Below are 72,089 nucleotides of genomic sequence, written 5' to 3'. Positions count from 1 at the left end.
TTTTGGGATGTCTCTGACTAGAGATTTTATCTCTAGGATGTCTTTGACTAGAAAGGAAAGGATGGGGTATCGTCACTTATTTTCTTTGCTATTTGCGGATTGTCTCTTAGTAAGGCTATGACTTGTCCAAGGATATGAGGACACTGTGAGTCTAGTGTGAACTGGGGCATTCCTTGTTTGTGATTGTCTTATCTCCATGCAAATAGGTACAATGACTTTCTAGGTCGAACATATGCCTCGATTGTCATAACCTACTTGCCATAATAAAGCTCAATGATGATAACACACAAGAATCTCTTTCACTTTCATATCTTCTATCTTCCATCCCCCTTTCTTGATTGACTTCCATCGTCCTTCTTGAGTTCGTGTAGCCTGCTATCACATGACTGAGTATAATGACACGCCAAAAAAAAATTGCATTTCATGTAGTTGCACCTGCATTACCACATATTAAGTATTTCATACATACATATAGATATCACAATTGCATCACATCCTGAACACAACACATGTTAGAAATCTTACATTCTCATCATGTAAATAATCATTTGCATTATCATATTCATTAGCATTTCATACATTCACATTTGCATTGGCATAACATATAAAAACATAAAAGAACAAAAAAAATATTGCATTTCATCATGTACATATTTGCATCCATATCATAACCATCACATAGAAACATACATCATGAAACATCTCATCACATAGGTACACATGCATATAGCTACCACAAAGATGAATCATCTCATATATATATATATATATAAAGTGTCATGATACAATGATGTCAAAATACATATGGCTACACAACCACCCCTTGTGTCGCCCTGTCTGGACATAGGAACCCACTGATCACTCCTCCTAGCATTGTTGGTAGTGCCAGTCATGTCATTGTCATGGTATCCCATGCCACATGTCCAGCCCTCATCTCCAGTCCTGGATCCTCAAACACTCATCTCAGTGCATCCCTGTCTCCCTCTCGATCATAAGGAACTAACTCCCCATCAATTGGTATCTGCGGTATCCTGTATATATCCTCTAAGGTGACTGTCATCTCACCCATCAGCAAATGGAATGTGCATATCTCAGTGTTCCATCTCTCAGCCTGCTTAGTCAGCAAACCCATGTTTTCCCAAAACTCAGGCACATACATAATATATCTTAGTCCCATAAACTCAATGGCAGCCCTATCCTCAAATGTCAGCTCTGGTTGTAACCTCTAAGTCAATGGGAATCTCTCCCATGACTCTAGCATAGGCAAATAATCCTGCAGTCAAGCAAATCAATCATGTCAGTCAAAGTGACACTCACTGTTCATCACAAAGTGTTGCTATCTATCCTAGTGACACTCACTGTTCATCAAAAAGTGTTGCTATCTATCCTAGTGACACTCACTATCCATCACAAAGTGTTTCTATCTATCCCAGCGACACTCACTGTTTATCACAAAGTGTTGCTATCTATCCTAGTGACACTCACTGTTCATCACAAAGTGTTGCTTTTGCTCCTAGTGCTACTCCTCGTTCATCACAAAGTACTACGTGTCTTGCACTCCCTATTTATCACAAAGTGTTGCTCATATTTGCACTCCCTGTTCATCACAAAGTGCTTCTCCTATTGGTACTCCTTGTTCATCACAAAGTAATATGTCTTGGTACTCCTTGTTCATCACAAAGTGCCTCGATCTATCCTATCTTAGGGTCTCTTCTTGAGTGTATCCTCTTGAGTAGTTTCCTAATTGGCAACGTATGTTCTATCATAGAATTGTCAATCCTAGCCCTATCTGCTATCCTAGTCTTCCCTAGAGGACCTGCTTGAGTGTATCCTCTCAGCAGCTTATCCAATCGACAACGTATGTTCATCACAGAACTGTTGATTTGACCTTGAAGACATAAACGCGCTTACAGACTGCACAAACATGTCTGCTCTGCACAGACGTGCCTGAAATACACGAATGTGTCTTTGTTCTACATAGACATGCCCACATTTCACAAATGTGCCTGAACAATGTAGACGCCCTCGCATTTGACACAAACACTTTTCCCAGCATAGACGCACCTGGCACAAACATAGACATGCCTAGCCAACATAGACGTGCCTACACGTTTTTGACATTTTTGACATTATCCTAAAAGTGCATTTATTGCACTACCTAACATGCATTTATGAGAACAATTATTGCAACAAAGTACAAGGAGGTTTTATGATACTTATCGGCTCTCCTACGTCAGCTGGCCTCTGAAATAGGCGAACGCGATCGAATCTGTGAACCAATACCATCGTTGCTAACTGCTACTGCTCTATTCTCTCTTTGCACTCTGATCTCTTAGATGTGTGGATGACAATGAGGATGTTTTTCCCCTCGTGGTCTATCTTATAGACTACCCTAGCCCTAGCCCTAGCCCTCGTTTCCCGAGTCAGTCTTCTTTATCCCGTGACTCTGTCACTCTATTCTATTCGGTTAGTCCATTCTAGCCTTTCTTTCTTATCAAGAGATTGTTTGCGACCTTTCCAGACATTTTCATCCAATCTCTCGAGGGGGCATATCATTCCCATCTTGGGGCAACTTTGTATCAATTCATATTATCTTCTTTGAAACAACGCGACAAGCTACATTGTCTCAAAGAGGGGCAAAATGTAGACACCTAAAATTGTCCAGTCTAATTAAATAAATATTTTATTTATTTAATTATCTAAGCCTAATTCTTCTATTAATTAAATAAATCTTTATTTATTTAATTAATTCATTTATCCTCCTCTAGCCTTATTTCTTATTTAAATAAATACCTTTATTTATTTAAATTATCCTTTTCTTAAATTAAATAAATATCTTATTTATTTAATTGATCCCACTTCTATTAATTAAATAAATCTTTATTTATTTAATTAATTCATTAGCCTTTTCTACCTATGACACATGTCATTCATCTCTTAATTCCTGCACTACCTACCCTCTTATTATTTTCTTATTTTCTTTACCTACCCTCTAATCATAGCCGACCTCTTTTACACCTCTCAATCTTATCCCTCCATTTCTTATAGTGTCTTCTATATAAGGAGATGCTTCCTTCATTATCAAACCCTCACTATGCATTCAGCCCCGATGATTACTCAACTACACTATGCTTTTGAACTTTCATATGCGATCCTACTTGCAACCACATTTCCGTTCTTTGTTGAGCTCTTGTGCACACATAAAATCTGAGAGCAAATATATCAAGCAAGATCAATGAAGATAGGAAGAATGGAGATCCAAACCCTATTGGACATGTGATGGTATAATCTTTGTGATTTCATTTGATTTGTATTGTCTTAGGTAATCTTCATATGTTATGGTGGATCTTTGTTGTTGTTAGGCTAGGGTTTTGTGGTTGAATTCATTTAGTCTTTCAATATTGTTAATCCATTTTCACCATATACAGGTTGCAATTATGATATGTGTCTGTATTGTATTAAAATAGTGATTGTTCTTAAGAGGTCTTGTAGTATCGAGAAGATTACCTATTTTGATCTTTGTTGTTTGGAAAACTAGAACATTCTGTTGCAACCATAATAATTGGGAATGTCATATTAGACTGTTTAGCATTCTTCTTAAACGGTAGCGAAATGAAAACCATGCATTTGAAATGATAGGCTTATTTGAGAAATTTTATATTGTAGTGTGATCTGGTTGATCTTGTGTCCTTGTAGGAAACAGATTGATTATCAAACTCTCTTTCCCTTCTCGTTGCCTAGATTATAAGATTTTTAGAAATGATATTAAAGGATGCATTAATTTAATTAGAAGGTTTATAAAACATGTGAATTGTATGTTGCTTTTGGACTTCTTATGGAAAGATGAAAGTCTTAAGCTACAGAAAGAAATTTGCATAGTTAGTAATGTGGTTACAAATGCTTAATAGAATTTGAGAAAGATATAGGAATGATGTTAGTTCCTTAAGTAATTATGAATTGTTGATAATTTCAGTACTTGTATCTAGAGTAAACTTGATTCAGTTATTCATGTGGGAAGCATAATTAAACCTTCCTTGAGTAGATGATAGCGTACTGAAAAATACTCCCCATAAATGTGACTAAACTAGTACTAGTGTATTCGTGTGTATTGTAAGAAACCAATACTTATTATATGTGCCCATGGATTGGTGAAGTAATTAACCATGGAGGATATGTTGCTTATGAGTATGGGAAACCATACTGTTCTGTGATGTTGCTTATTTGTGTCCCTATTGAATACCAAACCTTGGGTTGTGGGTAATTCAATATGTTAAGGGGTAGTATTCGAAGTCACCATTCCTTGAATAGTATGGATCAGCATATGAGTAATGTCGGCGCGAAGCGACTTTAGCTTCTCTATTTCGAGGAATGATATAGTTATACTATAAAACTGTATCAAAGGTGTACTCAATACTTTCCCTTTTGATGAATCTATTTATAGGTTCATGTGTGACAGCCTATTCCTCTCCTTTATTTGAGCATATTGATGGTGATTCTTGTGTATAGTGATGGTGTAATTTGGAGGATCCTTTGCCTTGTCTTCATGAAGGGTAGGTTTATCCACATGAGCTACCAGTTAGTACGTGTTGGTGGGCATGTGGGTGGACCCTATTCATGTATACCTCTTGCTAGGACGAGTATCCTTCTAGATACATCGCTATGTGGGACGTGACCTGCACGTGCTTGTTTCCACGAGGTACACTACCATGCGGGATACAGCCATTGCTTGTCTTCTCCGCTTGGGGTATTGCCATGCCATGTGACGACGTGATGCAGGGTGATGTCGAGGTGCACATTGCCATGCCATGTGGGTAGTGTGACTATGTCACACCACATGATGAGCTACTGCAATAGCTAGTCAGTTGTTCCTTCCTTCCTCGTTGGTGGCTAGATGCTAGTCACATAGTGATGTTATGTGCAGTTGTGATATTCTTTATATTTCTTTGGGGATCAACAATTTATTTTACTCTGACTTTGAAGGTTTAGCCATGATCTTGTGATCTTTTGCATTCTTGGTTTGGTGTTGCAAATTCTGGATTATTTTCTTGCCTTACTATTGAAATTCATGATTTATTACCTTTATTCATTTGAACTTTGGTGGCTAAACTGGTTTATCCTTATTATTTTTGGATGCTGGTCTTGTGTTGAAATGTGAAATTCCTCTCCAAGGATGTATGATACAGTCTTGGAAGAGTGTGTATGAGGAAGTAGACGTAGGGAACCTTGAGGATGGGGGTATGTGAGGCTGTGATGCAGCTAGGATCCACTACCTACCTATGTGTGGTGACTATCTCTTGGAGGCTAACCACCTTACTCAACAAGGGATGTTCACGAAGGTCTTGTATGGAAGGTAGCAGCACTATGGTGTGCCCTAGCACCATCAAGCCTTTGAGTGAGATATTGGATATTTATGATCATATTGTTGTTCTGAGATCAGGCATAGAGATGCTGATCGTGCATGTTATCTTTGACCGAGCATTGGACATGCTCACATGTGGCCTTTTGAGTTATGCATTCCGGTTGTGTGGATTGTTATTATGTGTATCATGGAGTAAATTGTGTTAACTTGTCACTATGCTATGGGACATAGTCATTGGAAAGGTTTTTATATTCCTGGCAAGTGTAAACAATTGAGTTATTTTCATTGCTCTTATTTATTGAAAGTTAACTTGGTGGTAGAAATTGAATTTTGAATCTAGTTCTATGCGATAACAGTTTTATGAAAAAGATGTATTGGTCAAGGAAATTGATCATGATGGCATGTTTTCTTGTCATGTTTGATAGATGAGTATGGTAATTGTTGTTTACCTCTTTGTAATGCATTAACTTGGTGTAATGAAAGGAAGAAAATTCTTGTTTCTTGCTATGATTGTAGATAATTCCTAGAATTTTATAAGGAATGTATGGATATAGATGTATCTTGCCAATGGGTAATGGCATTTGTAAAGGATTTTGCAATAATGTTTCATTAATTTATGGAAAGATTCCTATGTGCAATTTAATATTTGTTGGATGAGTTTTAGGGCTAATGCGTGCGACATGTTCTCCATCTAGCCTTACGACTTCCAAGAGTAAGTCAGAACCTAGGGGGGGAGAATGTAGTACCCCTGCCCTAATCAATTTCTAATCTTGGTTTCACCTTGGTTAGTTTATCATAATATAATGATTATAGTCAGATGTGTTGATTTAGTGCATACGTGTTAATGTGGGCTTTGCGCCATTTCGTATGCAAGATTGATTAATTCTCCTATTTCATGTTGTTATCTCTGGCTAACGGTTTCATTAAGTTTATATATGTATGCATGTATGACTCTTGGATGCAAGAGATTTCAGGTATAGTGTCGCATGGGTGCGAGGTTTGTCTCTGCCTGAAATTAGAGGTTTGAGTGTACCTCTTTAATCCTTAGAGTTGGATTAGGTGGTCTGGAGTTTCTCGCTTGACCATAGTCATGCTCAAGTGAGCATCGTCAGTCATCGTCGGTATTCTATTTGGTTGGGTTTGCAGGTCGTCTGTCCGATTGACCTTCTTGGTTTGCATGTTTGGTTAAATTGAGTAATTGATCCTTAATATTTAATTTGATTAAATATGTGTTTGTGCATTAAAGATTAATGGATTAAATTGAATAAAGTTCCTTTATGCGATTATCATTATTTGAATTGCTTGATTTAAATTAGGAGCAAGTTCAATTAAATAGTAAATTTTAATGATTAAATTTGTTGTGTTTATGCTTATGAAAAGAAAGATTTAAATTTAAATTGAAATAGAATTAATTTTATCTTCTTGGCATTTTGGAAATAGAAAGGTTAAATTCAGTTATTTGGAAAAATCAATTTTGAATTGAAAAACAATTTAATTAATTGATATAGTTGGAAAAGAATTATTTTAAATAAAAAATTTTATTCCAAAAATGAAATTTTTTGGTCAACCTTTCCCATTTAACCTAGGCTTTTGGAAAAATATGGGGAGATTGAATTTTTTGGAAAATATTTTGGATGAAAATTTGGGGGATTTGGATGGAGGAAGATTTCTTGAGCTGCAGGTTGGGGCTCTCCATCCGATCCCTTCCAGGAATGCTTATTGAGGTAGGATTTGTTTATCAATTTAGTTATTGTTTAAAATATAAAAAAAATAAAAATGGATTTGAATGTTCTTGAAATTTTGGTTTCAGATTCTCCATTTATTACTTAAGATTAAGGATTGTAGAGAAAATTAGTCAAGTTTGACTGATTGCTTGTAATTTTGTATGAAAATGAGCTTCCTTATGCCCAAAAATTTGCTTAATTGGTTGGTTATTCAACAATTTCCTCTATTTTGGGAAACCTTTAATATTCTAGAAATTTGATTTTATTTAAGTCTCATTATGAGACTATTAAAAAAAATGACATGGGGTTTGTCTTTGTGAAAAGAAAAATTTATTTAAATCGAATTTATTTATAATAAATCGATTTGTTTTATGGTAAATCAAATCTTTTTAATGTTAAAAAAAATTAATTTGAAATCAAAATTTATTTGGGGGTTTGGAGGGCGGGGAGTGGAGTTCTACCCGTCTCCTCCCCCCCATCGTAGGGCACAGCTCGCTGCGACACCCGCAGCGGCCGCAGTCACCTTGACCCACAGCGGTGGCCGCAGGGAGCGGCGACCCTCACCGTGGCCGCAGGGCGCTGCGTCCCCTGCAAGGGAGCCGTAGGTCTTGCGCCCACCATGGCGGCTAGGGCACGACCGATCCTAACCCCCATGAAAGGGGGGGTGGGCCCGGCTCCTTTTCGCCCCTTATTTTATTGTAAGTTTTTTTAAAAAAAGTTTTTTTAAAATATTTTTTTTATTATTTAAAAAAAAATATATAATAACATTTTAATATTATTAAACGTAATTTTAAATTAAGTTTTTAATTATGTTTAATGTTTTAATTAATTTTTTAATTATAAATAAATATTGGCATTAATTAATAATTGAAGTATAATTTGTTATTAATTAATTGTATAATGTTAAATATACAATAATTAATATTCAAATCTTATCTTATTATTAATGCATATTTTGGTAATTAAATACTTAATTTGTTAGTTTCGTATTAATTATTAATTTGTTATATTTAATTAATCATGGATTAATAAATATATACATTTATTAATAGTTAATTTTGGTATTTTTCTTTATATGCACCAGGAAATAATCTATTAATTTGGGAATGGATTATCTTTATTTGTTTCTTTAAATATATATTCCCTTGATTTGTATAGTGTATCTCAGCTCTGGAAAGATGAATTTGGAGGAATTAATTTTGAACCAGTATGACATTGATGTTTTAATTGAAGGTTAAATATCATATTTAGTTGGTTAAATGGTTGTTTAATTATATTCCTGTGAAATTGGTTAAAGAACTCATAATGGCGTATTTATGTATGTTCGATGCAAATGAACATCAATGAGTTAGAAAACCAAGAATCAAATTGTACCTAACCTAGATAACTGCAATCTGACCTAGATCTTTTAGAAAACTTGATCAACATTTAAAGTTTAAATCAATTTCGTAAAAGATTGTATCTACAGATTATTACTTATTCAAGTTTAATTTCTGTATTCACTTTTTCTTATGTAATGGCAAGCTTTGACTTGTTTGATTGGACCCTATCCTATGGTTGATTTGGGTACTTGTTCCAGTCCTCGGTCTCGAGTATGACTGTTGTTTTGTAGGTGTGTCGTAATTGGTCATACCCTTTATGCAGGTGTCGAATGATGATTTGTGGTTAACCATAGTTGGTCAGGTCTCTAGTTAGAGTACCGTCATTAAGTTTACCTCTTTTGAGTCGTGTTTGACCAAATGGTTGTTCCCTCCATTTTGAACTCCATTCATCTAACCATGTGTATGTCTTGGTTTTGAGTTCGTCTGAGTATGGTCTAGTGTCGTATGGGAAAGTGGCTTTCGATTGGGGGCCATGCCCAAAGTGGCTATTGGGTAACCCATCGAAAGTGAGTCTAATAAGTGATAACCTAACAGTAGATTAGAATGTTAATCTCTACGTAAGATAATTGTGCCTCACACATGGGACGAGTGCTAACATAAACTCGACATGTTGTGAGAAGGCCTGAAATGGCAAACCATCATTCTTGTCTTCACGAAAGGATGTGTGGTTCCACCTACTAGGGTAGCCATACTAGGTTGTGTAATGACACTTGTCCCTACATTCGCTAGTGTGTTGTTGTATTGTCTTGGTAGGAGCACTTTTGTGGAGTTGTCCTGTTGCTTATTCCCTTGTGAGTATCTAGTTTCTTGTTATACCTTGGGTTGCGATGAATTAGTTTGCAATGCTCCAGTGGGCCTAAGTATCTAATTCGATTATGTTCAGCTGGATCCTTTTCTTTAAGGGATCATTTATGTATTTATTAACTGATGCGGACGCTTGTATATTGTTTATGTTTTGCCTTGATGGTAGGATTGTAAATGGTGTAACCTCATGTATTCTTAACTTTATTATTTACCAGAGGGGTCTTGCAGTTGAGCAGACCCAGAGATGTAGCCCTTTAGGGGTGAACTCCAAGATCATCTTGGTGATATGTGATTCTTATTCTCTTATGTTTCATGTTTAGTGTTAGCATGTATGAATGGAATTTTGATAGCATGTATGAGTGGATAAGATGGGATTAAATTTAAATGCATGTTTGCAGTCCTCTCTTGAATGTAGTCAATTGGAACATGAAAGAATGTAGCTTAGGATATTGGATTATATTCAGTTATTGTTAAGGAAATTAAGTGTGTATGGAAATATCTCATATGTTTATGATTAAATTCTAGTGTGTTAGAATATTAGATGCATGGCTTATATTTTAATGAAAAGCTTGAATGTAGGATATGAATAAATATTAATGGATGAACCTTATCTTGTGAATTATATTTCCATCTTTTGAAAGAATAATTCTTGTTTTAGAATTATCTCATTGCAAGATGATCAACTTATTGGATTTACTAGTGTGAGTTAAGTGATTTGTGAAATTTAAGTAATCACGTTGGGAAACTTCTTAGGTGTTAGTTGATGTCTTCCACTGTGTAATCTAAGCTTTGATATCTCATTATATCTTAATGTTGTGTTTACCTTTTAAAAAAAATAAAAATTATTGCACTCCATTTGTGTGTTTTAGCTCTATCCCTTCGGGGTTTCTTGGCGAGGCATTACACGCAACATGCTACATCACTAAAAATACCGCATAACATGAAAATCAATACTGGTTGATGAAAATCACCAAAAACTCACACAATGATCAATACGGATCACTAAAGAAAATAGGAAATGACTAGGAAATAGAAACATGCACATTAGAATCATCAGGGACAACTGCACCAACACCACTTATCAAATCTCCATCGATCAACATCTGAAAGCTCAAAAAAATAACTAATCAACAATTGTCACGAAGAAGGATAACTGGCAGAGAACCAAATCATGAACCATTTGAAATTAAGATACACAAGACCATCCCAAAAAAAATCCCAAAAGATCAGCACTAGATCTTATCACACTAGAATATACAGGAGGATATATCGAACTATGCAAAATAGTGATTAGGAAACCAACACGACAAACCAGATCATAAGATCCTCCCAATAAGCTATCACCAGAACAATACACAAGAATATATTGATATCAACAACAACAACATATCCTAGCAGCAATAATACATGACAATATCGAACAATCTGCCCCTTTGGCATTGATGACAACATATGGATGTGAAAAATAGTCAATGCAAAAGAAAGAAGATATCACCAGGAAGCTCCAACAAACTCCCCCTAAGATCAGGACTTAGAAAGAAGTTTTTCACATGATCTCTCTCCCCCTTTGATAGCAGTGCTAAAGCTTTAAAAATAGAAAACCAAAAAAAAACATGAATCTCTCTCCCCAAAACATAGACTATTCTAGGTGAGGAGCAGCACCAACACACCAATCCGGATAAAAAGATAAAGCTCTAAAATCCACTGCATTGATGCAACTCCATGCATCTAGTTCTCATCAAGAGGGGTGGATACCCCTAAATTGTCTCTCAAATAAACAAATGTATCTACAGGCAAAGGTTTATTGAAAATATCAGCAATTTGTTCCTTTGTAGATACATACTCCAGCTTCACCTTCTCTTCACTGACTTGCTCTCTCAAGTAATTATATTTGATTGATAGATGTTTAGTCTTTGAATGTTGCACGAAATTATTTGACATGTTAATAGCACCAAAATTATCATAGTAAATAGCAATAGGCTCATCATAAATAACTTTGATATCTTTCAACATTTGTTTCATCCAAACTACTTTAGTGCAATTACTAATAACAACAATGTACTCAACTTCAGCAATAAATAAGGATACTAAATCTTGTTTCTCGCTAGCCCATGAAACCAACATCTTACCTAAAAATAATGCTCCACCGATAGTGCTCTTTTGATCATTAACATTACTAGCCCAATCACCATTAGTGTAAGCACATATCAAGAAATCATCATTCCTAGGATACCATAAACCATACTCCACACTTCCCTTCAAGTATCTAAATATCCTCTTAATAGTAGTGACATGGCTCTCTTTCGAATCATCTTGATATCTAGGAGCCATGCCCATATCATGCATAATTTCCGATCTAGTCTATGTAAGATATAGTTGTCCACCAACCATAGATCTATATAAACTCTGCCAAGAGTTCATATAGATCTAAGGTTATTTGTCTGGGAATATGTAAGGTTAACTGTCCACCAAGAGTTCATGATTGATGATAATTTCATTGACACAAGGGAGTTCAAGCATTTTGTTATTACAAGTTTGACAGACCATAGAAAGAACTAGAGGCATCAATTTTGATGAATTAAGGTATGAAGAAAGGACAAAATCGAAAGATGAGGTCCCGAAGGCTACAAATCAATAATTTGCTACTATGACTCCAGAGATAGGAAGGGAGATTGTAAAGAAAGGTGAAATACTCCTTTTGGAGGGATGGGACATCACCTCTACCATTTTTTTTGATGAATTAAGAAGGAGACATAATATAGATTTGGATACAATGGATCCAACACAAAGGGATAAGGTACTATCAAGGTCTTTATTTGATGATCATCTTGATCAACTTGTTATTTGGTGTCATCACAGGGTCACAAAGAGGCCTAGCATGAACCATGAGACTGACCAATTGTTTGGAGGTCTGTTAGTCAAGAGAGCGGTTGACACTTCCATCATAGAGGCAACAAACCTCAATTTGAATGTGGAGAAGTTTTCTCATAAGGTTTCTTTGAAGACATAAGAGGAAATCATAATCTTTAGAGAAAAGGTGATTACTCTGGAAGAAAAATCAAGGATGGTACCTACATACACACTCCCAGGAATAATTGAGCATGTATCTGATGAAAGAGTTGGGTTAAGTGATTGTTTTGGTTCAAGTTATATTAGAAATTGTTTATCTCATAAATGAAAGGGATATACTAAAGGTGGATGCCTTACAGATACAAAGGAAAGTGAAGGTAAATATGGCAGGATCATTACTGCAATAAAAAATCAATGAAATCTTGGAGCATCCAGATGCAACATGGGATGAGCATAGAGAGTTGTTAAGTTTTTCTCATGAGCATTAAAATTGGCAACACATTGTAGCTTGCTCATTATCACATATGAGAAAAGTGATTACAATATTGGAAATTTCATTGGCTAGACCTCTCCCAAGTTATCTACATACTGTAGCGGAAAGTTTTAAGGCCAAGTTTGAAGTGACAAAACAACTCTTTACTATTCATAGGATATACACACATAAAATCAGTAGTGAACTTAGAGGCTTCCATTTCCTTGTCACTAGCCATATGCCCACCTCGTTTGATAGGGAAAGGAGAAGGACAGAGGGAAGGAGGATCTTAAGGTAAAAAATAGAATGGATAGTTGACGTCACAAAACTCTAGAATAAATTTTTTCTGGGCATTACTTTAGATGATGCATTGTTTGACAAGAAGCTAGGGTCATACCTAGATGACCTCTCAAGGCTTGACAGTGGTTTGACCAGATGGAGATTGCTAGATCAGAGGTTGTGGAAAAACAATATCAGTAGAACCTCAAGGCTCTTTAGGACCTTAAGAAGCATGAATTTAGAGAATTCTAATCCCTTCTTACTCTTATTTCTATATTTTTTTTAATTTGAAATTTTGAATTTATGAATTCATAGTTTCTCGCCCTTTTTTCTAATCTCAATTTCTTCTTTCTTTTTCTCAATGGAAAAATATCTAATGATATATTTCTTGATCTAATATCTAGTATTTTTCTTATCTCAAAGAATTCTAACATGTCCTTTATATTTATTGCATATCTTTGGGAAAAGGCTCGCAAGCTGCTGTATCACTTGGTATTAAATAAGTCTATAGGAGTATCATATCTTCCAACATGATAAGGGAAACTATACATGAAGAAGACAAAATCTAGATCATATCCAACACCTACTACCTGTAGGAGAAGATAAAGGAATGTATGATGGTATGATGAAAGAATAAGTATCCGGTAGATTACTGAGAGGGGGGGGTGAGTCACTAAATAGAAAAACTGATACAAACTTTCCCAAACTCAATATCAATCACACAAAGTAAACTTTTCAATGAAATACCACTGTCAAGATAAAAGCTCATAAGAAAACTGGTTGACTGTTACAACAACTTAACAGTAAACAACATTAACCTTATTAACATCCAAATGCTTTATCATATAGCAACATAATTCATTTCTCAATGCTTCTGGTTATCATGCCTTATCAGAATAGTTAAGTAGTTAATCAAATCAATCATAAGATCATAACCATAAAAAAATTAACCACATGACACAAGTATTTTGCATGGAAACCCAAATGGGAAAAACTGTGGTGAGATGAGACTCACAAGATAACTATTTGAACTCTTTTGAAGTTTGCCCTATTAGGAGCCAAGTCTGTTAAAGCTTTACAAAAGTCCTATTAAGAACTGATCCTGTTAGGAATCACCCAGTTAAGGGATTGACTACAAATGCCTTGTTAGAATCAAGTACCCTATTAGGAGTAACCTCGATAGAGGATTTGAAAACCCAAGCTAATGGATCACCTTGTTAGAGGATTTGATAAGTAACCATTACCCGGTTACGGGATTTCAGTTCTACTATAATTGTTAGAAAACAACAGGGTTTTTCTTAATCTGTCTGAATAGCACTACACTTGCTTGATTAGATCCTTTTTAAGCTTCCATCTACCTTTACTCAAACTGCAGACTCATCAGCCTGGTTCGGCAACCACACACTCAACTGATTTCTACCAACACCTTTTATACAATAGCTTCATCGACCCTATATGAAATTCAATTAGGTTAGTTACATAACAAAAACCTAATTCTCTCATAGAGATTACAAATAGATTCGGTTCAAGTATGACTGTTGGATTGCATAGCAATCTCATCACATAAATCAAGGAAACCTCAACCGCTCCTTGATCACCAATTCATCAGACTCAGTAACTCATCACAAGCATTGCATTCGATGCAATACACTTTTCTCATTCTCTAGATAAAAAAATGTGCCAAAACATTTTGAACTTTTCTTCATACAATGACCATATGTGTCACCATCATTACCGCTCATCTTTAGATCATAAACCAACATAACCAATTCAACAACCTTAATCGGTTAGGGTTCTAACAAAAACAACTCGTAGGGTTTACCAGTTACATTATATAGATAGGTTTTAACCTTTATACCGGTTATTGATTCAACTCACAAACTTACATATGGGTTACAAGACAATATCAACAATAACAACAATATCAGTGATATCATTTCCGGTTAATTGACATCAATGACAACATAACATATCATTAATTCAATCTTCATGCAAATGCCAACAATGTATGTTGCTGTCAGCGGGCCAATATTTTTGTCTTTATCTTCTCAGTCGGTTGCCTATATTTTGAAGTTGTAAAAGGTCTAAAGCTTGTTGCATCCTTATTCTATAAAAGGACACTAAAGGCATTGTTTTTTTATTCTTCTTCGAAATGTGAAAATATAGAACACTAATACTGTGAGAAGCTTGTATACTTATTTTTGGCAAGGGTGAATAGTATGCAATAGGTTTTAAGAATATTTTGTAGTACAGTACTCTGACCATATGTTTCCTAATTGGAGTAAATTTTGCAAAGAATCATATGTATAATCTCTACATATAGAGAAAACCTTGAAAATTGAATTTAATGATTTCAAAGTTGTTTCTCTTGACTTGTGATCCAAAATCTTGTATGAATTAATAGAATCAAGGATTTTAAGTTCACATCTCTTCACTGTGTTGAATGAGTTTTGAATTGATATTGGCTTCTTCTAGAGGAGATTAAAATTTGCTAACTTTTGTTCAAAAGAATTCTATGTAGAGACTAAGTGTTGAGTCACAATTGAGAGAACTTTCTATGTTGTGATTAATACTAGGTATTAACCACACTAGACCCAAGACACTGCAGGTAATATATATTTTTCTTATTGTAATAATGGTTCATCTAGTGCAAAGCCCAATGGATAAGGCACTATTCATAATATTGTATTTCTAACTAGGACAGTGAGAAAGTTTTATTAAACATTACACTAGTCACTTTATTTTATTCATTTTTTCCTTTCAAGTACATAGGAAAATTAGTTCTCATTGTGATGAAAGCTACACAAGGATGAAGGCCACATCCTTTAGAGTCAAAGGATCATTGATTCACGTAGTAGTCTAAGAACTCATTAGTTGTAGCATCATATCTATCGGAAGAGACTAAAATGCTATCATAAGGGAGACCCACCTTGGTCCTATAGAGCCTATAGTGTAGAGAGTGTGACTAGTTCCTTATCCCTAATCCACACTTTGTCAAATGGTCTACTGATTCAGGGTATTGAAGATTGGGATTTGCCTCTCATAGAGATTTCTTGGAGCAATCAGTGTGGAACACCAACACAACTAGTATCTTAGAAACTACATGCAGTTTGATACAGATTTTGTTCTTACATATTTTTAAAATAATATTCATAACTTATTCAATTTTTTACATCAATTTGCCTAACTCTATTTTTCTGAAATTTTATTGCCACTTAAGGGCCTATTTTGGCCCACCATGATCATGCACATACCCAAATATAAATAGTTATCCATGGCTAGTCAAAAGTATTATAAGACATAATAGTAGTAATAATTGATAGTATACTAGAACAATCAAAGTTGTGTTTAAATTATAAAAAGCATCATTCCTATGTCATTTGATCATATAGATTACAATAATCATCCATTAGTTATTTCTAAATATTTCTTTCTACTAGCATAATTGTCCCTCATCAAAATAACTATTTCTTTTGTTGTAACATTACTTTATATTAGGTTATATAACTACATTAACTTTTGTATCTTTGTTCCATGTTCAAAGTTGCAAATGCATTTCATCAACACTATTGATTCATTGTATGGTGTCTTCTTCACTTTCATTAAGAACTATTGTGTTAGATTTAAGTATTTGTCATAATCAGAATATATTCACTTGCCAATCTCTCAAATGTATTTTGAACACCTTCAATCTTTTATTTTAAGTTCCAATATCAAGGTAAATCTCTCTTTTTAAGTATAGTAGGCTTGTATGTCTAAAGTTCATTTATGCATACTAGGTTGAAATTCACAGGTGCAAAGATCATATATGTAGGCATGGAATTGATCCACGTGTTCATATGCTTTTAATACTTCCAAATCTTACTTGTCTCAATCAATTTGTCTTGTATCTAGTTCTATATATTAGTCACTTATTACAACATTGATCATCTTCAACTCTAAGATATGCCTTATTTATTATTTATTTCCAATTTTGGATACACCTAAGTAGTGCCATAGAAATAATCATTTTACTTTAATGTACTAAGTATGTGACACCAGAATTACGTTAGTTTTGTAAGAATATTATATAACTTCTATTTGTCTTTGAAATTATTTCTATATATCATTAAATCAATGATAATGTTTTGATAAAAGAGAACACTCCTATCTTATTAAGCTATTAAGTAGCTTGTATTGACATTTATTATTTTTTAAATTCATGTTGCAAGAATCAAGACAGATTGTTGATATCATAAATAGCAAATTTTAGATCTACACATAAGCATAAAATTTGTAATTCTGAATTCTAACTCTAAATTTATAAAAAATAATCAAATAAGAATAAAATAAATTTCTTATTCTCATGGTCTTTATCTAATAGACCCAAAATTCCTAACAATTGACAAATCTCTTCACTACATATGTCACATTCAAATCAACATCAAACTAAAAGTTAAATATCATTATTGGATTTATTCAAATTTAATATATTTATTTTGCTTTTATTATCAATTCTAACTTTTTTTTAACTTAACTCTGAATTGTTTATTATAATAATTTAAAAAAATTACTTAGAATATATACCTAATATCATTTTTTTTACTCATTTTGTTAAGAAGTTGTTGGGGAATGATGCCCTTGAAATTGTTGTTGGCTATATGTTGTTGGGGAATGATGCCCTTGAAATTGTTGTTGGCTATATTTCTGCCACAAACCAAAAGCAATATACCACTTTAATAGTTAAAACAAGATTTTCTAGTGAGACTCATGTGTAATAATGGATTGGACAGACTTACAATTCTTTCAAGCGAGGGAGTTTACAGAGTTTACATAGCCAGTCTGGAAATTTATCAGATAAATTGTTATTTTGAAGAGACCTGTATATTCATCAAATTTAGTCAATATAGATTTTTTTCAAATTCTAAATGTTTGATATTGTCTAAAATATATATTGATAATAAATTATATACGAAATTTTTTTAATGATAAAATTATGTTACTCATATTCATAAGTTTTATTCACTTCCAAATATTAGAGTATATTAGAGTACATTGTAGGGGCCTTAATAATATATATTTTCATATACAAAGTGGGTGAGTCTTTAATACACATGATAATGATCATATGGATTGCAATGCATATCTTATAAATCTCATAGATGGAATATTTTATAGAGATGAAAATAACATATTTGAAAGACTTATTAATTGAAGTTTTTATGTTATCAGAGTGTTTCTAACTTGGAGAGATTGGTCAAATTGGGCAATGTTCCATCCAAATAGTTGTTGTTTAGAGATCTAGCAAGAATGCATATACAAATATCAATATATTAACACCACACAAGAGTAAAATTTTAAGAAGCATATGTTAAACATATTCATAAAGATAATATCATGGGTGACCTCACAATTACAAGTGGATATTTGGAATAAATAGAATAGTAGAAAGAAATCAATAGAAAATTTTCAATAAGTTCAATTTTATTTGATCTGTATCAATCCATGTATCTTAAACCAAGTATTTTTTGTGTGTTACATAATTATAATTATTTTAATCTATTAGAACATTTAACAAAAAACTAAATCAACATTTTATTTTGTCGAATTTGAAAACGAGAAGATAAAAATTCGAATCTATTTTAATTAGAATTTCACATAAACAGATTAAAAAAAATTTGAATTTTTTAATCTATAAATAAGAAAATCTATTTGGGTCCACTACCATATCCAATAAAACTACAATAAATTTAGTGTAGAAGCAAAAAAAAATCAACTTCGTTGAAAATCACAACAATGTAATCATTTTAAGAATTTACAACAAAGAAATCTCATAACAGATTTGCAAATACCTTACAAATCACTTTAATATTCTGACACAAAACTAAGGCACACTGGCCTAGGATAAGATAAAATGGGATTATAAACTAAAGATCACTTCTCAAGGGAAAGATACAATGATATTACAATGAAAAATATAATGTCTTGTAGAAAGAGCATCTAACAAATGTTGATAGTGTAGTCCTCTTTGTAGCCCAAATATTTTGCCATACATTTTTTGTACACTTAATAATCATATGATAAATCACTAGCTGATTTTGCACATTATAATACTTCACCTCAAATATCTCTCCTCAAAAATGAATTATCCTTGTATATATATCCTCTCCAATACCCCAAAAATTCAATTAGGTCTATAAAATAAAATGTGTGACATAACATAGGTTGGCCTCAACTGCATTAATCATTTTAAAAAATAGGTTGCAGATCAAGTAAGATTTAATTTGTAATTTAAATATGTCATACCACATCCTTCAAAGAAAATAAAATAGGTCAATATCAATTGCAATTGAAGGAACATACCTAGTTAGCAAAGATATCAACACCATAGTCAAAATTGTTAACTGGTTGTCTTCTTATCATTGGAGAGAGACACAAAACATTGTATGAACCAAGTTGAAGGCATTGAAGACCATCTGCAACCTTTATAAAAACTTCTCCCAAAGTAATTAATCATCAAATGCTAGTGCAAAGAAAGTAATTCATTGAATTGGCAATTATAGTGTAGACCAGATAGATTGTGTGTCAACATCATGATGAATATCCCACACCAAAGTACCAATACACTTGAAACTAATGTCATTGGTCCAATAAATTATCCTCAATATCATCAAAAATGGAATAGCCATACTAATCATCATGATAGAATGCAAAGAATTCTATTGAGCCAACACTAAGTTGACAAAGCTTAGGTGGTTGAGCCTACAACCTCCATTTAAATAGTATGTTTCTTATTCTCTTTTATATTCATGTTCTTATTAACTATGTAGAACAACTTTATTTGTCATTTTGGTTAATCCCCTTGTCATCCAATGTCTATGTTATGCACAGAAGAGCAAGTACCTATTTTAGTGAGATTGGAGCATGGGGAAAATCCAATGTAAATATATGCTTTCGACAACATGAACATATTATTTATTAAATATAAGTTTGAACTAGGAAAAATATGAAGGAACATTAAAAAAATGTTAAAATGAGGTGTGCTAATGATTTTAAAAAAAAAATATGCTCTATAATTATTTCTAATGAAAAGTTGTTTTATTTAAGTAGAAAAGATTTTTTTTAAATAGAAGATGTTTTGTTTATTTAAAAAAAAAATTATTATAACAGTTATTTTATGTTATTTACATTATTTTTTATTAAGGTTCAAAAAGGTTTTGAGGGGACCTAAAACCCCTTACAATAGGTTTTGAAGGGACTTGAAATCCTCGGATTTTGGACAGATCCAGAATCCACAAAAAGAAAGATGCAACAAGATATTACAACCACAACCAATAGTCCAACAATAGCCTAACATCAAAAATTAAACATTGAGGAACCAACCATAAAAGAATAATGCCGAAGCCAATATTACAAACAACTCAAACAAACATGAGTGTAGGGTTTCTCGATCCTTCCTTAACCTTACCAATGGGTTTTGACATTTCTCACATAACCTTAGTCTGAAGAAAGTCCAGCAAGGAGCTCTCCTTTTCATTCCAAATATCCACCTCTGAAGGATACAATAGAGAAAGGGAAGAGAAAATGACAACAACTTCCCCATATCCAAAACATAGGGCACAAACAACCCCCATGTAGCACCACACAACTTCACCAAAATAATCCATCTTCACCTCAATAGAAAATGGTACCACCTCTATAAGAAGATCTGAAGAAAATTTGTGATGCAAAAACTTAATCACCAAGTCACTTAACTAGACCCTCTCCACCTTAATAGGAGATACTAGGGCACAAAGGGAAGAAAAGGCAAAGAAAGCCCTGTTAAAATAATACCACTACACATAAGAAACCATAAAAACTTGGGGTGCATCAAAGACCTTACCAACAAGGCACTCAAGACCAAAAGGAAACCCAATGCAAGCTTCCAAAGAAATGGCCAAGTAGACCTCCAAGTCTTGACCAAAAAAATAATAGAGCTCACTTGAATCAACAAAAAGAAGGGCAACAAGACCCTCAACCATGAAAAATCCTGCACTCATAAGCAACAGAGCCACCTCTATAGGCCCAAAAGGAGCCAGGAGATAGGCCATGTCCACTATAGAGGGGTCACTAGAGATTAAATAAGTGCCCAAACTAAAACCCCACACCTCAATAGGGAAAGTAACAAGAAATAAATTAGGATTTAAACCTCTAATAAGTCATGCCTAGGCTCCAAAAATAGAAACTCCAGCCACACAACTTACCCAGACATAGATCTCAGAACAAACAACAACATACTAGAAAGTTGGTCACGGTTGACACAATAGAGGGCCGCCCAACAAAGGAGACACTAGAGACAAGGGAAGAGAAAAATAACCTCCACACAAGCAACCCAAGAGTTGCACAAGAAGGGTCCAAAATAGGAAAACCTAGAATATTATGCATAAGCTACATCAAGAAATGACCAAATCCCAAAGGAGGGAAACCTGATCTCCATCTAGAAGTCCATCGACTCCACATTGGATGCTAGCAGAGACCACCAACATACCCAAAAAAGCCTGAGAAACAAGGAGAAAATCATCACTGTCTGTATCATCATTGGATTCAATATCCCCATCTCTAATTGAAACCCTAGAGTCCCCACTCTCTCCTCGTCGCTCCATTCCAATGACACTTATAATTGAATGTTGTTTCTTTGTATGTTATTTGAAATGTTAATTAAATTATATTTATTTAATATATTAATAATTAATTTTAAATTATAGATTTTTTTAAGTAAAATTTCATGTTTTGATGATATAGTTTTTAATATATACAATTCTAAATAAAGTTTGAGTTAAATTCTTATATAATTTGTAAGGCTGATGATTTAGATGAAAGATATATGTTAGATTTATTGTCATTTGAAAATTTTATATTTATCTTTAATTATTTCAATAGTTTTATTTTTCTATATAAATGTAAGGATGAAAAAATATCATTTTTTCCATATAATTTTGTGCTCATCTTTGGACAATGTCCTAATACATGTGTATGATGACAAATGTCAACACTGTAATGTAGATTCAAACATATTTACATAGATTTTACCTCATTTTTATTTATATAAACTTGGAAAAGTCAAACAGAAACGCAATTAATTAATATATATTTGAGAGAAGTTTCAGACAATAATAAACAAACAAGAAGCAATAAAAAACATGTTGTTGTTGGCAATTGACACTCATCCAGCCAGTGCTCATGGCATTATGGGTTGTCATCGATGGAACTCATTATCTCAGGGTAAATGGTTTCATTGATTGGTTAACCTGCACACTTTTCACTAACTGGTATTGGTATTCACATTGCTTCACACCAGCATCAGCATTCGCTTCATCCTGACTAAGTCTTCATCCTAGTAACTTGTCCTGATCCCAGTAATGTGTATATAGACCCCGATAATGGATAGGACCCGACTAAGGAAATATTTTGGTTTTGATTATGTCTTCATGGATTTTTGTGGTAATGTGTGGTGTCTGACCTGGTCATTTGATTTATGTTTGATTTTCACTATACAACACAGCACTTTAAATTTAACCCATCATTTCTTTTTCAAAATGAAGAAATGGATTTGCATCCATGAAACAAAGGATTCATTGCAAAATTAATTGTTCAATTCATTTCCAAAATGAATGGGTTTTCTTAAAGAAAGAAGGGCAGCTACACACATAGGAAGCTCCTTTAAATTCAAGCAAATTCAACAAAAAAGAACAAAGGATTAACCAAAATACCAACCTTGAATGCTATCCTGGAGGTGTTGAAGATGAGTTCCACCTGCAAAAATACCCAAAATCCTTCCACCAGAAATTCCCCAAATTCTTCCCCAAAATCATTAAAATATTTTTCCAAAAAAATTCAATCCCCAATATTTTCCAAAAGTCTAGGTTATATGGAAAAGTTTGACCAAAAATCTCATTTTTGGATTTAAAATTTTTATTTAAAATAAATCACAAAAATCTTTATTTTCCAACTATATCAGTATATTTACTTGTTTTTCAATCTAAAATTGATTTTTTTCCAAATAACTGAATTTAACCTTTCTATTTTAAAAAGCCAACATAATACAATTAATTCTATTGCAATTAAATTCAAAACTTTCCTTTTCTAACAACATAAGCATATCAAATTTAACATTACAATTAACTATTTAATTGAACTTGCTCCCAATTTAAATCGAGCAATTCAAATAATGATTAATCACATAAAAAGGGAGACTATTTAATTTAGTCCCTGAATATACTAATGTGTAAACACACATTAAATCAATTTAAATACTTAGGCTAATAATTCAATTTAACCACACACACCAAACATGCAAACCAAGAAAGTCAATCGGACAGACGACTCGCAAACCCAAACAAAAGGGAATACCGACAATGACCAACGATGCTCACTTGAGCATGACTATGGTCAACTAGGGTCTTACGACCACCTAATCCAACTCTAAGGATTAAAGAAGTACACTCAAACCTGCAAATTCAGGTGGAGACGAACCTCGCACCCATGCGGCACTGTACCTGAAATCTCCTGCATCCAAGAGTCATACAAGAATACATATATAAAAACTTAATGAAAACATTAGCCCGAGATAATAACATGAAAATAGGAGAATTAATCAATCTTGCATACAACGGGTGTGAAAACCACATTAACAGATGTGCACTAAATCAACACATCTGACTATAATCATTATATTATGATAAACTAACCAAGATTAAACCAAGATTAAAATTGATTAGGGCAGGGGTACTAAAGATACAAAGTTCCCCACAAGGATTTTTCATGGGGAGTGATGCTTGGCTACTCCAGAGAAGTGAGTGTCGAGGGTGGAGCCATTGAGGTCAAGCATCTAAGTATCCACTCTGAATTGCGTAGGTCGGGGTAACCCCCCAAGTGAGATTTAACAACTATTGTCCTGGACATCCTTAGGATTGTGCTTGAATGTGTTTTCATTGCAAAATCAAACAAACATTTTGTCTTCCATATTTTCTGAGTGTGTTCACAAACAAATAAGAACATTTCACAATCAACACCACACTTGAACTGAAACCTTGCAAAACAACTTTGTCCTTGAAATGTTGAACTTGTGTTCTCAAAACAATCATTCCAAATCTCTTGGGACATCACTTTTGAAGTTCTGATCTTTTAGGTCCTCACATTGTCACATCATTCTACTTTCCCATCCCCTTTTAGATCCTTGCATAGTCTTCACCTGGTTGCACCTTTCATCCTTGCATATCTTATTTAATCATACCTAGTCTTTGCATATCCCCCTAGATCAAACCCATGTATAATCCCCTTAGATCATACCCCTAATCTTTGCATGGTCTTCCATCATTCCTTTAGGAAATAACCTTAAACTTTGCACAAGTTCCTTAGTTCATTTCATCTTTGGTCCTAGCATTTTATTATTATTTGCATACCAAAATCCAAAAAAAAAAAAAACCAAAAAACATTGCTTGCACTTAGGATTTCTTGTCTTAGGTCTGACATCAACTTTTGATCATCAATTCCCCTTATCACTTGAGGTTCATCTTCCTTGAGTTAGGGAATCTATCAATGTCTTTGAGTTAGCATTTCGCTTGGAGTTCATCATATCCTATCATAGCATGCCCTCTCTTTGATAACTTATCCTTGTGTCTATCCATCATAGCACAAGTCAAACCCCACATTGGAAATATTTTCAGACCTAGTGTATCCTTAATCCTTGCATCAAACATCATTCATTCTCATATCCCATTTAGGGTTTAGCTGCACATCACTTTCCTATCACATAGATTGCATTCTACATTGATCCTTAGTTGCATCCCAATTCCACTCATATCATATAGTTCCCCCTTTTGCATTTTAGGGTTTTCATTCCATCTATAGTCTCATACATTTTCCTAGGTCCAAGATTAGAACAATCGCTTATGTCTCCTAACTTGAGAATCAAAATGTTTCAAAATCATCTATTTCAAGATGGAGATGACCTTATTAATTTCGATGAAGAAGAACACATTAGCGTTGCGACCAGTGAAACCAGTGAAACAAGCAATGAAGATATAACTGAATCCACTATTGATGAAGCATTTCACGACCATAGATTTACTAAATTCCTTAAAGAGGTGGTTAAACGTGATCCACAAGAATACTTCAAAGCCCTTGCTGACGAGGGAATTAAATTGCCACCTGATTTTGACGTATCATTTCTCACAATTAAGGATAAACCAAGAGTTAGTGAGTCTAGACTTGCAAGGACAAACAATGAGGAGAGCATAAAATATCATAGACCTTTCTACTTGCAACCAGGATATAAGAGATCTAGGAAAACATTAAGACCTATGCCTACCAATGATCCCATTTTGAGTGAATTGAGAGCATTGAGACAAGAAATAAACACTCTCAAGAATAAGAAGGCATCCTCACACAATTTTTCTATTCAGAACATATGTCCCTATCCTTTTGATTCGAGTATTCTGATGCCACCTTTTCCTAGTCATTGGGAAATACCAAAATTGGATAAGTATAGAGGAAATGGAGACCCTAGAGATCACTTGAGAGAATTTTGTGCCACTACCTTACAATTTGCAGTAGATGAAACATACCTCATGAGACTCTTTTCTCACAGTCTTTGAGGAAGTGCCATGGAATGGTTCTCCCGATTACCTCCGACTATCAAATCTTTTCAAGAATTGGCTGATAAGTTTGTCTCACACTATGCTTACAACTGCGAACATGAGGTGACCATGATAGACCTCTTCAATACAAAACAAAGACAAGGAGAATCCTTCATATTATTTTTATAAAGATGGAGACATTTGACCAAAAGAACACCTTATGACATTCCCGATAAGCAACTCGTTGACCTCTTTTGTCGCAATTTAAACAAGGAAATTGGAAGACAACTTCACCTCGAGTGTTTGGACACCTTTGATGAGGTCATAGACATGGGATTCCGCATCAAGCACACACTTATTAACGATGGTACTATAAAGATAAACGATGATAAATATTACAAAGGATAAAGTTCAAATCATAAAACACCATTTTGGGCCAAGAACAAGAATGTGGTTAATGACAAAGTTGTTGATGCGAAGAATACTAAAACATCGTCACATGTTTACGACCTTAAGGGTTCATCCTCAGACAAAGGAAAAGGAAAAAAAAGAAGCTTCCCTAAACAAAATTTTACACCATTGGGACAACCGCTTGAATCAGCATTGAAAGAACTCCTTGAAAATAATCTTATAACATTGCCTGAGATACAGGAATACAATCCTCAAGTTAAACCCCCATGGTGGAATGATGATCACTTTTGCAACTAACATAGACATAAGGGTCATAAGACTAACAGTTGTAACAAACTCTGACATGTCATACAAGACCTTCTTGATGTGAGAAAAATTTCAGTTGATGGACATATTCCTTCCAGTAACTCCAATCGTGAGATATTCAAAACTCCTTTCCCTAAGTATGACCAAGATAAAGGGAAGGCCCCAAAATCTGGTGACGGTGTGAATTATACCAATGCTAAATATGACTATACCATAAACAACATCGGCGAGGTTGATAATCATGTGAACACTTTTATCATAAAGGAGAAAGAAACTGATTGCAATGTTACCACCCGCAAAGGCACATTTATTCTTAAAGGATCTAATTCTAAACTTGCTACACCATCTTCACAATACAACCTTATAGAGCATTTAGGGAAGACGCCTACACAGATATCTATACTTGAGTTTCTATGCTTATCCCCTGAGCATAAATCCATCCTTGATAAAAGCACTCGCTACCACTATTGTGCCTATAGACCTACATGTAGATCAATTTCAAGCTATGGTGGGACATATTGCCTCTCCTCATACCCTCACTTTTACTGAGAATGATGACTTGTCCATGCAACAACCCCATAATGCACCTTTACATATTGAAGTCCTTGTCCAGAAGATTAAGATCAAGCAAGTTCTGATAGGCGGAGGAGTAGGTCTAAATATTTGTACTCTGAAATTGATTAGAGAGCTTGGATCTGATGAAAATGCAGTCGATCGAAAGGAAAAGATTACAATAAAGGCATATGATGAAGAGGAACGCTCATCTAAGGGAACAGTTACATTGCCTATCAAAGTGGGACCAGTGGTGAATGATGTGGTTTTTCAAGTCCTTGATCTCCCATTGACCTATAACATTCTCCTTGGAAGGCCTTGGATCCATGCAATGCAAGTTGTACCTTCTACCTACCATCAATGTATTAAATTTTCATCCAATGGTGTTGAAGTAACTATACCAGGAGATCCAAACCCTTTTATGTATTGCAACAATTTGAGTTCTAAGACTGAATCCATCATTCTAGGTAACCATGAAGCACATCCTTCCCAAGCATACATTGATCCTGAATCCTTAAAAGCATCAACTTCCAAATCCAACGAAGATGAGATTAGAATAAAAGTAAAAGACCATGAAATAGGGGAGTATTCTATGAGTCATGCTCTCTATATTAGAAAGCTACCTTTGTCCCCTCACACTTACGGAAAACAAAAAATGACTGAGACCACATCAGACACCACTACTATAGTTTGTAAACCTAGTGTTTTTAGAAAATGGGGAGCTTTGTATGACGAAATGGAAGAAGAGGACCTCTTGAGATGGTTATACAAAGATGAAGATATAGAGAAAGCACAAATTGCAAAACCTAAAGTCAAAATACCAGCTAAGCAATATGGAAAGGGATTGAAAATACTGAAAAGATATGGCTATGATGGTCACAGTCCTCTTGGTTTACACAAACAAGGTATACTTGAACTAATCAAACCTGATGGTGGACGTAAGGTTCCTGGTCTAGGGTATGATACACAGAACGATAAGACCTTGAGTACTAAGGGTAACTTGAGTGAGGTAGGGGAGTCTTCTAATGCAACACAGACTGATGAGGAAAGTACCATCGATGACTCTAACGATTTCATTGATATATATGAATATGATTCTATTTGTACCCTTCACCCTATTCATAACCTTGAACCTAATGATGATCCTTTACCTCTTGTTCACTCACAACTTATTGATTGGGACCACAAGGGAGACCCCTAGTTAGATGTTTTTTAAAATGATGAGGCAATCATAAACTTTCTTGGAGCACGAAGTGATTTACCCCTTGGAGATCATAGGGTTGGATTCACCATAGAGCTCAACAGTGCGACTTACTTTGGAGAAAGTGCCAAGCCTTTCAGTTGCAAAATTATGGAAAATATCATTAGGTCTTCTAGTGAAAACCTCTTTGCGGCACTATTAGACCCCAAAAAAGTAAAAATAAAAGACATATCCAAAGGTGAAAACCTCTCTGAGGCACCTGAGGATGGAAGTCTTAACACACTTCCCCTAGAATTATACCATAAAAAGTCATCTATGTTAGTGGAGAAGACAGTACCGGCAAACTTGGGCACAAAAGAGCAACCAAAGATTATACATCTAGTAGAATCATTGACCCCTGAAGAGAGAGTAGATAATATCTAGTTTTACAAGTAAATACAGGTTAATTTTGCATGGTCCTATGCAGATATGCTCGGACTTGACCCTGATTTACTTATGCATCACTTGTCTTTATCATAGGGGCCAAAACCTATCAAACAAAAATTAAGAAAAATGCATCCTCGTGTGGCACTATTGGTAAAGGAATAATTCCAAAAGTTGCTAGATGTTGGATTTATAAGACCTGTTGACTATGCTGAATGGATTTCAAACTTGGTACCAGTTTCAAAACCTGATGGGAGTGTTCGTGTTTGCACAGATTTCAGGGATTTAAATAAAGCTTGTCCTAAAGATGACTTCCCACTTCCAAATATTGACATGATAGTGGATTCCACAATAGGACATGAGATTTTATCCCTCATGGATGGGTTCTCGGGCTATAATTAGATCAAAATTGCTCTTGAAGACCATATCAAAACAACATTCACTTGTCCTTGGGGAACTTTTTGTTGGAATGTCATGCCCTTCGGATTGAAGAATGTCGGAGTTACTTATTAAGGTGCAATGACCACTATCTTTCATGACATGATGCATATATATTTGGAAGATTATGTAGATGACTTGCTTGGAAAATCTTACACCAGAGATGGAAATTTAGAAATCATGCATAAAATCTTTACAAGGTTGGAAAAATATAAAGTCTGATTGAATCCAAAGAAATATGTCTTTGGGGTAACCTCTGGGAAACTCCTTGGATACATTGTATCATCTAAGGGAATTGAAGCTGATCCTAAAAAAGTAAAAGCCATACTTGAGATGCCACCATCGAGGAATATCCATCAATTGAGATCTTTACAAGGGAAACTCCAATCTATCGGTCACTTTATAGAACAACTGGTAGATAAGTGTCAACCATTTCAGCACCTGCTACATAAAAATGTTTCATTCAACTAGGATGACAAATCGGAACAATCTTTTCAAAAGATCAAAGAATACCTAATGTCACCACCAATGTTAGTACCTCCTATAGATGACAAGCCTCTACTATTGTATATATCTACAACTGCTACAACACTAGGAGCACTTTTGGCTCAACATGACTCTGAAGGAAAAGAACATGCAATATATTACATCAATTGTACCATAGTGGGATACAAGCTTACATATAGTACTATTGAGAGAGAATGTCTTGATGTAGTTTTTGCCTCACAGAAATTGTGACATTACATGCTTACACACCAAACAAAGCTCATTGCAAAAATTGATCCACTTAAATATCTTCTGAGTAAACTGGCTCTTATAGGATGACTGGCTAAATGGGTCATGATTCTTAGCGAGTTTGACATTGAGTATGTAGAAAGAAAATCAATCAAAGGACAAGCTATAGCTGATCAACTTGTTGATGCTCTTGTCACCGATGATCACCCACTTGTTACATAGCTACCTAATGAGTCAATCTTTAACATGAAATCTTCAAACCTTTGGACTTTATATTTTGATGGTTTCTTCACACATGGTGGCTCTAGCGCTGGAATTATCTTCATCACACCGCAAGGGTATTGCATACCAAAGGCTTATAAAATAAAATTTCCTTGTACCAACAATATTGCAGAATATGAAGCATTACTTTCTGGGCTCCATATGGTTGTACAATGGAAAATCTTAGATTTGCGTGTTCGGTGATTCTGAGTTAGTGATCAGATAGGTTAATGATGATTATAAGACAAAGGATGAATAGATTATGCCATACAAGAGAATGGTGGATGATTTCAAGGCTTACTTTACCACAATCATATTTGAGAAAATTCCTCAAGACAACAATAGAGCAGCTAATGTAATGGCTACAATCGCATCCCTTGTAATAATACCAAGTAATACCAAATACTATGAGTTCTTGGTTGAACCGCTCTTGGAGCCTGCCTACAATGTACCACAATCTGAAATGATATGTGTCATCGTTGGTCCTAATTCCCTATGGTATGGAGACGTTTATGCCTACTTACATGATAATACCTTACCTCCTGATTTATCCAACAAAGCCTGAAAAACTTTTATTCGTCGAGCCACCCGCTATGCCATTTTAGCTGACACCCTATATCATCGGGGTCTTGATGATACTGTACTTAGATGTCTTGAGCATGACAAAGCCAACACTGCCTTGTGAAAGGTGCACGAAGGTATATGTGAGGCGCATTCGAGTGGTCCTACCTTGGCTAAGAAACTCTTGCGTACTGGTTATTACTGGCCTACTATGGAGAAGGATGCTTATCAATTTGTTAATAAATGCAAGAAATGCCAAATACATGGAGACTTGATACATGCACCAGCACGGGAATTACAACCACTTACTACATCTTGGCCTTCTTGTTAGTGGGGACTCAACCTCGTGGGCAAAATCCATCCACCCTCATCCAATGGGCACAAATTCATCATCATTGCTATTGAATATTTCACAAAATGGATTGAAGTTGTTCCTCTTACCCATATCATTGGAAAACAAATTGCCACATTTATTTTGAATTACATCATATGTCGGTATGGTGTCCCCCTTTCCATCATTGCTTATAATAGTTGTCCCTTCAAGAACCAAGATGTTCTATGAGCTTTGTGAGAAAGTTCATATCCAGCACCATTTCTCCACACCGTACTATCCTCAAGGTAATGGCTAGGTTGAGGCCTCTAGCAAAAACATCCTTAGAATCCTCAAAAATATGATCAATGAAGCTGGTCATGATTGGCATATCCAATTGAACCCTGCCTTGTGGGCTTATTGCACAAGTGTCTGCACTCCCATAGGTGCCACTCCATACTCCCTTGTTTATGGTTTTGAAGCTATATTGCCCATTGAGTTCAAGATACCTTCCCTACAGGTCTCTTTGCATAACTTGATCAATGATGAAGACTACAGAGTCTCCCACTTGCATGCCTTAGAATTGTTGGATGAAAGAAGACAAACTGCTTTTGATCACCTCAAAGCATATCAACAATGCATGTGTAGAAGTTACAACCATAGAGTCAGATCCTACACATTTGAAGTTGGTGATTTTGTCCTTAAAGAAAATCCTAAGAACCAACAAGACAGAGAGAAAAGGGGCATGTTTGAACCTAATTGGCTTGGTCCATATATTATCACTGTTGTGTATGGATCAGAAGCATATCAACTAGCAACTCCCGAGGGTGAAACACTTAAAGATCCAATCAATAGAATTCACCTTCATAGATTCTATGCTTGAGTATTTCAAATAATTTTCTTTAAAAGATCCTGAAAAAATTCAAAAATGAGAAAAAGATGCTGAAAAAATACAAAAAAAAAAAGAGTAAAGAAAAATAAGTTCATACATTGGTGAAAACTTGGAAAACAAGCGCCTTGGACAAGTACCATGGTGAAAATTGGACAACCGACGCCATGTGTAAATATTTGGCTCCTCTTTCCTTCAGTACTCTACTTGATCATGTCTTATCCATATCTGCTCTCCCATTCCATGATAGCCTCCCCCCCCCAACTATAGCTTGTGGATTGTTTGCAAACCCCGCGCAATGCTTTTCGCACATACTACACTATTCCTATCCCTCATTGGGGCATCTTCTTAACCTTAGGAATGGGTTAGGATAGTAGGTGTCTCACGATCGGAGGAACTATGTTCTAAAATATCCTAAAAAAATCTTAAAAATCATAAAATGTCCTGAAAAAAAAATTTAAAATCATAAAATGTACTGAAAAAATCTTTAAAATCATAAAATATCCTGAAAAAATCTTAAAAATCATAAAATGTCCTGAAAAAAATCTTAAAAATCATAAAATCTCCTAAAAAAACCCTAAAAATCATAAAAAATTAAAAACATGTAATAAACATTGCGAAGACACAAACACTTAAGACAAGCATGCAACCTTGCACTTCAACGAATTCATGACAGGATGAGACTTAAATTGAGAAAACATAAAAACATCTGATCGACTTATTAAAACCAAACACATTAACTATGAACAAAAAAATCATTCGACATGAAACATATTGTTTGCTTACTTTCTCTTGATTGTTTTTGATTTTCTTTTTTGGTGGCATGTCTTTTAGCTTTTCTAGGATGTCTCTGACTAGAGATTTAATCTTCAGGATGTCATTGACTAGAAAGGCGAGGATGGGGCATGTTCACTTGTTTGTTGCTTGCAGGTTGTTCCTTAGGAATATGATGACACGTCCTAGGACATGATCGCTTAAGCTCATCGAGGACATATTGATCTGATACACACTGAAGCATTTCCTTTACTGTCTGATATATTTTATTTCTCACAATTGGTGTGATTGATTCATTTGGATCTAATTCATATCCAAATGATTTTTCACCTTTTTGCTATAATAAGCTCGATGATGATACAAGCACTTAAAAAGAACAAGAATTATCATCACTTTCATATCCTCTTTCTCATCATTCTTCATAATCATCACTTTTCTCTTCTCATCCTCCTTTTCATCTATCTTTTTCATCATTTCTTTCATCTTCTTCTTTATTCTTCTTACTGCAATGAGATCGATCAAACAATTTATCCAACAGATGCATGTCTTTGAATCTTTAATCTCTTTTTCAACCAACTTGCTTCATGCAATCTCAATGCCCCCTGCGTCAATCAATCAATCAATCATTGGATCACCTTATCTTGCGCTAGCATCAATCCCTATAAGCTTAATCAGCTCAATCAGCTTAATCAGCATATCAATTCAGCTATACTGTTCATTTCCATCAATTGTTTAGTTACGCCTCATCAACTGTGCATTTCTATCAAATGTACATCTCTAATCACTTGCACGATATCAATCATCGAATCTTCTCTCTCAGGATCTATCAAGAGATCAATCTCCATCATTATGTTCGATCATTCTCTCGTGGGGGCATAACCAATCAATCATCATCCTTACCAGGACACCTCTGGGGCATATATCAGTTGACCATTTTCTTTGAAACAATGCAACACACTGAATTGTCTCAAAGATGGGCACAATGTAGACACATAAAAATTTCCATTCATTTGTCTGCATTTAATTTCAAATTTCTTTGAACATCGGGTGAGTCACTATTACATTATTATTTCTCAATAATTCATTATTCATAATTCCCATCTTTTATTATATTATTATTAATATCTTACCATTTATCCATTAAATTTATTAGATAAAATGTTTATCATATTCACTTATACACCTTCATGCATTCACCTTATATACGTTTCTCTATTTATTTAATAAAACCCTTAAATGTCCCCTCCTACCACTTACAATTTCCCACTTACCATTTCCCATTTACCACTCATCTTGTATTATCCCATATTCATCCCACAACATGAACTCACCCAGAGAAAATCTATTTAAACAAGCCCTCCTCTCTTATTTGAAAATCTCATCTTTATGCGTCAAACTTATGTCAGTTTACATTCCTCATCATCTTTGCATTTTGTTTTATTTAGCTTCCTTTGCATTAATCATCTTGAATCTCCAAAAAACCATAGCTTCTTGTGTGTGCTTCTGAGAGCAATATTATCTACATAAGATCTTGGTTTAAGGAGTGCAATGGAGTAGAATTTGATAACATGCATGTGTGTTTCTAGTTTAGATTTCAATTTGCACGTGTGTGATTTGTAGGAAAAACTTCATTGTTGGATGTTGGAAGATTGAATCCCGTGTTCAATCTATTTCCTCCATCTACATGTTCCATCAAGCCTAGGGATATCCCTCTGAAAGATAGCTCCAGAAAAACTGGATGAACTTAAACTATTAGTTTCCATAGGATCTTCCTCAAGTGGTTAAAATTTCTGTAGACAAGACCAAAGCTCTGATACCAATTTTTAGACAGTTCAAATATTTGGAAGACAACTGAGAGGGCAGCTGAATCAGTTGTCATAGATTACCAGAACATTTAGCAATTAAAAATTTAATACTGGAATGCTTAAACCAAATACCAAAATAGCAGTTAAACTAATTAATCATAAAAAATAATCACAGAATAAATACCATCCACATGACACCAAGATTTATACGTGGAAAAACTGGTAAAGGGAAAAACCATGGTGGGAAGCCTACTTATAGTCAGATAATACTTTTGTAGTAAGTATGTGAATTACAATTGAGGGGCCTACACTTGCAGGAAGGCCAACAGCCTAGAGCGCACTGCTCATCACAAAAGGAGTCTCACTAAATACATAGAAATCCAGACTACAATCCAAAAGAAGTGTTTGAACTGCAAAGATAGCATCTCCTATGCCTGGGTGCAGTTCCAATTATGCTCAATACCAAAGGACTAAATCCTCTTACATAAACCCAATTTGATTTCCAATGATCAACCAAATCCTCTGCCTGAATGATATTACATTATTCGCACATTAAATATTCTCACACATGATCAACAATGAGATCTTACATCATATATATACAAACCCTCGCCCATAACAATCAGGTCAGCCACCAGAAAATAAACCAAATACATAATTACAAAATATGTTAGCCTTAGACCAAACAAATAATATCCATCACATAAGACATCCAAAAAACACATCAAGAGTTCCAATCCACATGTTATATTAAGTCAGTCCATAACCTAGATCAATTGGGACCCAATATAGGTCCACACGCTAAAGAAATGATCTCCATCTACCAAGTCTCAAACATGATCACCAACAACATCTTGAATCTCTACCAGAAGATGCACCAACACCACTTATGCATATCATCAAAGGTCTTCATCAAAAGCTCAATTGGTGAAACCCTAGCCGAAACCATAAGCCAAGCTTCCAAGAAAACAAGATAGCATCTGATCACCAAACCAAAAGCAACTGACTGAATATGAACATGAGTATCATAAATAAGCCAATTCCATAACCAAACCATACTGGAGCATACTAGATCATGCCGAATCCAAACCAACCAGAAACTACTCAACCTATCGGGACTAGAAGGGTGCTGATAAAGCATCCAAACAGCTAGTGTTGATATCAATGACAAAACATCAATGCAACACATAATCAATTCATCCAAAAGGCCAACACAACTCACCCCGTAATGATGAACCATGCTTTCCTTGTGATGACTCCTTTCCTCTACAACAATCTTCTCGGTGTCTGCCTCCAATGTGGTTCTCCCAATCATTCTAGATAACTTTTGGATCTATCTTCCCTCCCATTTATATCCCATCTCCTTTTGGATTCTTCCATGGATAGCATTGGGAAAGGAAAAAGTACTCTAAACCTTTATTCTAGACCCAGGAGACATCCCTTCTAAATTGCCCATAATCAACTTCATGATATAAGTGTCAAAACCAGCAAAGGCCATAGTGGTACTAATATTCCTTATCTAACTAAATCCCCTATCCAACTCCTACGCATGCTCGATCATCTCTGCCTGACTTCCACAAATCCTATTCTTCGGACGATCCTTCCATTTCCACATGATATCACAAGTTTGAACCAGAGCATATCCTTAGGGTAAAATAACTATGGATTATTGATGCTAACCAATCCCCTACCTTAGAAGCAGAGATGAATCTCCACCCTCCATGACATCTATCCCCCTTAATTTCAATAGCTTCCTCAAAGGGCAAAACCGTGGTTAAAACTCATTTCTTGTTCTTTCTTTTTTTTATTAAAAACATTCATTTATTAGAACCTTTCATTCCTAATAGTTCTCACACGTGTCTCTAACTCTATTCTGAGGACTTTTTGCTGAAACTTGTGTCCTTCACAACTTCGGTATGGAATACAGCTTATGTCGTCGATTAAAATTAATTAAGTATAGATGTAGAGTTAATTAAGTATTCAATTTATAATAGTTAATTAATTATTAGACAATTATCTGACCTTCCTCTATTCCAATGAATTTTTGAAGAAATCTTTGTCCTTCAGAACTTTGGGTTGAGATAGAGCTTATGTCGTTGATCTACGATCATCCAATGATCATTAAATTGATTTATTAATTTAATTTTTAAATCTAAGTAATATATTAATTTATACTTTGTTTATTTCATTTTATTTGCATGTATTTTTAGTTCTATATTGGTTAATTGTTGAATTAGTTTGTATATCTAGGGTTAGTGGTTGGAACTTTAGGGTTTAGAAATAGGTCAATATTTAGCATACATAGATGTATGTACCTATTATGTGATAGGTACATGTATACATATATACATTTTTATACTATGATGTTATAGATGATTATGGATGTATTTACGATGCCTATATGTAATAGTCTTAATTCATATGCTTGTGAATATGATGTTATGGATTATGACCTAACCTTTATGTTGAAAACACCACAATATTGAGAGGGGGTTGAATTAGTCTAAACCAAATCCTAAACTTCTTTAATCAAAATACTTATCAATTATCATTAACAAATTAAAAAACAATGCAATATGAAAGAAAAAACACCAAACACATGAAAACCATAATTTCTACCTAGAAAACCCAGTGTGGGAAAAACCATGGTGAGAATCACACTCACAATATAAATATAATAAAAATTAAAATTAATGACTTTCATATTTTACCCCATCGTGCACTTCCTTTGATACCAACGATCCAGATCTTCGTGCGGCTGCACATTTAGATCAAGATGCTCTTTCACCTTAACTCTGCACCCTCGACACACACATGGTGCATGGGCCCTACTGACATTAGGCTCTTCTTACGTGGACCAATAAGATTATGCATGTTGGAGGTCAAAGGACACATCGAAAAGGGTTGGCCCAATCTATCCTCCTTGTTAACTAAGTATTAAATTTATAATAGTTAATTAGACAATGCTCGGACCTATCTCTATTCCGACAAATTTTTGAAGAAACCTTTGTCCTTCAGAACTTTGGGCTGAAATAGAGCTTATGTTGTTGATCTGCAATCATCCAATGATCGTTAGGTTGATTGATTAATTAATTATAGACTTATAGTTAACTAGCACTTGCAGCTCATTATATAGATAGCTAAAAGAAAATTAAAGATAAAATTTAATGTAGTTTAATATTACAAGAGAATCAATTAATCTAGTATTTAAATCCAAGTAATGAATACATTTAGAATAAAAAAGTGTCTCATTCACACTTATAGAGGAGGAATTAATGGTGAATTGTGTGGATTGATTGTAGAACAAAGCTCAGACAACACATTGATAGAAGAGCATTCATGAGCTTGGCTCTCGACAATGAAGTAAGACATGAGGAGTATCGATTATTTATTCATTTTTGGTGGCCATTTCTATTAAACATGTTTAATAGTTCTTTGAAAGAGTGTGTTGCAAAGAGTAGAGGCTAATATTGAAATAAAGGGGTGTCGCCATTATTGCAAAGGGAACATTTAAGCTAGTTTCACATTAAAAATGTAGAAGAAATTGGTGCCCTCCATGGGCAAAGAGTCAGATAAGAGATTGAAGGACCTATTCCTATTCAAGGATGAAGGGCTTGTGGATGCAGTTCATCTCTCACTGGGAGAGGAGATTGTCCATATTAGTCATAGATACATGACTAATATGGAAATCTATTCCCTTATTGCTGCATGGGGATTAGAATTTGAAGAAGATGTGGACAAGGTGAAGAGGGCCTTGTAAAATTTAATTGCGGCAGAATACCTAGGAGTGATGGATTCAATTTCGGAGTGGGTTGTTTCGGGAGTGAAGGGTCGGTGGAGCTTGCAAACCCACTACTCTTTGTTCATTGGAAAGAGGATGAGCTAAAGGAGAGACGCAAAGAGATTGCAAGAAGAGGATGGAAGGCGGGTATTAGGATTTTTTTTAGAGTTGGCTTCAGTGGTGGTAGGTATAGATAAATGGATTGGATGGAGGTTATTTGATGACTCCAATCTTTTTGTAATTTTTTATTTAAGCTTTAAAACAATAAAATATCTTATTACCTATTGGTAGGTATATAAAGTGACAATCTGATAAACCCTAATAGTAAATAGTTGCACAAGGCTAGGACCCATTATAATAAATTGCCCCAAAATAATGAAAGATTCACCAAAATAAATCATTTGAACATTTTTTTTGGATAAGTGAATAGCTGGGTAGGGCCAGCACCCATTATATTAAGATTTAAAAAAAAGATACAACAGTATTTGGCTTGTAGCCAAACCTACATTCTCGGTAGAATTTCTAATGATCACCCATAACAACCCATAACCCACAATACAAAATTCAAGCATCATAATAGAACGAAGCATCTCCACCATACTTCAGGGATAAGAGACATTCCTATTCTTCCTTTCTGCCTCCATATCTTCACATTCCTCCCTGACTATCTTGGCTTGTAAGATGAGTGGGCAATCCTATCCATAGTCGCCTACTACAATTTCCTCCACACCGCATCTATCATCCTCAATCCATTCCTCTCCACTCCCCAAATCAAGCGCCTCGACAATCTTAGCCGCATCCTCCTCATCAATTTCATCTTCATCTACCAACCCTTCAGTGGTTAGGTAGTCCCAATGCCAATCGTCCTCCTCGGGTTTCTTGATTTTGGTTACATACATGAGGAAATTGATACTACATAGTATATCACTCCTTCATTCCTGCAACAATTGTACATCTTGTGTTTGCACAAACGGAAATTTAAAAACCCTTCCAATGTAATAGTTGTATGGGAGGGGAATGAGAAGGTTCTCATCCACATTGTTGATGACTGCATCAATGTCATGCCAAAAATGCATGCCCGAACATCATCTGGGTGAGTTTTTTTGTCCACTTCTTGGAAACTCTAACATATAATAGCATGACAAGAAAAATGGTCAAAATGTCTGAACTAACCATTTGCTTGTGATATGCCATCAGAACCTCCAACCCTAGAACTATCTTGACTACATGCATTATGTATAGGTGGTCATTCACCAAGAACCCCCCTAACTGTTTATCTATGACTTAACCTACAAATGCTTCCTGTGGTTTCATTGCCCTAAGCATAATTGGAGTATCCATCACTCCCACCTCAGTCTTTCCAACTCAAATATGTAATGTGAAAATACGGTAATACCCCAATTCCTAATTTAAAGGCATTCGATTAGCTTAAAGATAAATGTCCCAATAAATGCACACTTACCATAAGTTATTAAGTTGCCTTGCATGATATATATTAATAGTATATATATCTTCTTTTTTTATTTTTCTAATTTTTTATACAAGTACATAAACCCACAAACAAAATCTCACTTTCACAAGACATTTGCAAAGACAAATAACAAAAGCATTGATATTATTATTCTTGAGCGAGATCAAGAAGTACATTCTAGAAGTAGATACTATATATAGATCATAAACTAATTAATATTGCTAAAGGAGGATATACATTCTTCACTGTGGAAAACTCCACATTCTGACTTAGACACTAATTCTATACCCTTTTCCAAAGAGACCAAGATTCCCTCCAAAAAAATCTCTTAATTACAGCCTTGGAACTCCTTTTATAAGAGTAAGTAATGCAACAAGCTTCAAGCTCTATACAAATTCCATGTTCTCATTTGACATATGTTTATTTTATAGCATGGAAATGATATGTTCCCAATATGAAACCTAAAATAGAATAGGATAACTTATCAAACCATATGACACTATCATGAAACTATCACGAACCATAGTGAAGAATCAAATATTATTGAAATTCAACTACTTGAGCTGCCCCAACATCACATTGGTGATAACTTTATGGATGAAAGATTCTAATTATAAAAACTAGAGGAGGAGTTTTATGAATGCAAGATTCTAGCTATAAAAACTAGTGGATGAGCTCTAGAGATGGTTATTGTAATCAGAATATGGGTTTGACTTTAGTTATCAATTTTAACTAAACATGCTCTTTGCTAGAGCTGACTCTTCCCTATCCTCATTGTTCTCCTCCCCACTCCCTCTTTCTCTTAGGCTTCAAGAGATGAGGGGCTAAATTTAGGCAGCCAAGGAAAGACCATCTATAGCTGCAAATGGCCTTTCAAAATCCCTTTAGCTACCTCCTCCGATTTGAAAGTCCCTTTCGCTACAAAGCAATCTATTGTTCTGCTATAATCATAGCCTTCTTGAAATATTCTCCACACATTGTCATTAAACCTATATCTTATGAACACATAAAAAATATCTACATATGGGCATTCCATTTTTGATATTATTCTCAAACAAGTATATAGGGAAATAGTTATAGTGCTCCTTGATCAACTCAACTGCTACCAATTTATGAAATACCTTGAAGCTCTAAATTTAGAAGTTCTAAATATTCTTTTTCACCTTTTTTCCTTTCCAAAGAATCAAAACTCTTCATGCTAGCATGCAAATCTTCATGCCAACTAATGAAAGGATCAAAACTCATCAGTTTGCTATAATCATTTATCCGCCAATTCAATATTTTCTTCAAGAACAATCTAACATTCGTGCCCACGGAACTCCTCATAAAAATGACAAGTATAAAGTCCTCTAATAGGAGGAGTGTTTTCTATGCAAAAAGATCGTTTAGAATCTGAGATGAAGATTGCATACATACTAAAAAGTATGTTTCTAATTACAATGGATATGCAATACACTTTCTATATGGGTTATTTTCCAAAAAAATTGTGAAAGATGTGCCTTAATTATTCTATGTTTAATTGGACTTTCATTTTGATGTATTTTTGAAACAAAGGAAACCACACTTTAATTTTGATGTATTTCTGAAACAGATCTCGGAGTTGAATATGAGATCAAGAATGCAAACCCAAGTAGCAAATAATTTCATAATAGTAAGTCACTTGAGCATTAATGCCTAGCATTAACACAACTTCATGTGTAGTTGTACACAAATTATTCCTATAGATCCATTACATTACTCCAGACTTACAATAACTTGCAAATAAAATGTAATTCCTTCCTTGAAGGAAATCCACATTCACACTACACACTCAAACATTGACAATGAAATTTCCAAGATAAATCAAAATATCCTTAATATTATGATTCACCATTCATGAAATATCTAAAAGTACAAATGAAGACAATGTTACCAACAATAATAAATATAGTAGTCTATTCATGAACTAATTGAAAAACTACTGAAAGAAAGTGTACATTCTTTGACCTTGAAACCATCCTACACACTAGACAAGACAAAGCCTCATTTCCAGTTCTACTCTCCTCAGAGATGAGAAAATTAAAGAATCCTTCTTTACGACCTTGATATTCCTTTTATAATCATATAAAATGCAACAAGCTTTCGACCTTTTACAAGAATGTGTAACATTTATTTCAATCTCGTAAAACCTCCAGGCCAGTATTCATGAAAGCTTTGGTTTAGAGACACAAAAAGCTTCCATGAATGTGAACTACCTTATGAGCCATGCCACTATAGCACATTTATGGTTATTGATGCAAAGAATACCATGATACAAGATTGTCATTGCATTTATTGGTAGGGGAGAACTTTGAGAGTTTTGATCAAGCAGCGATGCTTGACTCCGAAACCACATCTCCTGTGTCTTCACCCAACTTTATCTCTGCATCCTACCCATTATAAGGGGGACATGGCAGTTGCTAGAGAGATCAGAATGATTTGCAACTGCAGCCAAAGCCTACAGCTGCACTCGAGCCTTTGAATAACCAACTATTTATCTTTGTCTATTTTAATAACCCTCGGGCTACAAGGTAAGTCATCAATTTTCTTTACTTCATGGCATCTGCAAACCTTCACCCATATCTCCTTATGCTAGAATTCAATTGCACCTTCTATGCACTTCATTTTAAAACCTCTGCAAGTAAAATAACAACACTTCCTAAAAACTTATCTCTAGAAAATGTCTATCTTTTACATTATGAAATGTAGCATGTGAATGATATAACTTCTATCTAGTACATTCTTAAATTTAACATGCAAATAATGACCCTATTTCTTGAGTTGCAAAGTGGCGATAATTGACTATCAAGTCTATACTTTGGATTATTCCACATACTATATTAATTTATGTGAGATGTACTTTTCTCTCATTCCACAAGAAAGCTTTCATTCCAATAGTCCTAACACCTGTACATGACTCACAGACCTCAACATATATAAATATTGGTAGCTTATCATTTAATATTAAATATGTGCTATTCTTTGTATTTTTCTTTCTCTGACACACGTAGTGTTTTGAGTTTTCTATGAAAAAGGATAGCAAAGAATCTTTGATCAATATTTCATATGTGCCAAAAAGCGGTTTTCTAAAAGATTTCATACGGATATGCAGGACACAAACAACTAAGATGTGATGTGTTTTCTATATTAGTTTTTTTCTCCAACTAGTAATGGAAGATTAGCCTTTATTATTCTACAATTTTTATGTGATTGAAAAATATTTGCCATTGTAATTATTATTTTCCCCCAAAAATAATGAATGATTCGCCTTAATTTTTCCACATTTTTCATGCAATATGAACAAAATCGCCAATGTAATTATTCTTTTTCCCCAAAAATAGTGAAATATTTGCCTTAATTTTTGTACAATTATTATGCAACTAAGAAAAATTTGCCAATGGAATTTAATATTTTTCCCCAAAATATTGAAAGATTCGCCATGATTTTACACCTTTACCCAGGGGGGATTTCTTAAAGTTATCCCTAAATAACACATAAGGTGTTGATTTACGTGGTAAAACCTTAACAAAATGTCAAGGAAACATCCATAGGGAAAGGTATTAGTATTCTTATTGCTTGATGAAAACAATTACAAAGTCCATAGCTAGATACCACTATTAGGTGTTGCTTTTAGTTTTACAATCTGAATTTGTAATTCAGAACCACATCCTAACAATTTATTTTACACTTTGCAATTCATATTATGGCATTACCTTTTCCTCCAAGACAACAAAGATATATAGGATATCTCTAAATCAGAATTAACGTTCAAAATAGAAATAACCTACTCATTTTCGTTAAAAAAATTAGGAAATTTTCCATAAGGTCTCCCTTATTGCATTAATGAAATTAGGTAACTTTCTCACAAGGAAATATTGTTATTCTAAAGGTAAGACTAAATGAGAAATTTCTATTCTCCTTTTTTTTGTCATTAACAAACAATTGTTGTCATTATCTAGCAATCTCCACCTTGACAACAATTTGTTTGATGCCTTCGCATACCCAACCAAGGTACCAACTCCTCCAACTTCCTACTGAAATATAAATTCATGTCTCTAATCACAAGAGAACTCCAAGCCTCGCCTAAATATTTAAATTTATCCATGAGCACCTTTAACTAGTTAGTCCATGCTAAAATCCAAATGCAACACATGTGCATAGCCATTAAGTCCAAGCAAATGATCAATATACTCAATACCACAATAAAACAAACATGATCAATTATCAAAGTTCCAACACAGAATTGGGAATCTAACTAGATAAAATCATGATATAACATTTCCTCAAAGAAAGATCAACAAACCTACATCTTTTAGAAATAAGGAAAATATAAAACCTATAAAGTTGTCCACGAGCATTCAGGCTATACCAACTATACAACTCACATGCACTCAAAGGATAATCATCCCATGATTTTTTGTAACCATGGACTAAAACAATCAATAAACTAAAAGTAATCTAGTATACTCCATAAGATTGTTGGTGTTTCCTATCCCACAATATTGCAAAGAGCTAATGCTAGATCTTCCCAGTCTTCATCAAAAACATGTACATGTTTCTTTAACTTTCCTACCAATGCCTTGTGCAATTCATGTTGCACTAACAAATCATCCATCATAAGCTTCCACGGCTCAAAATTATTCTTTTCATTAAATTTCTCCACCTCAAATCTTGCATTCAAAACTTTTGACATTTGATGTTGCAAAAATCAACACTAAATTCTAATACAATTGTTGCAAAAAGAATAGCTCTCTAATACCACTTGTTGTGGAAGAAAAATAATAGATTAAATGTTGCAACACAAATTAGTTGCAAAGAAATAATAAAGAGAATGAAATGGAATAATAGAAAAACACATAAAATATTAACTTACATGGTAAAACCTTAACAAAACCCCAAGAAAACATCCATGGGGAAAGGTATCGGTATTCTTATTGCTCAAGGAAATAATTACAAACTGCATAGCTAGATACTACTATCAAGTGTTTCTATCACTTTAATAATCTAAATTTGCAATAAACAACAACATCCTAACAATTGGAAAGGTTTCTCACAATGTTTAATGTAAAAGAACTCTCCACAACCATTGAATAAAAAGCTCTCGATGATAGAGGAGTCATTTGCTCATATTCAAAATTCAAATTCTCCACAAGAGGGAAACCAAGTGTGTTGTAGTTATGGTAGTGGGAGTGCTTGTGGGGTATTTGATTGTGCTAGTGATGATTCTAATCCCATTGGAGGGAAGAATTTGGAATCATTTAAGAACCCAGATGATTTGTTATCTCTTCATGTTGTTGCTAAGGATATTTGTTCTTCTTGTGTGGGTCCAAAGATTTCACTAGAATGTCCCAATAACTTGATTCCCCCACCTATGGGTCTTGAAAATATCATCCACCACCAAAAATGGTTAGAGATTTTTTATTCCTTCCTTAAAGGTGAGAATTCTTCCCTGCTTTTGTAGATTATGAATCCTTCTTCAAGGACCAAGTTTTTATTTTTATTTTTTATTGCATTTTGGATAAGGACATTTCTTCCTTGGAGCACAACTTGTAGGTAAGTTTGTTGGGCCTTGGCCAAATATTGAGTTAGTTCACATATGGGTGGCAAGAAAGGACTAATTGTTGTGGTAGCTATGGGAAAAGGTTTCTTTTCATTGGCCTTTATTTGTGAGGAAGATCTATTTGTTGCTCTTTTTGGTGGCCCTTAGATTTTGGGTCGCTCTTTTTTGTCTCTTAAGAATTAGGAACTATGTTTTAACCCTAACGAATAGTCATGCGATGTGACCTCTATCTAGTTTAGACATTTGGGGCTCTCCCTTGAATTTTGGGATGAAGAAATCTTTCACAGCTTGGTGGCATGTTTTGAGGAGCTTATTTCCCTAGATCCTATGACTGTATCAAGGAGTAGGGTGGTTTATGTCCATATTTGTGTAAATATTAAAAATCTGGCTGAGTTGTCTATGCAAATCTACATTAGCTCCAAACTCGGTGCTTGGGCTCAAGTGATTGCATTTGAATCTATCCACGTTCCTTGCTTCCATTACCAAAAAGTGCAACATTGGGCTAGGGATTATCCAATTAAAGACTTGAATATCTCTAAGAAAGTGTGGAGGAAGAAGTCTTTTGAAGTCTCTACAATTGATAATCGTTAGGAAGCCATCTTTTCCCCTCCTTTCTTAGATGTGGCTTCTAATTTGTTGGCCCCCACTCCCTATTGCTTGGAGGAAACTGGTGATGAAGCTGTTGAATTAGTGGTGGATATTCCCAAAGGGTTAGGAGACAAACGCAGGTTCCTATCTCTTCTAATGTTTCTATGGTGAATAATCCCATTTCTATGAGAGATGCTTCCCTTTCTCACTCTTAGATTCGTAAGGTTATGAAGGACGATGCACGATGTTTCTTGCAGTGTTAGACAATCCCCATAAAAATTAAACATCTAATCTTTGATTATATTAGAGAGTGCTAAGTAGATGGATTTCTTGGTAATGGTGGTTCTTGTGGATGGGATAGATGAGATGTTAGCTCCCCATTACTGAAGGAAAAGGATGATATTTTAATTTTAAATTTTCTCGGCACAAGCTCTCCATATAGTTAAATAAACTCCTATCCTTATGAGTTAGTCCATGATTAGCAGCTTCATTAGTCGCATAATTCCCTTCTCTAAAAATATGTTGGATTTTGATATTGCTAAAGAGACTTATCAATCTTTCGCATTTTTCTATAATGCATTTTATATCCCAAGGAACATTTGTATTACCTTTCAAGAAATTCACAATAAGTTATGAATCACCTTCAAGGACAACATTTTGGCAATTAAGAGAATGAAGGAGTAAGAGTCACTGCCAAGTTGTCATCACCTCAGCTTTATTATTCGATGCTTTTCCCAGATTAACATAATAGCCTTCTATCGTAAAGCCTTTGTATTTTCTTGTGATGCCACCAGCATCAGATATACCAAAGTTCCCTTTAGAGCAGCCATCAAAATTGCACTTTATCCATCCTTCCTCCAGAGGAGTCCAAATGCAACTATTCCTTAAGATCAAATTGTGCCAGTTCATCCTAAGAAGACTATGGATAATTCCCCATCTCTGCTTCAATATCAAGTCCATTAAGCTTGGCATCACCTTAGAGGTCCCTGGTAGAACAACATTTATGTTCTCTTTTACCTACTATTTTATGATATGAAATAACACCTTACTGCTTCATGCTTCATCTCTAAACACCCTATTATTACGTTCCTTCCACAAGTTGTAGGCCATAAAAGGGAGAATTTGAAGCCAAAGATTCCCAATAATTGGGTGGGTATAGGGGCTAAGGGTCCATTATTCTATAAAATCTTTCATGTTCTTTGGGAAGGTCCAACATATCATTAGATCCACAAGAAGCTCATCCCAAATCTCCTTATGAAATTGACAGTGTAGGAAGAAATGATTAATTCTTTCAAGATCTTTATAGCATAAAACACATCTATTAACCAGTGAGAAACCTCTTCTATTTAGATTTTCAATAATCAATATTCTTCGATGATAAATGACCCACTAGAAACAATTGATTTTAGGTAAGAGACATTTAACCCAAAAACATTTCCAGCAAAAGTTATCCTTAGGATCTTCAACAATGTTATGATAGATTGACATGACTAAGAAAGCACTAGAGGGGTTGAACCACCAAATCCATTGATCATCCACATGAAGAGAAAAAAATAAGAAATCACCTAAGTAGGTGTCCAAGGCTTGAGCGTCTTTCATCATTTGATATAAGAGACAAGCAGGGATATCCCTATTTCCCAGCACCTTATCCACAAAGATTTTCCAACTAGCCTTATACCCTAGCCATAAAATATAATCATGAACAAGATTGCTATAGATCTTAATAAGGATTTGTTTGATTTTACTAAATTGAGGGAGCCAAACATCATCCCAGAACCTTGTGTTCTTCCCATTTCCTATCAGCCTTTTTCCACCTTTTTCCGAGAATAGATTTATTTTTAAACACATTGTTCCAGATGCATGAGTCTGAGGGTAATTCTCTCTCACTAAGGAAGCAATTACTAGTAGCATTATTAAGGTATTTATCAGTAATAATATTTGTCCAATATTTTGCCCCTTCTATCAACTACCTGCCAATTTTAGAGATTAAGGCCCGAATGAAAGATTTGATTTTTCTTATACCAAGTCCCCCTTCATTAATAGAGCTTCAAACTTTGTCCCAGGAAAAAAGGGAAATAAATTTTTTTCTACAATCCCTATCCCTAAGAAGCATTTTTTGATTTTTTGTATCTTATTAGCAACATACCCTAACATCTTGAAAAGGGAGAGATAGTAAAATAGGATATTTTGAAGACATGATTTGGCCAACTGAATTTTACTAAACAAGATAAGCAATTTCCCTTTCCATCCAACCAACTTCTTCTATAACCTTTCAATGATACCATTCCAAAAGGGAGTAGTGGGAGATTAAGAGATGAGAGGAAACCCTAAATATGAATCCAGTAAAGTTGCAGCCTGACAAACCAAAATTTTAGTGGTTTTAACCTGAAGGACATTGCTAACATTCATAAATAATAGCTTATTCTCATAGTTTATATGTTGACTTGAGATAATTGCATAATTATGCAGAATCTCCTTCCATCATCTAGCCTCCAAAATGTAGGCTTCACCAAAGAGGATAGTATCATCCACAAACAGTTGGTGTGATATTGGATCCATAGTAGAGGTTTCTTTGATACCTTTTAGTCTTTCCATCCTTTTAAGTCTTTCAATATTTCTTCCCATGAATTCAACAACAATAATGAACAAGTATGTGGAAAGACGATCTCCTTGATGGAGGCCTCTTCTGCAAGAGAAATAACCGCTAGGGGGTCCATTAATTAGAACATAGAACATTGGAGCTGTAACACACTATACTATCATCTTTAGGAATTTATTCTTAGATTCAAACTTCTTCAGCACTTGAAAGAGGAAGTTCCAAGAAACTCTATCATAGACCTTAGAGATGTCTGATTTGAAAGCCATACTAGGTATTTTTCTATAATCCATAGAGTGAAAAAGTTCAAGAGAAATGATAACCGCATCCATAATGTGTCTCCCTTTAATAAATCTTTTTTTCTTCATAGAGATCATTTTATCAAGCACAAGTTTAAGCCTATTCACAATGAAATTTGACAAGATTTTATTTAATGTATTACACGAGATAATAAGCCTAAGTCCTTAAAGAATACAACATTGTTAGTTTTAGGAATTAAAGCAATGTAGGTAGAATTAACTTGGTTGAGGAGTTTACTAGACCTAAAGAAGTCCTTAATAGTACCGAAGATGTCCTTTCCAATAACATCCCAATACTTTTGGAAGAATGCAGCGGGGGGGGGAACCCATATTGGCTCACAGCCTTGTAAGCCCCAAAAGAAAATACCGCTTCTCTAACTTCTTGGAGGGAAACCATGGCATTAAGAAATGACAAGTCCTCATCTATGATAACCTCTAGGAAAACCTCAAGAAAGCCATTAGGGTATTGAAAGCTGCTTTGACAATTGGATATTTTCTCAATAAAGAAGTTAACAAACAACTCAACTATTTTGTAATGCCCCTCCCTTGATCATATTCTCTTTAACCCAGTTTGACTCTGGTTGACCTCTTCCGTTGTTTATGTGACTTGATGATACTCTCTAGTGTAATAGATTTTATCATGGTTCTATGATATGATGTTGGTTATGTAGCTTATCTCTATGGATGTTTAAATGTTAGATTATATGCTTGTGTACTAACCTTGGACTGACATATCTACTTCATGTATGAGCTATATTGTGTGTTTGTTTTCTTGTATAGGTACGATTATGCATGGGTTGCGAGGGAGTTACAAAGATGGTTATATTTGGAGTTAGAGGAATTATCTGGAGGGGGGTTTGAATGGGGAGTTGCTTTTTGAAAGGGGGATCTCTTTGTTTTTGGGGAAAAAAGCAAGGAGAAGAATTTTGGGGCTCCGATGAAAATTTCTCTAAAAATTTCGGGTTGGGCTTTTGTAATCGGATTTGGGGAATATTGTTGGCGGATCTGTATTTGGATCTGTCATTGGATTGGAAGGATTTGGGGAAGAACGCATCGAATCTGGTATTTTTGGAATCACTCGTGGATCTTCCTACAGCGCTGGAATTATCTCCATCAGACGTAGTATTCCAGGTCAGAAGATGTTCTTGACTTGGTTTAATTTCTGGAGGTTCTCATGTTTAGTGTTTGAATAAGATAATCTTGTCGAGCATTCTTTTGTTCATATCATCACCGAATGTCATTATCAGTAGACATCTTCTTTTAACCAATTGGTATCCTCTATAATTCTGTATGGCTTGTTGTATATATATATATATATATATATAGACTCGGTTGCATCCTTTGCATTTGTGATGTTCCCTTTTTTACAGTTGTAATATCTTCCTCCCCTTCTTGCGTATATCTCTTGTGCATGTTGAATTCACTAAGACCAATTTTTGGAATCATTTTACATTCGTTTGCACCGATTGTTATAATCGGTTGTATTGGATTGTTAACCAGGTTATATATTGGCATGAAACTATTTTCTTTCCACTTTCTTAGAGTTGGGTTTTTCTGTATAACATCACCTTGATCGATTTTTTTCCCCATCCTTCCTCTATGTTTGGCATTAGTCTACCGTGATTTATGATTTATCTTAATAGGCATGTATCTTGTGTTATCCGATTTGTAGATTGGAATGCATGCACCATTTTAGTGTTGGTTCTTTTCTTGGTTTCAACCGATTGTATTAATGATACACATTCGTATCCTCTTCATACTGCATAATATTGGAATGTAGTATTATTGTTTTCTTTCCGTGGTCGGTGTGTAGTCACCAATTATTGAATGGGTTTTGCAATTATTCCAATGCTTCTTTTTGCGGTTAGCAACCACTTAATAAGAATCGGTATGCCCTCCTTACACAATATTGTTATGCTTGTTTTATCATCAATAGATTTGTTTGTTTGAATCATGTCTTATCGATGTGTCTTTCTTTACTAACTAATTGTTATAGATGAAAATCACGCTTGATCTGTGTTGGCGTTAGAACAGTCTCATCTGGGTGTCGACCCCTGTTCTATTCTGTATTTCTAGTATGCACCCCTCTCTTCTTACCGCCGTTGTTAGCCTTATCTTTTTATCATTGTTGTAATCCTTGTTTGACCCACTGATATGATCGGTTATAACGAATCATTAATGATTTATATGTTTGGTACGCAATCTTTAATAACCGATTAATTGAATCGACAATCATACTTTTCCTAGGGTGGCCTTAAATTAGTTTAATTGTGACATCGACCCCTATATCGGTCCATGCATCGTGTTAACCCCTCCTTCGACTGCGTTTTTTATTGAAGATGCTTATAGATGTATATCTTTGTATGCAGAAGGATATATATATATATATATATATGTTACCCATATTATTTATATGATTCTTGGATGTTCATAAATAGCTATAAACCTCGGTTTTATTAATGCACTATAGTTCTTTATGAGTTCTTTGATGGTGGAATATTGGTATCAAAGAGGGTATAGTTCGTTTGTAGTTTGAGTTATTAATTTTATTTTAACTAAAAAAAAAAAAGATGTGAAGGTGTTAAGGTTTATTTATGGTACAATATTGTGAATTAGATCTCATATGAATGGCATGATGACCCCTTTTGTAATTTTCTAGGGATCTTCTTGGAATATGAAGATTGACCCATATAATTTGGAGCCCCATGAATATTGTCTATATGTATTTTAACTCCAGAGGCTTGTGGATGTTTTGAGTCATTTTTTGTGTATGGAATCTCTTTGTCCCTTATTGTAATTGGTTTTGAGTTTAGAATGTCTTCTTATGCTAGAGGGTCATTCCTAGCTTGCTTGTTACTTCTTGATTGTTATCTTGTTCTAGCAAGGGAGTCAAGTCTTGCTATGGTAGGGACCTTGTCATCTCATGTTTTTGGGTGTCATAGGTCTTGTGCTATTCTTTGGATTCCTAGGTGTAAGTCAAGGGGAAGTGGCTTTCATTGGGGGTCAGGACCCAAAGTGGTCACCAGGATAGCTCAATGAGAGTTTTGCAATGAAGTGAAAATTTAAAATAATGAACTGGGGAGGGTAGTTAGTTCACATTAATAAATATTAAACTGTTCCCCCTCTTACACTCAGGTGGTTGTTTAAGACTGAGGTAAGTAGAGAAGGCCTCGAATGGTGCCCACCAATCGTGTCCCTTCGAAATGTTGGTGTGGTCCACAAGTGTTTGTATGGGGGTCGACGGTCGGGAGATGTCACCAGGGTAACCTAGGAAGGGGGCTGGAACCAAGTGAAGACTCACTAGGGTAACTCATGACAACCTACTGATGGCACTCTTCCCTATTGCATACCTAGTGGTCTCTCTTGGATTTTTCCTTTTGTGGATTTCTTGGGCCTCTGGAAGTTTGTTGATTTACTTTTGATTTCTAGTGATTATAGCCTTGTGAGTCTCTTGTGTTAGTATCTTGTGAATCTTGTGTGAGTCATTTGTATCCTCTTATTTTTCCTTTCGTCTCTTGGGTCTAGCTGATACCTCCTAGCACGGGAGGTGTACCTGATGGTACCACATGGTTGGGTGGAGTGCTATTCACACCCATTGGGTTTTGGTTCATCCTACATCATGTTCGAGATGGCTCTTGGGAAGATTGAAGACTTTCATTATGTACCAGATTTATGTATTCACTCCATTGTTTGTGCTCTTGGAGATTATATCCTTATGAATACCTTGTAATATAACCAATAATCATATGTATATTCTCTTAGCATTGTAATTGTATGATGATCCTTATAATAGGCAGTGTTATCATATTTTATGAGGTTTCATATGTTCTTGTATTTTTGGTTAATGTTATTCTTGACTAACATCGTTGTGGGGTCTTGAGGACTATTGCTAGATATTTTAGTATATGTTATCTTTATCTTGTAGTAGCATGTTACTCCATGCTTTTGTATGGTTTATTTTATTTTAAAGAATAAAGTTATTCACATTTTTATTGGTTTATTCGTTTAAGTACTTTGGGCCTCATAGTGGGCATGTTACACTTGGTATCAGAGCCATGTTCAAACACTAGGATCTCTGGATAAGGTTGTGCTCTTAGTCTAGTTGGTTTATATAGTCTTTTTGTCGTATGCTTGGGATTGATGTATAGGAACTTGTAAGTCTTGGGTGCCCTGTGTCTCCCACCTATTCTACATGTAGGTCCTAATTGAGTATAACATGTGTATTCACTTCTTGTTCTTACCTTCTTAATGTTAGTGCTTTTTATATGAGTGCATGTGATTTTGATTGCTTTTATGATGTTTTAAATCCATGATAAATCTTATTATAAAGGGAATCGTATATGCCGCCCTAAGTAATCTTGTATTGTATAGACTACTTTATTGTGTTGGATAATGAATTGCTCTAATCTTGAAAGGTATGATGATGTGCTTGTGTTAAACTTGGAATCTGACTCAGTACCAAAGTGATGTATGAATTGGACATATTTCTCTCTTTCTCCTTCTCTCTATAAATTAAAGCTATCCACATCTTGTGTACTTAAATCTTGTGTGTGTCTTCTTGTTGTGAGCAAATGCTTGCGATTTCATGAAAACCCTTATGTGTACCTTGAAGATTCTAGTGTGTACTTGAATGTTGGGAGAGGTTTTGGGAGTATAAATGATCATTGGATAGTTTAGGAGAGAGTTGTATGTGTTTTCCTTGAAGATTCTATTATGTGTGTTTGGATGACTAACTTAATAAATGTCTTCTTATGAATAACACGATAATGTGTTTGCATTTGACGAATCTAATTGACTTTGCATAAATGGGATGTATTAATGAAGAACATGTTAATGTGTACTCCTATGCATGTAATAGTTAACTGTTAGTTATCTTTTTTCCCTCTTTTCTTCGTATATTGTTATCCAATGGAAGATGATAGTTAACGATATAATTGTATTAATGAAAGTAGCGAGTGTGTATAGTAGAGGTTTGTTTGTAACAAAAGATTGTCCGTTTTGTTTTCATCTTGGAAATTAGGACATTTAGCTACATCTATAATTTTATGAAATGTCATGACAGACTAATTTGCATGCCTCTAAGTAGGCAAAGAGATGAAGTATAGTACAATAAAGGCATCATTCATAGGGAAACATAATCATCATTGTATGATCTTGTTTGTTCACTTGCATATGTATGAATTGTTTGACTATAATTCTCTCTCCCTTTCCTCCATCTAGGTATAAGAATTTGTAGGAATGCTACTAAATGATGTATTTTAAATTAAAGAAGTATTTAATTGCATAGTAATGAGTATTATATGGCTTGCATTAAGGAATGCTTGATTAATCTTTGCATTAAAGTCCTTCAAGGTTGTATTTCTCTTAGGATATCATCTTAAGTAAGTAAGTAGGTAAAACACCCCTTTTTCATATATACTACAGGTAGCTCATGTGATGTAGCCGTTAGATAGATCACAATAGGGAATAAGTATTGATTAAGATAAAGTTATGCACTGTGTCCAGTATGGGGGTAGAGAATATGAAATTAATTTTTTGTCGTTTTGTTTTATGTTAAAAGATAGAGATCTTAAGGCTCGTAGAGAAATTTGCATGGCCAGGAAGGTGAATATGAATGTTGAGTTTGACTAGTGAATGATTTAGAAATGATGCTACTTCCTTGTCTTATTTGAATTGTAAATGATGTGTATTTAATGAAAATACTAATAGAATGGATGGATGGTGAGAGGACTAGTGCATCCATCTGTTGGTAATTCTAATTCTGGTTGTTAAAATCATTAAGTGGTTAGAAATTTATATTTTAGAGATTCTTGAAGAAATACTGTTAGGAATGCGGTTACTCTATAATTGTGATATCGTAAGGAATGACAAGTATGTATTGAGTATATTCCCTAAATGTGTGAAATGACATATCTTTCCATATCTTGCATATATGTTCTCTCAGGTCTCAGATAATTTCATTAACTTCGTGTGCACAAAATAATTGCATTGTATTAATATATGTAGTTAGCGTAATAGCCTAAGGTGTCTATTATACATTCTCTAATGCACTCAGGGCATGTGACCTTGGGTGTTGGGTGGCGGTTAATCCCTATAGTGTGGCCAAAATTGGTCGCCTCGTGTTGGGATTTTGTTGTGACCACGATCTCTTTGAATTCCTTATGAATTGTTTTTTGTGATTTTGGGGCTAGCATTATTCTTTTGAATTTTCTTATGAAAGGAATGGCCACTAAAACCTCCTTTCTTTTCATTTAATTTATGATACTTGTTGTGTTTTTGGTGTTGTTGGTTGTCGAAATCATCGCCACTTTTTATTATTTAATGTTGAGTTTGATAGATTTTTTTCTTGGATTATTTTTCTCTTTTGAAGTTTGTTGGTCATTCTGAATGTTTGTTATAGAAATCCCTAGTTATGTGTTAGTGTTTTTTCTACCACGTTCGCTTGAACCTCTGATAGTGTGTTAAGGGAAACACCATGGAGATTGGATCTAGGCATGTTGGGTACTCAAATAGTATTAATAGTAAATTATAGAAATAAAAGTGTATTCTCTATAATAAAATTCATTTGTAACCATTTGGATCATAAGATATATTAGGAAGAAGGGTGAATTGGACTAAGTAGATTGTGTTATTGTAATTAGATAAATTCAATGATCTATAGATTGATTGTTTGACGAGTGTTGTGGATGCCTACCTGGATTCTATTTGAGTTAAGCGAACAGTAGGAGAATGTTGTATGTAGGGATGAACACTTTCCCTTTTCGATTGAGATTATATTGTGCTTTATGGTTGGGATTTTGGTGTTAAAATTGATATGATCTTCGTCCAACGTATATGGATTATGGACCTTAGATGATAAGTGATACATTATCTATGTTTGAATTTGAGAGATTAAACAAAGAATATGTTATGTTTTCCCTGGTGTGTAGGATGAAGTGTATGTGTAGGATGTTGAATTAGATGTATATCGATCATTTTAATCATGCATATAGATGTTAAGGAAGTGTTCTCATCTTTCAAAAGTGTAAGTTTTGATATTTGTACATTATGACATGTCTACTTTCGGATAAGGAAATTCAGTAGAGAATTTATTGTCTGCAAGAATATTTGAGGAATGATGGTTTTGGAATTATTTAATATAAGTGTTATGACTAATACGTTCTTGTTGTTTCTATCTTAGCCTTGTGACTTCCAGGAGTAAGTCAGACTCTAGGAGGGGAGGATGTAATGCCCCTCCCTTGATCAGATTCTCTTTAACCCAGTTTGACTTTGGTTGACCTCTTCTACTGTTTATCTGACTAGATGATACTCTCTAGTGTAATGACTTTTATCATGATTCTATGATATGATGTTGGTTATGGAGTTTATCTCTATGGATGTTTAGATGTTAGATTATATGCTTATGTACTCACCTTGGACTGACATATCTACTTCATGTATGAGCTATATCTTGTGTTAGTTTTCTTGCATAGGTACGAGTCTGCATGGGGTGTGAGGGGAAGATCTTCCATCACCCACTTCAAAGGGACACGGAATGCCATGACCCTCCTCCACTGTTGTGTCTGTATATGTTGGAGAAATGTATGTGTGTTTTTTCGGTGATGCAGCTATAGGTTTAAGCGTGCTTTATAACCCAATGGAAATGTGGAAAATTTGGAGTATCAGTTAGACCCTTGACGTGACCATTGTTCGTGTGGGAATATGATGCTCGTCAAGTATCCTATTGTTGTATTGTCGGTCATGTTGGTTGTGCATCCTGTTAGTCCTTCGTGTTTGGTCAGTATGAAGTTCGTTATTTAAAGTATAGTTTTATGTTTGTTTAATATTGTGTTAATAGGAGATTATTTATACATTAAATGGACTAATGAATTAATGAATTTAAATTATTAACGTTAATTAATAAATTAAAAAGTTGTTGACATGTTAAATTAGATTAATCTAATGACCCATATGATTTAATTTATTTAACCATTTTGATCATTATAAATTCAAACGGGTATTAATATTTAATATTTTAATCTAGCAATTTAAATGTGCTCAGGAAAAAAAAGGGGAAAATCGATCGATCAATTAAAATAAATTTAAAATTTTGATAGTGGTGAGGGAGTTACAAAGATGGTTATATTTGGAGTTAGGGGAATTATCTGGAGGGAGGTTTGAATGGGGAGTTACTTTTTGAAAGGGGATCTCTCTGTTTAGGGGGGAAAAACCAAGAAGAAGAATTTTGGGGCTCCCATGAAAATTTCTCTAAAAATTTTGGGGTGGGTTTTTCTAATCGAGTTGGGGATTTCTGTTGGGGGATCTGTATTTGGATCTGTCATTGAATTTGTAGGATTTGGGGAAGAACGCCTCGGATCTGGTATTTTTGGAATCACTCGTGGATCTTCCTGCAGCGCTGGAATTACCTCCATCGAACGTACGATTCCAGGTCAGAAGATGTTCTTGACTTGGTTTAATTTCTGTAGGTTCTCATGTTTAGTGTTTCAATAAGATAATCTTGTGGAGAATTCCTTTGTTCATATCATCACCGAATGTCATTATTAGTAGACATCTTCTTTTAACCGTTGTAATATCTTCTTACCCCTGCTTGCGTATATCTCTTGTGCATGTTGAATTCACTGAAGACCAATTTTTGGAATCGGTTTACATTCGTTTGCACCGATTGTTATAATCAATTGTATTGGATTGTTAACTAGGTTACATATTGGCATGAAACTATTTTCTTTCCGCTTGCTTCGAGTTGTGTTTTTTTGTATAACATCACCTTGATCTTTTTTTTTGCCGTCCTTCCACTATGTTCGGCCTTAGTCTACCCTGATTTTATATTTATCATAATCGGCATGTATCTTGTATTATCTGATTTGTAGATCCGTATGCTTGCACCGTTTTGGTGTTGGTTCTTTTCTTGGTTTCAACCGATTGTATTAACGATACCTATTCGTATCCCCTTCCTACTGCATAATATCGGAATGTAGTATTATTGTTTTCTTTCCGTGGTCGTTGTGTAGTCATCAATTATTGAATCGGGTTTGCAATTATTCCAATGGTTTTTTTTGCGGTTAGCAATCGATTAATAAGAATCGGTATGCCCTCCTTACGCGTTATTTCTATGCTTGTTTTATCATCAGTAGATTTCCTTGTTTGAATCGCGTATTATCGGTATGTCTTTCTTTACTAACTGATTGTTATAGGCGGCAATCACGCTTGATCTGTGTTGGCACTAGAACAGTCTGATCTGGGCGTCGACCCCTGTTCTATTCTGTATTTCTGGTATGCTCCCTTCTCTTCTTACCGATAATACCATTGTTAAAATCTATTGTTAGCGGTATCTTTTTATCCCTGTTGCATTCCTTGTTTGACCCACTGATATGATTGGTTATAATGAATAATTAATGATTTGAATGTTTGGCACGCAATCTTTAATAACTAATTAATTGAATCGGCAATCATACTTTGCTAGGGCGGCCTTCGATTAGTTTAATTGTGACATAGACTCCTATACGGGTCATGCATGCTGTTAACGCCTCCTTTGACTCTGTTTTTTTATTGAAGATATATATATATATATATATATATATATATATATATATATATATATTATTCATATTATTCATAGTATTCATAGGATTCTTGGATGTTCATCAATAGCTATAAACCCCGGTTTTATTAATGGACTATAGTTCTTTATGATTTCTTTAATGGTGAAATATCGGTATCAAAGAGGGTATAGTTCATTTGCAAATTGAGTTATTAATTTTATTATAACTAAAAAAAATGATGTGAAGTAAGGTGTTAAGGTTTATTTATGGTACAATATTGTGAATTAAATCTCATATGAATGGCATGATGACATCTTTTGTTATACTCTAGAGATCTTCTTGGAATATGAAGATTGACCCATATAGTTTAGAACCCCGTTAATATTGTCTGTATGTATTTTAATTCTAGACACTTACGTATGTTTTGAGTCCTTCTCTGTGTATAGAATTTTTCAATTCCTTATTGTAATCGGTTTTGAGTTTAGAATGTCTTCTTATGCTAAAGGGCTATTCCCAACTTTCTTGTTACTTGATTGTTATCTTGTTCTAGCAAGAGAGTCAAGTCTTTCTATGGTAGGTACCTTCTCATCTCGTGTTTTTCGGTGTCATAGGTCTTGTGTTGTGCTTTGGAATCCTAGGTGCAAGTCAAAGGGAAGTGGCTTTCATTGGGGGCGGGGACCCAAAGTGGTCACTAGGGTAATTCAATGAGAGTTTTCTAATCAAGTGAAAATTTAAAATAATGAATAGGGGAGGGTAGCTAGTTCACATTAATAAAGATTAAATTGTTGCCTCTCTTATTCTCAACTGCTTGTTTAGGACTGAGGTAAGTAGAGAAGACTTGGAATGGCATCCACCAATCTTGTCCCTTCGAAAGGTTGGTTTGGTCCAGTAGTGTTTGTATGGGTCTGAGGGTTGGGAGAGGTCACCAAGGTAACCTAAGAAGGGGGTCGGGACCTAGTGAAGACTCACCAAGGTATCTCATGACAACCTAGTCATGAAACTCTTCCCTATTGCATACGTAGTGGTCTGTCTCTCTTAGATTTGTCATTATGTGGATTGCTTGGGCCTCTAGAAGTTGGTTGATATACTTTTTAGATCTTGTGATTATATCCTATTGAGTCTCTTGTGTTAGTAGCTTGTGAACCTCATGTGATTCATTTGTATCCTCTTATTCTTCCTTCCGTCTCTTGGGTCTAGTTGATACCTCCTAGCATGGAGGGTGGACTTGATGGTACCACATGGCTGGGTGGAGTGCTATTCACACCCATTGGGTTTTGGTTCGTCCTACATCATGTTCAAGATGGCTCGTGGGAAGATTGAAGACTTTCATTATGTACCAAATTTATGTATACTCCATTATTTGTACTCTTGGAGATTATATCCTTACAGATAACTTGCAATGTAACAGATTATCATATGTATATTCTCTTGGCAATGTAATTGTATCATGACCCTTGTAATAGCCAATTTTATTATATTTTATGAGGTTTCATATGTTCTTGTATGTTTGGTTAATGTTATTCTTGAGTAACATCCTTGTGGGGCCTTGAGGACTATTTGTAGATATACTAGTACATCTTATATTTATCTTGTAGTATCATGTTACTCCATGCTTTCGTATGGATTATTTTATTTAAAAAAAATAAAAAAAATTATTTGCATTTTCATTGGTTTATTTGTTTAAGTCCTCTAGGCCTCATAGCAAGGACATTACATTTCCTTCTCATCTTCTGTAAATGAGCCATCATCCTTCCTAAGCTACCTTATCCTATTCCTACTCCTGTGATTCATAGTTGATTGGTGGAAGAATTTAGTATTTTTATCACCTTTTGTGAGTCATTGAATCATTGATTTTGTTTCCAAAAGCCTCTTATTTCTTGTTCAACCTGAACCATTGTTCTCTTAGTGTGATCTCCTCAAGGCAATCTTCCTTAGTGGTGTCTTCTATCTTCTTTTGTATGATCTCAAGGTTAGTTGTAATAGCTTTCTTTTGCTCAATTAAATAATGTTAAATCTAAGAAATAATTAAATAGATTAATTTAAAACTAACCTATATTAGCATCTTATTTACATAGTAATAATATGGCAATTTAATTGTTGTGTTATTAAACAAACACATCAATCAAGTAAAAATTATTTGTTCTTTTATTTAAGCATTACGATTAAACATGAGCATGGTATAGCTAAAAATTAATGCAAACACATCACAACAAAGATCCATATTTTGAACAAAGAAGGTGCAAAGATCAACTAGAGAAACTTGCATAGGTTTAAGCTATTAAAAGGTTTTGCCCAAATAGAGTTAAAAAAAAAATGAAATATGAAAAGTTGGGTCGATAATCTGAACTAAAATGGCAAGCTCTAAAAGATTTGATTTAAAAGACAAGAGACACCATAGATAGTTTCAATTTTATAAAAGAAAATTAAAATTTTAAAACAAATAGCAAAATTGCAATAATTGCAGATTTAACAATAGATGGAGAGAAGAATTGATTGAATGTAAATAGACTTTAATTTCTATGGTTAACAATTTATATTTCAAGCTAATATTTTTGTAATTCTTTCTCAAATTTGGTACAATAGCATTCAATTTGCATCCTTTAAAAAGAGCATATCTAACACCATTTATAGACTATTTGGTAGCCATCATTTTAAATCAACATAAAAGGTACTTAAATAGTAGAATCTGAACCAAGCTTTGCAGAAAAGTGATAAAAAGTAACTGCCACATATCATGAAAACTGAAAAGAAGCTGAAAATTTTTAAAAGTGTATAATATTTATTAAAATTAAAACAAAAGATAAATCATGTGAAATAAATAATTGAAACAATTAGAGGACATAAAATTTTACTTTGTTTCTAGGAGTGATTTTCACTCATAGTTTGAACCAAGCTAGTTGAGCTTTGAGCTTCTGATTGTGTGTGCCATATATAAATGTTGTAATTGATTTGATTCTAGGATAGATTTTCATATCAAAAGAAGTTTCAAATATAAATGAGAACAACTACAAAAGCTTCTCCAATATCAATTCTACATATTTGACACGTTATTCACTTTATACATGGAAACAATTGATTATATTCCTCAAAATTTGGTCTTGCATGTTTGACATGCTTTTGTTTATTTTTATTTTTATATTAAATCAATATAGATTACAGATTACAAAGAATAAAAGCTACCAACACGTAGTGGAAGGAAATAAAACATAATCTGATCAAGAATACAAAGCAACCACTAAATGGTTGAGAGAGACATTCATTTCATATATTGAACAGCTTATATTATTATCAGACTAAAATTGTAACACCTGTTCTTTAATTTGAAGAAGCCGATCCATAGCTTTTGTATATTTCTTACATTGAGACTACAAAAGCTAGAAAAGTGTTAAAGTAAAGCTTGAAAGTGCCAATTGTTTATTTAATCACTTTACTAACACGTTATTAACTTTAATCTATTGTGTTTCTCATTTATTTATTCATTTCAGTTGTCATACTATAATCACCTTTAGGTTTTGTTCACTTTGTGTATTATAATTACAAATAAAAAATAAGCACCCCAAAGATAGGACTGCACAGGAGAAATAAATAAAATAGATCATTCAACTGAAACAGTCACCTCACTAGACAAGAACAAAGCCTAACTAGATCAAGCTGTAACAAACAACTGAAACTTTATAAATCTGTAATTACATACATAAATGAGCAATTTATATAGAAAATAAAAATTTTAAATACATTGAACTTGAAATTTGAAGAACTTATACAGCTACTGATACACTTAACTTCTCTTTGTTGAAGCTGCAAAAACTGATATTCTCTATTTACTTAGCATATTTTTTGTTGCCATTTTTCAATTAAGAGCACAAAAAACAAATTGAAACGTAATATCAGAGCAAAACATTAAAATATCTACATCCTGATACAAAATGTGATTAGAAAATAATGCCTGACATCTACTTTTCCCATTAACTACTACGATTTCAATTTATGCCAAAATTAAAGACAAGTATGATTGATAGGAAACCTTTGAACTTAATTAAAATATATGATGACCACACAGCTGCTGTAACACACTAACAAAATGGGACGTGGCATGCACTTGCGATAAATTAACTTATGCAGATGGAAACTTGTAGAGCAGCATGATCTCACTCGCATTACTGTTAGACAGTGAGGGCATTATATCTAAATTAACCTATATTTCCAACAGACTCTTGACTTCCGCCGAAAATTTTATTCCTCAAAAGGTCGTGGAAAATGGGAGGAACGTATTCTCGCGAAATACTATTAAAAATCTGCGAAGCCATGTGAAATGGTGAAAAGTATTTTGTTTTTGCATAACAAAGTCTACGCATGTCACTATATTGACAGAGTGCATCGTACTCCATTTCAACTTCCGTCAACTTTCATTTCAATTATATTTCCACACGAAAAGAGAAAGTTTTGAGGAAAATGGGAAGAAAGTTTGCATGGATTTTTTAATTTACCTTCGTGGCAGCTTCTTCCTTCCAACATGTAGATAAATTTGACCTTTTTGCGGGTCTCTGAAGAATAATTTTATGAAATCATAAGTAATGTTTCATTTTGACTTAAAGGAAAATCAGAGTTACATCTTACAGAACAATATTAGCAATTCAAAGAGTAAAAATAAAAGGAATAGATGAAATAAGTTTCAAGGTCAAATTTTATTAAAAAAGAAATTGAAAGAAATATATATATATATAATTTTTTTTTTAAAAATGAATATTACAAATAAGCACGTAGAAAATGAGAGATTTTTTTATGTGATATCTTTGTTGTCTTATGAATTTTAAACATTTTATTTCACATCTTATACAAAGGAGTTGGCTGAAGTCATTCGAAGAAATTTAATAAATATGTATCTCTCAATGTTAACTTTTTAAATAAATTTAAAGGTATATGCTTTTTATAAAGATTAAAAAATTAAATTTTAATTAATATATATATATATATATATATATTAAAAAATAATAATAATGATTTCTATAAAAAACAATGGAAGAAATATTAAATTATGTAGACAAAATTGAAAAAGTTAGCAACAATATGAGTTTCTTTTAAATTTAAATATTTGTTTTAATCTACATATAAAATATTACAAATCATTAATTTAGTTCAGTTTTATATTCTTGGTAGCTTGTTTTTTATTGAAGTGGGGAAGGGCCCCAACCCATTACAACAGTCTTATATTCTTGGTAGGTTGTTGCTATGATTGTTTTATAGGAATTATTGGTAAACATCTTTGTCAAACCATTTTAACAATCTTATATTCCCTCTATGATTGATTTATAGGAATTATTGGTAAACATCTTTGTCAAACCACTAGAGTAATGTAATCAATTTAAGTCTTCATCTAATCCTTATTTAGATAATTTGACTCTTTTGTTTCATTATATTTCTTCTCTTCGAAGTCCTCCTGTTTTATGACTACAATTCACATAAAATTTAAAATCATTATTGACTCTTTGACTACTAAAATCAATATTGCAACATACCTCAAGACGACATGTGAGATAGATTTTGGAAATTCTCTACTTTGGATAAAATGAATGTAGAATTTGAGGAGCATGCATTTTATTGGGTTCTAAGTAAGGCACGGTATTGCAAGCACTGGTTTGAAAAATAAGCAAAAGATGGAAGTTATTGCTCGCAGTAAATATGTTGGCGGCCTCAGTCTGTTCCTGTTCTGGTGCACACTTTTTGCTTATGCTCAACCAGGTACTCTATTCGATCTTCAATATTGCTTTCAAATAATGTTACTTTGGTTTCTTTGTTTTTGTTCTTTTTTTTGCGGGGTTTAATGATTTACATGTGTTTGCTCTGACAGGATTTTTGAGTATCGATTGTGGTGGCGATGGAAATTACACTGATCCTAACACCACTATTATATGGGTTCCTGATGACGACTTCATACACAACCTCGGGGAGAAAGCAGAATCATACTACTCGTACACTGTCAAGTTTTATTTGACACGCCTCCGAGTGTTTCCCAAGCCTATTAATAAGGCTTGCTATGAATTGCCCATCACCCCGAATTTGCCCCACCTTTTGAGATTATCATTTGTTAAGGCTAATTCCAGTGCATCTCGAGGCTTCAATTACTCTGTGGAGACCCTCGATATGCTATACATGGAAAAAGTGGTATTTGACTATGACAATTACCTGGTAGTCCGTAGTGGGAATATTTTGGTGAGTGCAGACAAACTGTTGCATATTTGCTTGATCCGAGCCTCAGAATGCGATGACCCACTTATCTCCGCTATCGAATTGAGACCTCTTAAAGCAGGCATGTATGATATGGCTAAACCGGGAACCATGTTGAATTTGATAGAAAGGGATGATATAGGAGGTGTCGACAATATAACCAGGCAAACTTTGTCACACTTACCCCGTTAATGTTGGGCTTGAAATTCCATATGTTACCCATAATTATTTTTTAATTTGACGATTTTTTATATTGAATTTCTTAGATATCCTCAAGACCGATTCGACTGCTTGTGGTATCCTTGGTGGCCTGCGGGAACTAATTTGGTGAATGTTTCCAAGTCAATTTCAGTAAGCAACACCAAAAACTTTCCTCCACCTAATGTTATGCAGACGGCCATCGTCGGCATCACAGACGACTCTGACGGCATATATCTCAGCCTCGGAAAACCCACGACTGGAAAAGCCGTAGTGCTATTATATTTTGCAGAGCTTAATTCATCGGAAACCGGATCTTTCTCGGTGAGAATTAATAACGTCATCCAAAAGTCACCAGTTGTTATGAAGAAAGCTTTTTCTGCCATAGAGCTAGACTTCCAATATGATGGAACGAGAGCTGCAATAGTGAGCCTACAATCCGATATCTCTTATCACAGGCCTGTAATCAATGCTGTTGAGATGTACAGTCTCGTTCCCACCCAGAAAACAACCTTTCGCGATGACGGTTAGGGGCTCGATTTCTTTCTTTTGTTCATTTTGTAAATTTAGATGTAGAGCTTAGAAATATCGAACTCTGCCTCTTAAACGGATTTCCAACTGGCGAAGCTGCAGTAAATGCTCTTAGAGAGGTGGGGAAAGCGTTATCCATGAACAACTGGATTTCGGATCGTTGCTTTGGTTTACCGTGGGAAGGAATCATCTGTAAAAATGTCTCTAATACTATCAGAATTTCCCAAATGTAAGTTGAGTTTCTAATATTCTTTTACTTTTCAATTTATATTTGACAAATGAGGGAATTGTGAATTTTGTTTTATTTTTCTAATAGCCTGTATTTAATTTTCAAACAGAAACTTGTCGGGAAGGCATCTGCGAGGACTCATACCCCCATATTTTCGACATCTAACCGAACTCATTTCAATGTAAGCCTGGCGTTGTTTATTTTAGTATAAGTAGGAAATCAAGAAATTGCTTTGGTATCGTAGTAACGTTTGTTGCGGATAGAGATGAATCGATATCTTCTGACCGAGGAGGTACTTGATCTACTCATAGATTCTTAGTATGTTTAGGGCAGAGACACTTTTTTTATGAGTTAACGCAATGGATGAAATTGGTTTGGGATAACACAGTTGTTCCTTCCGTCTCTCTGTGAGAAAATAATTTTTTCTTTGGTTGGATTTCAAACTGTTGGAAATCGTGATATTCATGGAACAATAGCTCTTAGTTTTCTGAAAAGCGTGGTCTTCTTTTTTCAGCCCTGGACTGCGTTTTTTAACCAATGCTCCAATTTGGATTCATCTGTATATTCCCTTTGGTTATGTACGATCTTGGGCTTATGGAAAAAAGTTGATTGAAAATGTAGGTGTTTTCATTAGATTTGACGAGGATTTTCTTGGCTCTCAAAACATACGCTTTTAATGTGATGGTAGATTTGTCTAACCTTTGGCCTTTAATAAGATTTATCTTTTTCGGGGGTTTAGAATTAAGTTGATAAATTTTTAAGGGTTGTTATTTTTTATATTTTCAATATGACATTTTTAAGTTGTATTTTCTTCAAGGTTTAGAATAAAGTTCATAAATATCTAAAGGTTATTTTTTTTATGTTTTCAATATGACATCTTTAAGATCTAATTTTTTCAAGGTTTAGAATTAAGTTCATAAATTTCTAAGCATTGTCCTTTTTATGTTTTCAATATAAATAGATAGATTATGAATTAGCATAATCTACTCTTAAGCTTCCTTTTAAAATTAATAGAACTTTTCTAGTTCCTTATTTATATTAATATACGTTTACATATATCAATCTTTAATTGTCATATATCCTATGATTTGAACAAATATACTCATCACATGCTTCCTTAAAAAATACTTTGAAACATTAATATACTTATGTTTTTATATAAATTCTTGTTAGATCACTTGACAACAACTATTTCAATGGACCATTGCCCAATTTGTTCAATCTCTCCAAATTAGAGAAACTGTGAGTATACGAAACCTTCAACAGTAAGTCTTTCAACTATGTCATGTTTATTCGTCATAGGTTTCTAATCTATGAAATTTATAAAATGTACATGATAATATACGCAAACATGATCTTATTGTATGCATAAAAGTTGTACTCAAGATACACTTATCTCATGTATGAGCAATGCATATTATTAGAATCACTACAACATTTCTCAATATTTAAAATGAACAAAAAAATATGAATTTAATTAGTATAATTTAATCATTAAATTTATTTGTTATAAATATCTCTATAAATACAAGTTTTTGTTTATAAAAAATATATTAAATAATATAAAATATTTGAAAGTTAAATAAATGAACAATTGCTATGTTTGATTAATGTGCAGGAATCTCCAAAACAATCATTTATCTGGTGAACTTCCAGATTGGATATCTAAACTCCCTCACCTTAAAGAGTTGTGTGTCTGTCCTATTTTTTGTTACACTTTGTTAGTGTCTTATTAGAAAATCTATTATAAGGTTTAAAATTGTTTATTACTTTTGTGATTGTGACAGAGATATATCAAACAATAATTTCGAGGGTGTCATTCCGCCACGAATTCTCGACAAAAATTTTGCATTCCAGTAACTAAATATTTGTTGTAGTTTGCTTTTATATGCGTTATATATTTCCATTTTCCTATTTGTTTTTTTAAAAGTATTCAATGAGAAAATTTGATTTATTTGACCCAGTTTCAATGGCAACAAACACCTTTGCCCGACAAAGCGTGATTGTCATGATCACTTCCCCTCAACTGCGCTTGGAGTAGCGGGAGGCGTAATTGTAATTGCCATTTTAGCCGGTATTATCATTTATCGAATCAAATTTAAAAATGCATGCACTCAACCAACCTCTCTCGGTACGTTTTTTAAATTTACTAGAACGATACAACACTCCATAATCATGAATGAAATTAAATCTTACAGTCTAAATTTCTCATCTATTACAATCAAACAAAATGCAGATTATTTAATGGTTAATGTAGCAAATTCATCAAAATCTCGTGCCTTTAGTCTTGAGGAAATGACGACGGCGACAGAAAATTTCACCCATAAAATTGGACATGGGTCGTTTGGAACTGTTTTCATGGGCAAATTGCAGGATGGGAAGCAAATAGCTGTAAAAGTACTCTCTGTTTTCTCCAAGCATGGAATTGAACAATTCTTAAATGAGGTAATGCTTAGATGCCTAAAGCACTTCATCTCCTTTTGCATTTATATGATGAGTCTTAGTGCTTTCAACTTTATGATCAGGTTGATCTCCTGTCGAGAATCAATCATAAGAAGCTGGTGTCCTATCTTGGTTATTGTATATGTAATGAATCCAGAGACCTCATGCTCGTCTATGAGTATATGTCTGGAGGGTCTCTGAGTGATAACCTCTACGGTACCTATCAACTCCAATTGTTTATTTTATTGCAACAAAAGACAATAGACGTGAGATATAACTAAAACAAGTAGCACTTTCTGTTCGCAGATCCACAGGCACCAAAATATCCCCAGCTAGATTGGAAAACCAGGCTTAAAATAGCTATGGATGCAGCACAAGGTTTTTTTCAAAGCCATTCCTAATTTCATTATCAACTCAATAGATAACTTATAACTTTGCTGTTTTTGAATTTAATTGTGAGAGAATTTTTTCAGATCTATGGAAAAAAAATAGTTCTTTGATTTAAGTCATTGTTTTCAAAATGCTACATAAGAAATTTCTACTTCGAATTAATCTTTTTTAAATTTCTTTAAATAAAAACATTTGCAGGACTGGAATATCTTCATGTAGGTTGCACTCCAAAAATAATTCACAGGGATGTCAAGACTTGCAACATTCTTGTAGATAGCAATTTGAATGGCAAACTGGCTGACTTCGGTCTTTCAAGAGTGACCACCAATGACGAAACTTCTCAAATCAATACAGCTATAAAAGGAACTCCTGGATATTTAGATCCAACGTAATTCTTACACGTTTGATGTTCTTTTAATTCTCATGAACCTTTTTATTCGAATATTTAATCTTTATCCCTTTTATAATGGCAGGTACTACAAAACTCATATTTTAACGGACAAGAGTGATGTGTACAGTTTTGGAGTCGTTTTGTTTGAGCTTATATGTGGCAGGAAACCCATAGACACAAAAGTCTCTGCCGAGAAAATATTATTGACTGAATGGGTAAGAGATCCCACTGTTTTCCCATAAAGAAAAAAAACATGTGCGAATGGCGTATTTTTATGGCAAAAACATAAAACAGTCACTCTATGATTGACTGAACAGGTTGCATCATATGCGGGATTAGATAAAGATGACGCCAGCATTGAAGAAATGGTTGACAAAAGATTGGGTAAGCGTTACAATATGAAATCCATCGTTCATTTGACCAATCTAGCCTGGAGATGTATTGCAAGCCAGCCGTCCAGTAGACCAACTATTAGTGAGGTTGTGGCGGAGATCAAAGAAGCAGTCACATTTGAGGAAGAACACTATCAAGTTCCAGATCAAGTCTCAGTCACGTTCACTAGCAGTTTCTCCAGTTCCTTATAGTCTACAATAGCGTACAAATAAGAATCTTGAGTTCAGTATAGTGTGAAATTGTAACAGTATATTTCTTCGAATTTGAAGTAACGGGTTTCTAAAAACCGTAGAGGGTGCAGGAACCCAATCTGTATATATTTAATGTAAATATACTGATTTGTAACCTAATGAGATGATTATTTATATGGAATTTATTTGAAATATTCAAGTCTACAATTTTATATATTCGTTAATGTAAGGAATACAACATATTTATTTTCAAAAGTACTTAAAGTAATGTGGTGTCACAATAAAGACATGAGAATGTTAGTAGGAATTAATCTTAAGTAATGTGATGGATGATTGGTAGATGCTAAATATCAAATTGTGTATCGATGATGAACTTTTATATTTCAAATATAAATTTGATAGTTTGATGTTATTTTATTTTAAAGTATTAAAATATAATAATTCATTTAGATTGTAACAATTTTGATAAGTAATGGATAATTATTTTCTTATGAATTGTGATATTGAATTATTCAACATTTATTGTATTTTATTTATTGAGTAAAGAGACAAACCCCATAATAAATTAATAAAAAGAAAAATATTACAATTGAAAGGGACATGCAGAGTTAGAAATATAAACTCCCAATTACGTGAAATGATGAGACTAAGACAAACCATCACCAAATTTACAAAATCAGCTTCATTTCCAATCTGCTTAGCCTGAGAAAAAAAACTTCCAAGAGCCTCCAAAGGTAATTAATAGCAAGTAATTCTAGATAGGGCCCAAAATCCAATATGGCCAAAAAAGTCATTTCATAACAAGTAGCCCCCATGACTTCTTTTCTTAATTAAAAACTATCAAATCTTCAACACAAACCTATCTGCAATAATCTTCAACCCACTTAGCAGAACATTTATTGAAAATTATTATTATTGTACCTATTTCAATTTTTGTGATAGGTAGAGATGATATATATTTGATTGACACTCGAAAGTTGATGGAAGTATTTAATATTCACTGTCTAATGTTTATAGGTTGTAAATGATGCTAATTTTGTATATACATGCTGATTTATATATGTTTGATCATTTATTTCATTTGACTTATATATGTTTAATCATGATTGCATCAAAATATAGAGTTATGAAGTCTCTATGATGCACTTTTGCCCAAATCAATGAGCAAAAGAGACGAACAATCAATGTGACAACTCTATTTTTCTTGCTCCATTATGAGACTTTTCACTATGACAATGTGCTCCAAGAAAATTAGTGTACCTTATTATTAGAAGGTAAGTGGTTTTTTTGGCACAACTATCATGAAACCTCATATGTGATTTAGAAGCTGAACTTATATATGTTTTTGTCATTGCAAAGCAAAGGAGAAAATCATACTTTTAGAGGTTGGAGGCTAGAAAATGGAGGAGTTTCCATCATCTCAAGTTAGCTTCTCCCTTTGAAATGATTCTTTGCAAGACAAGCACTTTTCACATTTCTTTCTTGTGTTTCTTTAGATTTCCTTTTTTATTCTAATAGATTTGAAGAGTACATGTATTGTGAAGGTTATGTTTTGGAGAAAGGTTTGTGATTTGCTGTTGAGATCAATATGGAATTTTACCTAGTGAGCTCTAGAATATATGATCAAGAATTATATACCCTTATGAGGTCATCAAACAATGATAGAGCTTTGTTGTAGCTCTTAGGGATTGTTGTCAAATAATTCAAGGCTTTGTGATTTGAGAGTTAAGGACTAAGAGCTCAAGCATACATCTCAAAGCTACATGTTTACGAGGGTCAAGAGACAACTTGATGGAGCCCCTCTTGGTTCAATATTTGCTTCTTCAAGAGAAAATCTTCTAAAAATATGTATTTATATTACGTAATTGGAATTTTTTGTTGTGTAAGACTTAAGGGTTTCCTTGGCAAGGTAAATTTGATTATTTTAAGAACAATTTGTCACGGGGGGTAAGTTAGCATAGATTATTCTATATTACATGGTTATGAGTAGTTATGTGTTGTTGCTAGTTATTGCTGGTTATCATAATTGCTTATCCTATGTATAAATCTTCACTAGACCTTTGAATATTATCATGTATCATCCACCTTTCTAATTGTCAATAGTGAGCATCCTTTTCTTGTATTAATGTCATGGGGCCATCACCAACAAATAGAGGATTTATGTATCGAGCAATGTAATCATTGAATATGACCACTAAACCTACTAATCATCTTGTATATCAAACAACTATGGTTGACCATATTAATATGAATAGCTTGAAAAGAATATTATAGCCAAATTTGCATGTTCTATATTTTAATTTCATAGTAGAATATAAAGAATATGCGTATATTTATAGTCAATATTATGAAAATATTGATAGTTAGTCATCACGGTTAAGTTACTTTAACGATTTAAAAACTTTTGAAACTGAATTTTGATGGATGTTCAAAAAGAAACCCCTAGAGATGAAAGTATAATAAAATACATGATAAAGGAAATTTGGTGGAAGGTTATGCTAAGAGTTTGAAAAAGACTTGTAATAATTACAAAGCCTTTGTAGTTTGGTAGGGATTTAAGAAAGTAAAATATAAGAAATACACTAAAATAGAGATAGAAGGACTGAAAACTTATTATTCAAATGTTTTAAAAAAAATGTTTCCTTACCAAAGAGAATTAAGAAAATTATGGAAGACAACAGAAATATTAAGGAGTTTTTCTCAATCCAGAACTGTACATGTTTATCGTGAGAGTAACTCAATTGTTGATATTGTTTCCTTAAACTACACGGACTGGATATATTGGACATACAAAGGTTTTCCCAAAAAATTAAAGATGTTATTTCAAATGAAAGATGGCTAGTCACCATATCTGAAAAAGCAACTTTGATAGCTTGGCATAAAGGTTAATGCTAGATAGGATTAAGTACAGGTTCAGTTTTAAAAGAAAAGATATCGGGACAGAGAGGATATGCTGCGTGGTAGGATTGCGTGTTGGTCTAAAGCTGAAAGGAAGATTTTTATAATGGCTTGCAAAACATGGCCACGTTGTGTGTTGGTGCAAGTGTGCAAAGAACAACGCAAGAATCCTTTAATTCTAAGGAGGAAAGTTCAGGTATGGATGACAAATTTAGCC

The 72,089-nt window shown here is 34.1% G+C and overlaps 1 protein-coding gene across 2 annotated transcripts; it reads left to right on the top strand.

The window, feature by feature from the left end:
• The first annotated feature begins 63,477 nt into the window (after nt 1-63,477).
• On the top strand, nt 63,478-69,138 carry LOC131036082 (probable LRR receptor-like serine/threonine-protein kinase At2g23950). Of its 2 annotated transcripts, XM_057967882.2 has the most exons (15): nt 63,478-63,723; nt 63,833-64,373; nt 64,476-64,933; nt 65,041-65,167; nt 65,277-65,348; nt 66,341-66,409; nt 66,786-66,857; nt 66,955-67,023; nt 67,132-67,298; nt 67,404-67,612; nt 67,693-67,825; nt 67,916-67,987; nt 68,198-68,387; nt 68,473-68,605; nt 68,708-69,138. In XM_057967882.2, the coding sequence occupies exons 1-15, from the start codon at nt 63,639-63,641 to the stop codon at nt 68,972-68,974; spliced, it is 2,664 nt and encodes an 887-aa protein (XP_057823865.2). In that variant the 5' UTR covers nt 63,478-63,638; the 3' UTR covers nt 68,975-69,138. The 2 variants fall into 2 exon arrangements, with proteins under 2 accessions (XP_057823865.2, XP_057823864.2); XM_057967881.2 differs by having other exon boundaries at nt 67,132-67,612.
• Nucleotides 69,139-72,089: the final 2,951 nt, after the last annotated feature.

This window comes from Cryptomeria japonica, chromosome 1, assembly GCF_030272615.1.
Source record: "Cryptomeria japonica chromosome 1, Sugi_1.0, whole genome shotgun sequence".
Lineage (NCBI taxonomy): Eukaryota > Viridiplantae > Streptophyta > Pinopsida > Cupressales > Cupressaceae > Cryptomeria > Cryptomeria japonica.
The sequence above is the reverse complement of the archived record's forward strand: the minus strand, read 5'-3'. Positions and strand labels throughout refer to the sequence as shown.

Coding starts and splice junctions, on each gene's coding strand:
- LOC131036082 (XM_057967881.2), top strand. CDS start 63,639: ATGGAAGTTATTGCTCGCAGTAAATATGTTGGCGGCCTCAGTCTGTTC. Junction 67,024..67,131: donor GACAAAAATTTTGCATTCCA/GTAACTAAATAT, acceptor TATTTGACCCAG/TTTCAATGGCAACAAACACC. Junction 68,606..68,707: donor AAATATTATTGACTGAATGG/GTAAGAGATCCC, acceptor TTGACTGAACAG/GTTGCATCATATGCGGGATT.